We start from the raw sequence: 71,322 nt of genomic DNA, 5'->3' as shown, positions 1-71,322 counted from the left end.
GGCACGCCCGTCCGCCCGCGTACCCGCCACTGGACTCAATCCTCGGAGATGCCCGCTGGACTTCGGCGAGATTACTCCCTTCCTCGCTACTGCATTCGGAGTGTTCGGCCGCGACGGCAGAGTACGAAGCCAACCAAAGCGCAAAATCGTCTAAATCCCCTGCGTTTTTACATATGCAACATTCAACCTTTCCGGCTGGTCATTCAGACGTTTGGCGATCGATCGGTCGGTCGCTCGGCGCCCGTATCTTCGTCGGTCGCCTCTCGAGCTCCTCCATGAAATCTTCAGTTTTCTGCCATGCCCAAGTAGCCGTCAGAGTGGATCCTGACGTTTGCAGGTTATCCTTCACCCCACAGGGTCAGGAATAAATTCAGCCCACCACGGAGATCGTTCCTTTCTGCATCTCGTACGTCTGGCGAGAATGCTGCGATCTCTATACGAAGAGTTGCTTCTCAAGTCAACGGTTCGCACGTAAGTACGTACGCGGAGTCCTAGTCCGGGAGTTCGGACAACCCGTGCAGGAATGAGCGATTCTCATGCTTTATTGATTCGTAGCAGGAGATGGATCGCGCAGGTTATTGAGCGGCCCCGTTGTCTCAGTCTGTTGCCTCTCGCTATAAACGCGTGCTCGTTATTTATAGTCTCGTTGGGCAGTCGGACAGACGGAAGGACGCATGGCCGGGCGCTCGCCCGCCCGCTTACTCGCTTGCCTCCTCCAGTTTTACGCCACATTTGTAAAGGCCGCCCAAATCCGATCTGGCATTCGCCTGGCACCGCAGTCGAATCGAAAAACTTCACCCGGCCGACCACGGCTGTGGAAACTCTCGTAGCCTATTGGCTTTAGAGAAATCATGCTTGAGCGCGCACCAGAGCCGCCCGTTGCCTCCGTTCGTCCTCCGCAGAGTAGCCAGGCAAACGCTTTCTTGCTTGCCATCGGCTTCCCTAATAGGGCTGACTGACTGACGAGAGAGCCTCCATCTTCATCGTTTCCCACCGGCTTCGTGGCGATGGTCCGCATTCGCAAGATATCGCCTGGAGATCTGCATGGCGGTCCGTCCGTCACAAGGAAACAAATTCCTTCTTCTGGAGACTGGAATTCGATTCGAGAGGAGGATCCACAGAGACGACCAGAAGATTAAAGTGCGAGAGTTGAATAGGAATATTTTGGGGAGAAGGGCCATTCTTCCGCTGTGCTCATTATCGGATCCGAGGATTCTCGGGCTCAGAAGTGGGTAGCTAGCTAGCTAGCTACTTTAGCCGGCGGCGAACTCCTTCGGTCGCGGCTTACTGGTGCAAAACGCTTGTTTGGCGTCATATCTGAGGTTTTTGAAAGGTTGATCCGATCAAATTGAGGCGATAAGAGCAACCGTAAATCATTTAAAGCGTACGGGAACGGGTCCTCCATCGAGAACGGAGGGAGAAGAAGAAAAAGGAGGAGGAGGAGGAGCTGGTAAGGAGTCTCCGGCGGCGTCAGCCTCCAGACGGCTTTAGTTTGTTCGCTCTTCCTCTCCGTTCATTTTGGTCGGAGCCCCCTTCGGCGCTATTTCTCTTCGTACATCTCCACGTAGCCGGTTGGCTCTGCAGTCGCCTGTGTAGCTGTAGCTGCAGCTGGAGGAGTGGGCCAGCCTCACCACAGACCAGATGGCTGGCGTCGAGGGCGGAACTTTTAAAGTTTTCTATCTTTTTCTCCTTTTACCACGGCACCGTTTGCTATTTTTTTCCTTCCTCTGCGTTCTTCTCTTCTCGTCGCAAAACGCGGCAGAAGCGGCGGCTTCTCGGTCCGCCTATTTCTCGCGCTTCGAATTTCTCCTTCTCCTCCATCCACCGACTTGCGAGGGAGCTGAGGGCTTCCTACGGCAACGATGACGACGACAACAGCAACAACGACCGAGACTCGAGAGGAGCAGATCGAAAAATAAATCCCTATTAAGGGGCTCTTGGGTTTTCCTTGCGCCTCGGCCTGTTTGAACAACAGACTCTGCGCAGTTTAACAACCACCAACCGACCACAACAGGAGCGAAGCACGCCTTGATCTCCTCTCCTCCCCCGGCCCCCACGTCCCGAACTGACAGCTTTTCTCATCGATGTCTAGTCCGCCGACGAACTTGATCCATCCGTATGTCTACTGAGGAGTCCGCGAAAGCCTGCGCGCCTCTTAATCACTTCGACTACCACGCGAGTCCTGAACCCTGGAACATTACTTGGAGTCCAGTAAAGGGCCCTGCAGAGGAAAATCAGTCAGGAATCGAATGAATTCCACAAACATGAACTCCGTGTTCTCGATCCCTCTAACTATCGACAGCACCGTCAATAACACTCGATCACTCGCGTCGTGATCACTCGCGTCCGGCTCGCTCGGGAGCCCTCGAGACTGTTCTCAGTCTGTAGGCCGTCTGATCGGACACTTTTCCTTCGTCCCCTAGAAGCCCGACTCCGAAAGCTGCGAGTCCAGCCAAAGACCGAAGATCAAAAGGAACGATGAAATATAGCGTTTGAACGGAAACTCTCCAAAATGATGCCCTATCGGTCGAGGGACATTGTACTCGGTGAAGTTTCCTCCTCGACTCGATCGGGTCGCTTGCGAACGCCGACCGGTGGCCTCCGAACGTTTCCGACTTGTCCCCGTAATGATCTCTGTTGCTGTCGATCCGATTGGCGTCGCGCTGTTCGTTTAAAATTGTTGCAACGCCTGCGAGGCCGATACAGCGCACCACTGGTCAACGGGCGGCAGCAGCCGACAGCGCCGGTCGGTCAGATCTTGCTACACGTGTTATTGGCAAGCCAGATTAATGTGTTCTCCGTCGAACAGGCTTATTACTTAATAGCAAGCAGCCACCGTCATGTGTGCTCGCTCGCTGAACAGAGCACAAACCAATAAAATCCATAACCACCTCGTCGCGGCGTGGTCTTTACGATCTCCTGATAATGTTTCCTCGCTCATGAACTCCGCTCGCACACACAGCTACTTCAAGAAGGATCTGTCGATTGGGATCTTCTTCGGTAGTCGTCGTACCGACTGGAACGGATTCAGCTCCGGGTAAGATTCGAATTCTCGAGAACGCTGAGTCCGTGCCAAGACGTAGGGCTGACCACGTCGCTTCTGGTACGTGGTTGTTGGAGCCACGTTGGAGCAACTTGTACATGTATGTATAAATAGGAGACATGGCAGGTGGGTGTCATCCGGAAGAGGGCAGCTGCATCAGCCAACTAGCCGGGGCATCTACATACAGCAGCAGAATGGACCGGCTCAGCCGCCCCGGGGCAGTCAATGCGCTGTTTCTTCTGCTTTTCTCCTCGCAAAGAGTTGCTTTCTCTTTTTGGTGCACTCGTCCGGCTGGTCGAGTCCAGCCGGCAAGCGGACCCGGCCGACTAACCTGTGTATCTTCTCCATTCTCTTGCTTGGCGTTGCTGCTGGGAGGCAATATATTACCCAACAATATCTCCTTTGCTTATATTTTCCCCAAGAAAAATGAGCCTCGTCTGTCATTGCCCTCTGTTTGCCTGCAGCTGGTCTCTCTTCGTATTTTGAGCGGTGCTTTCTCGTTTGGAACAGGAAACCCGCCGCCAGGTGGAAGTCCACGGTTTCCGGACAGAGTACGGTGACGCGGGGGCTGTCAGCGACAACTTCCACGTCAGGACGGAGAAGCACGCGGCGTCATCATGTGGGAGCTCGTGGCAGCTTCTCCCTGCCCTCGCGGATCTTGGTCTTTCGGCTAGGAATGCTCCTGAGGTTTTGGCACAGGATTCCCAGGTCTCCTTGACGGACCTGTGCTGGACCCGCGCGACCCAACGCTCTGACACGGAGCCCAGCGCAACGAGTGGGATACGGGCTCCCTCGCCTCCATAATGTTACGTACGGCTCCGATGCCTCGCTGGGCTGAATGTCCCGGCATGGTTCAGACCATTCGTCGACGACCTTGAAATCACCTAATGTTCCCGTGCACGTATGCTGTGGGACAACTTCACAGCCGTATGATGAAGGTCGGGGGGACGAATTCTACCGAGAAAGACATACGCATCGACTGCTCGTCGTTAGGCCGATCCGGAATAAAGAGCTGCGAAGCCAACAGAGCCGGGATATTCCGATCAACGGGAAACACTAACGTAAGGACAACGCTGACGGCGTCGACGATGGAAACCTTCGTGAAACGGTCGCAGCACGGAGAGGACAATGTGCCGGGCCTTCGGTGGGCGGGTGCCGAGGCTCGGATTGGTTCTTTTTTTGTCGACTTTTTGGCAGCCTGTGCAGCAGTTTCTATTCTTCTCTCGGCTCGCTTCTCAGTCGGCTCTCATCTCTTCCAGCAGCAATTCAATCCACAGTTGTTGGCTTCGGCCGTCGACGACCCGATTTCCCTGCAAGCCGCGCAGTCTACCAGCAATTTATGGCTCTCGACTAGGAGTCGTTCCGAGCTGGGCCTTTCCGCTCGCCTTTCCGTTTCCGAGCGATTCGACGGCGAGCGAGAGTAACTGATTCACTTCTTTCAGAAGTTTGAGATTTTCCCAATCACGGTCGCGGCGTCGAGGCACCAGCGCATTCAACCGCAGAACTCTTGTGGGATGGACTTGGAGGAGGCTCGAGGGAAGGCTCGAGCTTCAAGCCTTGCGCTGAGATTCCGGCTCAGATGCGAATGCCCGGCCGCTCGCGTCCAGCGTCAATAGATTGAGGCGAAGTTCAGACACTCACAAACACCTTATACGTCGTCTACTGTCGAAACAAAATGCCCTATAAAAGCTTCACGAGCAGCTCGTTACGAGTGACGTTTATACAGGACAACGGTGCAGTCCCGGTCGACGACGACGAAAACAGGAGAACACAAAAGTGTCAGCCAGTCAGGAAGCTCTTAAGCAGTAGGCACACTTCAGCTCTAGTTGCGATGGCAGCAGCGGCGACGGCGGCTAGGCGGCGACGTTGATCACTGAAGGTTCATAAAAACGTCCAACCTGTTCAGCCGGAATCGGCTACGGGCCGAGCTGTCCGGGACGGTCGGATGGACGTACAGACAGGCTGGGAAGCGACCGACTAAGAAAGCTACTAAATAATTTAGCTCAGTAAGCACTTCAGTGACAGTTGATCGGCAGCAGGCGCTTCCCGCTCCCCTAATTGGACCCGGCCAAGTAAGTAAGTCAGTCAGCCGGTGGCAGCAGCAGCAGCGGCTAGTCAGTCAACAGTTAGAAAGTGTCTCGCTCTGCAGTTGACGTGCGACGATCTCGACGACATCCGCTTTCGAACAGCGGATCGCAGCGTTCTCTCGAGTTTGACGGCTTAAAGCAGGCCCCTTCAGATTTGGGCCCGGATCTCTGAGATTTTCTGATTGGGTTCCGAGCGCCTCGATGAAGAAAGATGAATGCTCGAATGAGGGAACGCGGACAAGAATCGAAACCTTACGTTCATGCGTCATAATCTCTAGCCCAGGAGTTCCCACATGGCTCATTCTTAGTTCCTACATGGCAAGGGGACTACAGTCTAGAACCCTCGAGCTCAGAGACAGAACTCGTGCCGTAACGCCGATTCGCCCTCCCCGTAGCCTCGACGTTCCGTTGGAAGCGAACGGGATTCGTAGGGATGAACTTCGCAGGGCAGTCCGATCCCACGTCGGGAATCTTCACGCGGGGCTCGGAATTTCGCGGTCAACGCTCCCGTGCGAAGTCCCACAAGAATATGGGATCGATGTTATGATCAAATGGTGCGACGACGAGTCCTGGGAGCGGCCGATGGAGCTGTTCATCGAATGCTCTTTCAGCATATTCGAGGGGCTCCAATCAACGGTCGACAGCGAGGAGAAGTTTTCCTTAATCGAAAAGGTACGTGCCGCCGCGCCGTCGCTCCTCATGGCGGTAACGAGCACAGCAGCGGCGCCAGTGGTGCTCTCGAAGGCGATACAGAGGAATAGGACGCATCCATATTCGTTATTGCGAACACGAGCACACATACAGACCTGCACTCGCACATATCCTTCCCTCTTCGTTCGGCATCTTCCACAACACCTAGCGTTCGGCCGAGCGAGCGAGCGAGCGCGCGGGCGAACGAACGGAGGAATGAACGAGCGAGCGACAACACCGTCCGGAGGCATTGAAGGCGCCGCGCCGCCGCAAGGGAAGAGGACAGGCATCTGCTTTATTTACAAAATACATGATTTATTGGGATCTTAGCCGACCGGGAAGAAGGAGGGCTCCACGCAGGATCTCATTTTGAGATGAAGGATTTGCCAGTCCCGTAGCTTCTTCTTCCGATGCGATGCTCGTCTCGCCTGCATCATGCTCCCTTACCGTCCCGCTGCCTGCCTGCCTGCCTGCCTGGCCGGCTCTCTCGGTCTGCTGTGTCTACCCATTAGTGTGGTTGGTTGCTCGGTTGTGTACCCAAGAAAAGTGCGTAGGGGTGGCTGGCGGCTCGGGGACGAGAGGAGAGTATCTTCTTCCGCTCCCAGAGCACCTTTGCATCGAATAATTACCTTCGGCTTGCTCTCTCCTCCCGTTTTCCTCATCCTCCGCCGTCTGATCTCGTCGGTGACTCCGGCGGCATGCATTTCAGTTCGGGACTCGTTTTCGTTCTTATATTTTTAGCTCTATCCGATGCTTTTTACCCCGCATCCCCCATTTGAGCCCTCCAGTCTACCTCTAGCCGAAGTCTTCCCCGATGACCGAGAGGATTCGGTGGGAGAGCAGGGAGGAGCTCTCCTACGGCGAGAAGAAAAACTGTCGTTCGGCGCAGAAACCGCGGGATCGGGAGTCTGGAACGACGACGGGACAGATATTTGCGAACAGGCTCCTAAATGTTTTGCGGTGACGATCGGAATGGGCTCATGACCAGCCCGTCTCTCCGTCATCCGGCATTAGACGTGACCCCGTTTGCCCGTCGCGCTGCTGCTGATGCCGTTGGAAGAAGGTATTGGGGAATGGGAATTTCATCCTTGGACGGACCCCAGTGGAATCATGCTCATGCATCATATTCATATGCATAGAATGAAAAAAGACAGTGGTTTGATAAACGTGATTCGGTGTATTATTTCCATGTTTAATTCAGTCGTAATAATAATAGGTTCTTATTATTCCTTAAACTGAGAATAGATGGCCAGCGAGAACTAGTGTATGTTTTACGTGCGGCGGTTGAAATCAACTCAGAAAAATCAGCGGTCGAACCGACGGCGATTCTTTTAGACAAGAGCGTATACTTGTTCCAGCTTGTGAATCTCGCCTTGGCGGGAGCTCCGGCGAGGGATTGGGATGTTCACCGGCTTCCGATTCGTTCGTATTTTGTGTTTGTCCTCGTACTAATTTCTCTCCGTCATCAGACGTCGTCATGGCATCCATCATGGCCACTCTGATCGCGACCGCCGCCACGACGCTCATCGTGGTCTCCGTGAAAAGTGTCATGATTATCATCCTCATCATTATCTCTTCTTCTCGTCCGAAAACTATCATCGTTTCCATTTCAGTCACACTATCTATGAATCATCAGTCATGCATCATCGCCATTACGTTATCGTGATCATCGTTCTCGAATGGGGCTCTCGACCCGGGCCGACCCATCTCGGCGCGGGTTCGCGGAACCAAACATAGTCCACAAGTTGTAGCAGCTTCATTACAATCATCATTCATCTCATCGATCAATTACCTTATCAGACACGCACATTTCCGGTATTTTATACAAGAACCATATTTTACAAGTGCTCCAAGTATTAACATCAGTTGGGTTTGTTGTCGCATCACCGATACAGACGGACGCGTCTCCGTCTCTCTCGATCTCTTTCTCTCGATATCGGCCAGAGAACTTCATTATATCCCTTACCTAAAATTATAATATGGTTAAACACCCTGTATGTCGTTGCTTTTACTGGATTCCCATGTTGCGACGTTGTATTCGGGTCTCTTCGGCTCGAGCTGCGTCGAGACGTGATTTCTTTTCTTATTGAAATTCTCAATGGAATTCCTTCGCTCTCGAGCTTTCCGCCTCGCTCTCAAACCGTTGATACGATCGCTTCCGCGACAACGTCATGCTGCAACCGGGTAGAAAGCAAGCCCAAGACCCGAAGGACGACTCCAAACTCGCGATTGGTACCCAAACAATTTCGACGTTTTTTTTTCTTGCACATTTGCATGTCCGACACTTGAGTCGGTGTTGGTTTTTGAATTTTTCTCTGGATTCTGCTCGTTTGTTCGCTCCAAAAAATACGAAGGTCGATGGTGAGCGGAATTTTCAAACAAATCGAAATTTATCGGTATCGGTAGGTTGTCCGTCCAAGTTTACCTACAGATATCTAGCATCGTATGAGGGGATCTTCTTCCAGCTCGTTGACTGTCAGAGTCTCGGAAGGTAATGCCGACCATGTAATGATGATGGTCGCTGTAAGATCTTTGGCCCGACTTGAGTTGGATGTTATGTTTCTCGACAGATCTCGGAAAATCCTCGAAAAATTACGCCTCTTGTCGCTGATGCTCCCTAATTCGGCCTGATAGGTAGTTCTCAACGGATGCCTCGGACTGCTCCAGAGGACTCCGGCGAACCTTGCCGGCATCAGCTTAACAAATTTCCCAATCTCATTGCCGACGTCAGAGATTCCCGTAACGGTGCCTAGTATCTGCCCAAATCGCGAATTCAAAAATTGTTCTCGGATTCAAGAAATTCTCGTCTTTATTCCAATTCCATTTTTTCGCCATCGATGTCGTAATGATAATAATGATAGGTAATGGGTTCTCCCAGAGCCACAATGACGGTGCTCGAAATCGAAGAAAAGACCCGCCAAGCGGAGTTACCGAACACCATCGGCCTCGACGATACGAACAGCGACTGTCTCGGCCTTGTATATACAAACACACTTTCAGCAAAATTCAGATGGCATCGATTCCCGGAGATCCGCAGGAGCCGATAAGTCAGACTCGGGACGCATTCATGAGGTAATTGATTTTGGAGAGAAGCGGCCACCTTCCGGCGGACCGGAATGCCAAAAGTTCTTGATGCAAGACTTATCCATTATCGTGATCATTATTATCATTCCACCGATGCGGCAATTTCGCTACAAGAGTCGAAAAGTTCTCTGAAATTCGCTTCTGCTTACTTTCCCACTAGAGCTCTAAGATTTTCCGTTGGTCGTCAATGTAGCCGTCGATGAGCGAACGAAATGGATTGGAGGAACAGCCTGCAGGAGAACGCTCTATCGTTCAATAGCGTCGCTCTCCCCGATCGTATGCTTATCATCATCGCCAGCACAGTCGACGCGTCTTGGACAGCAATCATGGTCATCAGCACTATCGAATGTTTGCTCATTTTCGTACAAACCTCAATTTTCGCAGAGGGTCTTACTTCCTTTGTTTGAAAACCCTCGGAAGGAAAATGTCTTACATATCATCAACCGACGAGTCAATCAATCAATCGATTGACCGACCGACCGATCGATCGAGTTAGCCACCCTTGTCACGCCCGCGCGTCAATCGATTGCGTTCAGTCAATGGTGTGTCGCGAATATCATTTGTTTTGTTCTAGAATTGTTACACATCGCCTCGACGCTTCTTCAACTAATCCAAAATACGTATGCGCCTCTGACGTACGACACGTCACAGAGGATCTCGAATGCTTTGATTCCAAGTACGTATATCTGGAACAGGACCCTTTAGAAGGGGGGCCGAAGTATATTCGCCGGTCGCAAGGCAACCGAGCACACACGTGCAAGTTTCTTCCCCCCGAACTCCTCTCCACAATCAATTCCGGAATTTCCGAACTATCGCTCAGCGAGGCCGTATGGCTTACTTATTGTTGTACATGTGAAGAAGAATCTTCCCACGAGCGAAGCCCAGGTCGCGGCCCCGTCTTCCACGGTTCCCCGCTCCCGATCGAGCCTTCCAAGAGGGAACAACGCTTCAGAAGAACGATTCCCGTTCCTGGTGAGAGATTCCTCCGCTGAGATGCGTCTGCGTTCCGGCGGGCGGACCCGCTTCTTGTGGAGTAGAGGGTATAGAGGAGGAGATGACGAAAAAAACTCGCAATTGGTAAACTTGTAGTTACAACCTATGTACAAACTATGATATATCTCTGGGATGATGTTGAGCGAATCGGCGTCGTCCAACGGCAACAAAGCATGTTCCTTTGAGATGGGAGTAGTTCCAGCGGGAGTCTTGTCGGATGACGAGTTCAATTTGATCTGGTCGCTCGTCATTCGCTCTCCCACTTTCAACTCATCTGAATCTTTCATTTTCTCTCTCTCTCTCTCTCAAGTAGTGGTATCCTGCATGTGGGTTTGGCGAAGTCATGTGGCAAGAATTGATTCTCCATTGACTCCGCCGTCGTCGTCGTCGTTGCCGATAACTTGAGGCTTTTCTGAGTTCGTCTCTTTTCTCCTCTCGCATTTTCCCTATAGACACGAGCTCTCCTTCGGAGGGTCTCATTCATTCTTGGTCATCATCATCATCTAGAATATTCCTCGTTGTTTTGTTGTTGTTGGTGATTTTTACTCCTACTTGTGGATCGTGTCTTTCTGTATTCTTATCGAACTTTGTTGTTTCATGTCTGCTGATTCTGTCTCTCCTCCGCTCAAATAACACAACCAAACATTTACAGAATGTACAAACATAAATCTCGTCTCTATTGGCGGACTCATATGCGAGGGCGACGGTCGCGTCGGGTACGTACATCGACCGGAAAATCCGGAGAGCTGTCTCCCCAATAAGACAGCTCTGGCAGTTTCTTGAACCACCGTGCTCAGAGATTTCGCGGTACGACGATTTTCGTCCGATACACAGAACCTGGTCGCCCACAAAGCAAATGGCCTTTCCGCTGTTTCGTTGTTTCACTCAATCATTTTTCTCGAACCTTTCGCGTTCATCCTCGACACGATGCTCTCCAACCGTTTACTTTGGAAATTCTTCTCGACGGTACGGAACCGAAAGCTGCAGGAGCAGTGCCGTACTGTCCGTGCGGCGTCGAAGCCGTGATGTTGCTGTTCATGTTGTTCTGTGGTTGGTGTTGTTCTCATTGTTTGTGGATTTGAACTCTGTCCGTGTTCTCAACTCGAACTGAAGGAATGCGCCGACACCCAATCTGGAGTCACGAGTCAATTTCTAAAGATGGTGCGATCCGTATTCTTAGAATTCATTCGATTCGGTTCCATCACGAAAAGAAATTTTGATTGTCAAAAACGGAAATCTGAATTTACAATGACAGACGGGGGAAATTTGTTAGATTCTCACGGATAAAACGGAGCTACCCTCCCCCAGAACAAGGAGGATCCTCGATTATGGACTTCTAATTTTCCGTTTCAAATTGCAACCATTTCCCCGCTAGGGGTAGGGGTGAGCTGGATCGGAGCTTCTCTCAGCGTCGGCTGATTGAATGTTGTGGACCCGATCCGATTACGCTGGATCGAGCGTGTTGTTCTCAATGTTCGATATTCGATGTTGTACCGTGGATAGCCCGTCCAGCCAAGAACCTCAATGAACATCACAATGAAACCGTCATGATTCGTGCGAAGCCGATGGTCTCTCTCTATGGTCATACGTAAACGGGTTGGCGTCATCATGTCGAGGTAAGACCCTCGCTTGAAAAAGCTGGGCTTTGAATCATCTGGTCTAACTGACCGTGGACCAGACTGATCATACGCGATATGGATCGAGTTATGCGAGGCATTCATGAACGGGACAAAATCGAGAACTACGTCATTATCGAAAACAAGCTTTGGCTTCGGCTGACGGATCGTGATGCTGTCGAGGCTGGAGGTCTTTCTGTGTTCCTCAGTTCCCAAACCACCCCATGTCGATGTGCGTTTTGGAATCAGTCTGTACCCGCTCCAATTGTGTATTCGGTGTGTCTCAGTGCGAATTTAGTTTTGCGCAAGTGAATTTCGCGGCTCATCTCTCTTCATACGGATTCGATCAAATCTTATTTTCGGAAATCAGATTCCATTCGGTAGGTATCTTCGCTCTCTCTATCGTGTTTGATTGTGTGTGTTCGATATCTCGGTTCAATTCCGACCGTTGTAGTCGGTAGGTGGTGGCCAGTTGAAGATTTTCTTCTTCTTGTTCTTCTTCAATCTCATCATCAGTTCAGGTTCGTTCTGTATTATCGTCAGGAAATTCAACTATACGTAACTCTATGCGCAGAGCATTCTGCTAGTTCTGGTTTCTTGTTTTCGCAACAATCCGCGAGTGCTGGGCTGAGTCTGCAGTTCGCGGCGCAGCAGCCATTTTCATGTGGTCGAAATCGCAGATGTTGCTTGCAGTACTTGCTGTAGACGTGGTCGTTGTTGGTAGTCTTGTTGAATCGTGGAATCCGATGTAGCTGATCATAGGAACAGGTTGGGAAGTGTTGTCACCGATGGTAGACGTACAGCGGAGGTTGGTCACAGCTGATCGCTGAGCCTCCTGGATGGTAACGCAGACTACTGCTAGGTGACACAGGGCGGTTTGTTGATGTTAACGTTGATTGTTGCAGCTGTACTCGGGGAACAAACACAGAGGACATCGGCAGAACTTCGGTAAAAGAAGAACCTCGGAGGCGCTTCAAGTCACTGCAGCGGCTCTGCAGGCACAACTAGAGGAGTGGCGAACGTTCGATTTCTTTATGTGTGTAAAGATGTGGGTTCAAATACAGTGAATGAAATGGAGTTTCGAATGAACCAGCAGCACCTAGTGAAGGAAACTGCGCGGAACAGACCAGCCGTCCACCGCGCGAACAAGCGAATGCCCTCGCGGATTCTGGCTGGCGCTGATCTCCGTCGCAGTGTTTGTAGTTGTTGATGTAGTAGTTGTTTAAAAACCGGTCCTCACTGAGCAGTGCTATCCTTTCCCCAGACTGTAGGAACAATCTCCAGTCTAAAACAGTGGGAACTGCAATGAGAGAAGGAAGAATCGTTAGTTATTGCGCGATCTGTAGGAACGCAACATCGAATACCTAAGTCTCCCGATCTCTACCGGCGCTCGAACTCCGAATCTCGATCTGGATTCCTCAAATAATTGAGCCACTAGGCGACACGAGGCTCGCGATGCCGAGTACCGAGAGGCAATGGTGGAGAGAAGGTAAAACTGACGGACCAATTGTGGGAAGCGAGAATCGGAATGAGAAGAATCAAAGGACGAAGGAAATTGTCAAGAGGAAGCTTCGCAGGGATAATCCTCTCGGAAGTTTGTCTGTTTGTCAAAGCAAAGAGGATAACATTCGTTAACTACGCGAGAACGAAAACACCCAAGAAAAAAATGACAACGAACTAAGGGCGACTCGCTGCGTCAACCAATGACACGACGGACGGGCCAATGACTCCGATGCCCATGTAGAACCAGAAAGGGATTTGGGGCTCCTCGAGAGTTATTTAAGGTGAGAGTACCAAAGAGTTCCTATTCGCTCTCGTTCGTGCGCAGAGCAGAGAGGACACCGGCACCACCTGTTCGCGTGCGAGGAGCCTCTCGAGCCTCGAAAATTCAGCTTCGGAAAGTCTTTAAGCCGTTACTTGTTAATCTTCAATGTTTGATGGTTGGTCACCGAGCTGCGCTATCTCGATATCTCGTCCAGACGGCTAGCTTTAAATATTTAACCCAGAGAAAAATAATCGACGACCTCGAATGAGACGTTGCGTGATGTGCTCGCTTAATTCATCCCCGATTTCTATTAGAGCCTCGGGAGGAGGAGAAGACGACGACGAGGAAGAGGCAAGAGAAAGTCGGCAGGCAGGCAGGCAGGCGAGCTCCAGCCCTTTGCCAATAAAGGCTTACCACGCCCACCAAGATAACTTCAAACTTTTTCGGACTTTTGAAAGTAATGAAGAAATCGCCAGCTATTCTCGCTTTAGCCCGGCACGGAACAGGAGGAGAGCGAGGTGAAAGAGAACAGCGAGGGGAATTTCGGGGACAAGCATCCACGGAAAAGAATGAGAGATCTTCTGAATTTTATGAGAAGCCTGGAGGCGTGTCCGTCCCGGCGGTCATAACACCGCATGTCCAACCACCGTCAGGTCGGTGGCTCGGAACCCCCTCCCCCTCTCGAATCCGGGGTCTCGGCGAATCTCAGAAGTTGAGAAGAACTTCAGGGAGGAGTGTTCATACTGCCGCATGTCGAGAAAAACAATGAGGGGAAGATCGAGTCGGAGATGAGACCAGGTGAGCCAGCTGAAGACCTGTATTAGTTTACGGGGTAAGAACTTAATTATCTAATCCAGGGCGCTCACGCAAACGACTCGACGCCTCTGGAGCCGCGTCTTCATTTTTGATAGCTCTGAGATTTTCCTTCAGATTTTTCCCGGGGATCGCCCGCCTGATTCTTCCAAAAAAGTTCCTTTTCGCCACAGTGCGCGAGGACGCAAGGGGCTTCCCGCCATGCATCTACGGCATAGCCATCGTATCTCTGAGTGCCATATGTGCCTCTCCGTCTCGTCGTTCTTACCTGTGATTGCACTGCATTGGCTGCGGCCATTGATGTTGAATAATCTCCATTTCCAGTGGCGCCGTTCATGCCCATTGCATACATAGCATCTGGCGGGGGTGGACTTATCATCTGCCCTTGCTGGCCACCGTACGCCGACGCTCCAGCCGCTGGAAAAGAATTCCATGATTAGATCAACCTTCGCCAGGGGTCGTGAAAATTATTTCGAAGAGAAACTGAGACCGGAGACTCTCTCGCATTCCACAAGGAGTCGAGACAACTTTGGCTGGAACCTTATTGCTAAATGAGCTTCATAGTCCGCTGATTCGGTCGGGGTTTCGAGTAAAGGCCACTTTAGCAAATCAGGAAATTCTCCTCGGAGGCAGCCCTATCCTCGATGCTGCGGTAATTGTTGTCGTCGTGGTCGCGGTCGTCATATCTAGAAAGTGGTCGTTGCGGATAGATGCCTCATTGCATCGACCGACCGCAGAATCGACCGGGGGAGTAGATTAGCTGATGAAGCGGATGGCTTTCGCCGATTTTTTGATCTTTTAAGCGAACAGAGTCCGTCCTCCTCCGACTGGTCGCTGGTTCGTTCCCTCGCTGGCTCGTCCGCTCGGTCTGGTTGACTGGCTCATTTGGCGTAATGTCTCAAATGAAGCAGAAACCTCACGACGATGCCGACAGCCAAAAGAAGGACGAGGGAAAGGCGAAAAACGAGTGGGGAAAATCGAGGACGACCGCCGAGGGGCCAAGCCGACCCGTCGGATGAGCCAGCCAGTTAGCCCAGTGAGCGAGTGAGCGAGCGGGTGAGAAGGCAAGCGAGCGAGCAAGCAAGCCGAATTACATCTTGCCAAGAAGACGATGACAACGTCGGACAAGACGAGAATCTTCACTGGAAGCTCAATTACACTTATTAAACTGTTCTGTCGTCCCCCGGACCCCATCCAAGCCGTTACGAGCAGAGTTCTTGTCCTATTCGGTGTCGTTACCGACACTCGCGGCGCTCGCCATCCCAGTAATGATCTCCGGACGAAGCCACTCATCAGCGTATACCCGAACCCGGTAATCCAGTCATTGATTTTTTCCTCCTGTTGATTCACTGGGCTCCAATCGATGATAATTATTGTAACTGTTCAATCATCCGGTCCGAGGGAACAGGAATTCAGAAAGTTCCGCGGACCCCGATCCTCGGGAAACAGTCACCGTGTCGACGACAAATCGACCAAGACGACCTTCGGAGTGCTGACTCAATTTCTTAATGTACTACGAGCGGGAAGTCAAAGAACGGGGATTTTTTTTTCTGGTTTTTCCGAATCAGAGAGAGAGAGCTTTCCGAGTTGGCCAATTATTAGATCTCGTTTGCCGACCCTGCGGCAGACGCGGGAACAGCGGCGATCTGCTCGTTGAGCTGAAGGTTTTGCTCCGTTCTCCTTTTTCTTCTCCCGTCTCTGCTCCAGGAGGTAGGCCCAATTCAGAGGGACGATCCGTCATCCCTGCGTTCCTCCTTTTTCTCGTTTCTACGTCTCGTCCAATCGCCTAAGTGGCTGCTGCAGGGGCCAGCTTACTGCCTCACTTGGTGGCAGGCAGGCAGGCTGGATGGCTGGCTGTCCGGTTGCTTGCTCGCTAGCTCGCAGGCCGTCCGGCTGATCGACCGCTTTGACGGGTTGCGCTCAGGATCGTACACAAGCCAGTCCGAGGGCTCAGATTCCCATGGGCATCCGGCGCATGAACTGGAATTGCCAGATTTTCCGGACGAAACATCATTGAGCTCCAGCCCAGCGGCCCAGAGCTCGGAGACCCTCACGAAGCGACAGAAACAAGTGGATCCGAGGAGAAGTAACGAAAGAGTTACTCCCAAAATGCCAGACGACCCGCCTCCGAATAATCTTTGGAGTGTTCCGGGAAAGCATTCTCCTCTGTCGGCTTCCCTCGAAACACTCCTGGCCTCCAAGCGCCGCGCCGATGGCTAGGGGATCGCTTGAAGAGGGCGAGACGGGTACGCTCCGGCAAAAGGCGGAAAAAAACCTCGCCGAGACTTCTGCATTAGGCTAACAAGACACAGCCGCCACAAAAGGTTCTATGAAAAAAAAATGAGGATATTGCACTTCACACTCCGAGGACGGCGGCTTCTTCCACTTTTGTTCGCCACAAAAGATCTTCTCGAAAATAGCTCCCGGGACAAGGAGCAGGAGAAGAAGGTAGGTAGTAGCGAAGTTGCGAGGCTTCCCTTCTACGGCTGAGCATCGCTCGTGTCGTTCTGTTTCAAACTCGTGTTCTCGCCGCCGCTGCAGGAACTCGGACGGAACTCAATAATAGACAGCGGAGGGAAGAAAACTGCTACAAAGTTCCTCTCTTCTGGCATGAAAGTATGCGTAATAGCTCCGACGATACTTTTACAGTGCGGTCATAGATCTTCGTCTGATGAATGGACTGTTGAGTGGCAGCCAGCGCTCTTCGTTATTCTGTGGGCGTCTGTCACGACCGCCGGACCATCAGGAACAGCTGTTTCTGTATCGAATCATCTCTGGTCGAATCATTGTCCGAGTGGCGATTTCCATAGATCACTTTCGCGGGCGCCGGAAGCATTCCCGAGAATCCCGAATTCCTCTCGAGAATTTCAGAGTTGTGAATGTGAATTTTCCGGGAAATCTCAAATCGCCCCGAGGCTCTCCCGAGACATATCCATCGCTCGGAAATAATTCGTAGACTTCCGTATGTCCACTCGTATGAGATGGTGTCCGACGATTCTTCATGGTGTCCGTCACTCCTCTCATTGAGAGGAAACGCGTATTGGCGGTGCGGCAGCTGCGTGTGTGCATACTCGTCGTAATGTATCTCATGCTCATTCGTTGTTTGTTAGAGCCGATGTCGTCGCTGCTGCTGCTGTTGATGTTGTTGTCATTAACACGGTGGTTGTGGCGTCTACGAAGCCAGCGAATGAAACAAACAGCAGACGAACGGACGAACCATTTTTCATCCTGTGGTTACCAAACACACGACGGGGAGCCTCCCGACGTGCTCGACGCTGCCGCCACCGTTGGGACTCTGACGCTGCTCGCTGCACGGAATTGCCGAAGAAAAAGAAGATGAAAACCGGGTGGGGGGCTGGGATTGAACAACGACATCGGCGGCGGTAACAACAATATTTTTTTGTTCATTCCGGGAACGCCGAAGATCCGCAACAGAAGGTCGAACAAAAGCCGACCAGTGACGGCTGCTCGGCAGAAGAAAATGAAGAGCGCTTCAAAGAAGCGGATGATGTTGTCGTTGTCGCTCTCCAGTCAGTCACTCGTTGACTCGGTCGAGCAGACCAAGAAGCAAACAAAGGGATGCATCACACGAACAACGACAACAGCGACAACATCGGTGTTCCTGCGCACAAGATCAATTTGAACGAGGAAAAAATCATTTTCTCGTGTTCTCGAGACCTCATTCAATCCATGTGGGAACCGCATCGACCCGCTTCTACGAGGCATGAGTAGGTATCCGACTTCTGCCATCGGAGCTTTTCCTCGTTGCCGTTTCGAAGCCTGCGCGACAAGATTCGCAGCAGGACCCCTCCAGCCTCGGGCGCGGGGAAGCTCGAAGTGGGGACCGTCAAGAAATTAGAAACGTGCATCTGGATCGCCAGGGTTCTGATCCGGACGGCTCTGACGGCTCTGGACTCCGCTGGATACGATCGCGGCATCGGGTCAGTCAGACGGAGGCGGGTTTTCCTGATTCGGTCGCTCGAGCTGCGTTCTGTGCACGAAGGAAGAGAGACCGAGCTTCTCCTCTCCGTGTTCTTCGTAATGCCGATGCCGCTTCTAACTGGCGTTCATGTCAATCAACGACTCCGTCCGTCATGTTGTCAGTCAGTCAGTCAGTCAGAATGACGGGCGTTTCGTCCGGAACCGCGACGAAGCATCAAGCAAAGAGCAAGCGAGCTAATCTCTATCATCACGAACCGTTGCTGTAGCGAACAAATTGGCTCTTGAGGAAAGTATTCAGGGAAGGCTTCACACGGGAAGCTCTCAGTCAGCGTCGGGAATTTCCCGATCTTCTGGATATACCTCCCGAGGAAAAATCCGTATCGAGCTTGAGACTCGGTCCGTGCTACCTCGGACGCGCTTGCCACCTGGGCATCAGGCCGGGGTTCGAAAGTGGCGAACGCGCAGTGGACACACAACGAGTCACGAGTGTATGTTATGAAAGGACCACTGGGAGAGGCATTGTAAATCACGCCACAGCTGAGAGCAATTATCCACTACTGGCTCCTCGACTTCATCGTCCCGCCATCTAGGATGGGCACCCGGGTGGGCGAACAGTCGAACGAGCGAGCGAGCGGACGGGCCGGCAGTCGAGTCGACTCAGTCATTCAGTAAGTCATTCAGCGAGTTCCAGTCTCTAAGGACAAAAACCTACCGATAATCGAAAAAGGACCACCACCATCTCTGCTTGTGCTGGTGGCGGTGAAACGATCGCCGATCCTCGTAGCCCTCGGCTCCTCGTCGTCGTCGTCCTTCTCCCGGTATCTCCTCTCAAATTGAGCGACGACGCCTCGGGCTACGGGCTAACCAACGCTGATTTACTTTCTCAACTTGGCCCCGGTCGGACAGAGGTTAAACTTCGGAGAACCGCGGTTGGTTGTGTGCTCGGGGCAAATCCTGTTCCCCTCACTCCACAGAAGCCGGGGCCGCATTTTGATAGCCGCGGCTGGAGCAAGTATGAGATGAGCTAGAATTTGTCGTTTCCACTTTGTCGACATTTTGTATTGGTCGGCCGGGGGGCTCGGGCTTTCAACAGAGACTCGAAGGTTTCCTCCGAAACTGGGGACTCGCAGGACAGGGGATTTCGGAGCTCCGAAGCGGAGGAGCTGACCAGCTTCCATGCGTTTGTCCCTCTCACGTTGAAGGTATGCACCCATCGATTCGATGTGACGCGAGTCAGAAATTGCGGGTTGAAAATTCCACTACTAGTGGAAACTGATCTCGGAGATATCCAGATTGTCGAAAACGCTCGCGATGCGACGCGGCGTCGTCGAACCACATGGATGCACGGAGACGAGATGGAGGAGCTTACGAGGAACGAACGATAGACCGACTCGAAGAGACTCGACCGATCCAACGGCGGATAGATCAGACCGATATGTCGGTGGGTCCGTCCACTCGTCCGCCGTCGCTATAGCGGTTATCTGTGGATGGCACGGACGGACATACACCACAATGGTTGCGTGATTAACTCAGCTCTTTCGTTGTTCGTATCTCTTTTTGTTCGTATCTTTTCGCCTCTTCTATGGTCCATCGACGTGGTCCCCCGTTCTCGTCTATAGCTGCTGCTGCTGCTCTCTCTGCAATTGGCAAGCAATAATAATGATGACGATGATCTTAGCAAGCAGCCGAGCGACCGACTGCCGCCATCGCCATTTTCCTCTCATTGCTTTCTCATGGTCTTTAGTACCATGGGTCCGGCAGCGGCGGGCACAGCATTCAGACCGGAAGGCTGTTTCCAATTGCCTCAATCTCAGACAACAACGGGAAGACGATGCCAATAGGAACGTATGAGAGCTCACCGTACAGCAGCAGCAGCCACCGGAGCTGCGCCACCTGCATAAGAAAATGACGGAGGCTCCACGTAGGTATCAGTAGATTAAGGGGATTACATCGTTCTACGTCGTCGTCACCGTTGTGGATTTCTCTCGCAAGCCATAAGCCCGTGAAAACGACGACGACGACGACCACGGTGTCGGTGGCGACGGCGGCGGTGGATGAGCTCCGACTTCGGAACGGGCGAGAGGGACGACAGCGGAGACAGTTTGGTAAACGACGACAAAATGTTCTCCTCTTCTTTCACAGGAGGGTGTGCTCCTAACCGTCATCCCGGTCGACGCTGGCGGTAGCGAGGCAAATTTCTTGCGAACAGACAAGATCGAAGTCGAAGGGGAGTGCTTTTGCCTCGCCGAGGCACCAGCCGATGGCGGTCGTGGTGGTGCCACCAGCGGCAGGCAAGCGACAAATGAAATTAGTGTCAAATGTGTCATATTACTCGTAATTCCTTCTCTCCTGGCGTCGTCGCTGCAAAAAGGAACGACGAACCCTTGGAGGGAGACGGCGGCGGCGACGACGACGACACTTGGAGGGCCACTTCACATCCACTTTGCATTCGTGGGCTAGTCAGCTAGTTTGCCTCGCAGCAGCCAGTCGTGTCGTTCGTTCCTTGCTCTCGTGGCAAGGTTTCCTTCGCACCTTCGCGAACTGAGCGAGTTGTCTGGCTAGCGGAGGCTCGGCTGGCATCCCTCGCTCCGGATAGGAGAACCCGCAGAGGAGGTAATCCTGCTCCGTGTGATTCATGCGTAATCAATCAGGATAAAGGTGCAACGTCGTCCTGCTCGTCGCCGTCGTCGTCGTTCGCAGTTCCTCTGTCCAGAGGGTTAGCCCGCTTCATGCGGCGGCGGCTGCTATGGAGCACTGACCGGAGCGGGAACCCTGAGGCTCCGATATTTTTCGCTGTCATCGTTGTTCGCATACTGCACGTTGTTTTTTTCGTTTACGGAGCCATCCGTGATAATTTTTGAAGCTTCTCCGAGGTTTCTCGCGGAGCGCGGAGTATTGTGGGCGAACGCCGAATGCGAGGAATATTGGCGAGCGGTCTGCCGTACGATCGGTCGCCTAGGCGCCCGGACGGTCAGTCGGGGAAGCGGACGGTCAGTCGGGGAAGCGGACGTCAGACCGAGCCCCCGTCGAATAAGGGCGGTATAAGAATGAGCGACAGAGCTGATCTCCGGACCCGAGAGAGACGACTGAGGAGAAGTTGGACGAGTTGAAGAATTTTTATTGCTGGACATATGATAGCCGTCCGCCCGCCCGCCCGCTGGCCCGATTGGACAGTGGACAAAGACCGCCGGGTACCTCGCTGTTGTGCAGGTATGCCGCTGATATATTGAGCTCATATCCGAGCGAATTCCTAAAACATTTCTTAGCCCAGAGTCCACTCGTCGTTGGCCCCGGACACGGTCGTCAGCTGCTCCTGCTGTTCGGCCACCACCATCTCCTCCTCACCACCTGATAGGAGATCAGCTGATGCGAAGTGACAGGTCAATTATGTCCCGTGTTTTTCCCCTCTGACAAAGACTCCGACGAAAGCGACAACAACGGAAGCGGGGACAACAACGATGAATACGGGGCGGACATCGATTCGTTCGGAAGGAGCCGGGCTTCGGAATCGGAGAATTTCCGAATGGCACGCTCCCTGCAGGGGATTAAGTATGGCGTCAGAGTACTCACCCTTCTTTGCCGCATACAGGTTAGCCTCCTCTTGAGCTTTTCCTATGTTCTTCTTGTATCGTATTCTCTTGTTACCAAACCAGTTAGACACCTGCGGAGGGAATCGAGAATTAAATCGTTGTACAAGGAGATGATGCCACGGAGTCGAGGAGAACAATCGAGCCCAAATTCGGTTCAGGAGTCCTGGGCCAGGACTCAAAGGAATCTTCTATCCCGCGAGTCGCGGCCGAAATCTCAGACTTTTCTTCGTCGTAGAGAGCGGTATTCTCGGCGAGCAGTCTCGGTAACGGAGGAGAGAAACAAAGCATGGAGAGAGCGACGCTGCGGTAGCGAAAGAAGGCATTTCCGAGGCAGCTCGCGAATTTATCATAACCTGTCGCCCGCTCGCGCCATCTCTGTCGAACTAAAACGAAACGGCGGAGTACTCGGCGCGACTTTGAAAATGATAAAAAATTACTTCATTTCTCTGACATGCCGGGAAGGAGCTAGCTCGAGCCCGCCAATCGGGAGGGAGGGAGTTTCGACTGCGAGAGACGAAGCCACTGGGAGAAAAAGAGAGAACCGACTGAAATAAAGAGGAGAATCCGCAGAATACACTCAACGCGCTTCGTTCATGTGGTCGCGGCGGTGTTCGGCTGTATTCTCGTCGTCGGCTTCCAATCTGCCTCCGAGCTCGCCTGTAGATTCTCGGCTGGAGGGGTGACCCGCAAAGCTCCCCCGTCCCGCCTCCCCTATCGTCGGCCTGCTCGCTCACAATCAAAATAATGGCAAAATTATCCCGATCAAAAATTCATATCTACCTATTATCATTCAAATTCAGAGCTTTTTCGACGGGCATCTCTCGGCGACCCCCCGTGAACCCCTCGTACCCACGAGCCAGCTAGTCAGTCAGTCAGTCAAGCAGTCCGGAGCGGCGGCAGCGTTTCCCAATACGAAGCCACGGGTCTCATGCAAATGCGAATTAAGGTGACTTTTGCTGCTAATCTCTGAATATGATAATGTCAATGGGCCTCGAATGAATGGTAATCACCATATGAATAATACCTCGGCTCTTCTCGCCTGCTTTCAGCGAGCTGGCTCATGGCGACCCGGGCGAGAAAGGGATCCGGACGAGCAGAAGCCAGCTCGCGTGCGCGCATACAAACGTGCGGAGGAGCGCGCTGACATGTTGCTCGTCACATTGAATGCGTGTTGTAAAGCACGTAATGAATAGTTTCGTCGGTGGCTGGCTCGAAAGCTCAGCGGCGCTCAGGTGCTCACTTCGGCAGGCACCTCATCACGAAAAATGGAAACTCGAACGAGTCGTGAGGCTCGAGACCATGAATATTATTCCGCGCGTGGAGGTCGGGGTCCCTTTTCTCGGGAGGACATCGACACTGAATACTAAACGAATCTCGCGGAACATCTTTGGGACATTTTCGGGAAATCACTGTACCTGAGAGACGGTAATTCCGCATTTCCTGGCAAGCTCTTCCTTGGCCTCTTCACTTGGGTATGGGTTGCTAAGGTGCGAGTAGAAATATTCATTTAGGATCTCTGTCGCCTGCTTGCTGAAATTACGACGTTTTCTCCTGGAATTTGAAGAGAAATAATACACGTTAGTCTCGATCAGTCCGTCACGGGTCACGAGGAATCTCCGCTAAGTACCTAATGCTCGAGAACATTATTCCTTTCTCGTACACGAAATCAACAAACTCCGAATCATGCAGCCCGGTCCCACATCAAGTGGCTCATCCATCTCGGTGGGATGCTCGAGTTTTACAAGGGCTCCGACCTCCCGCATTCGCTCGCTAGCCGAGTGTGTAACTCGATGAATGCCTGGTCCAAAAACTAAAAAAAATCTCAAGGAAAAAATCAAGGAAAAGAAATCTTGCTAAGATTGACTCCGGCTGAGACAGCGGCTGGCGTTTTATAAATGAGCGCCGACTTCATTATTAAATTTCTTCCCCGCCCAGTCCCCTCGGCCCGTGGCCGCCACCACTCTCATTTGGCTCAAGCCATGATCCTCCTTCGAGACTGCTGGTGCTGCTGCTGCTGCAACTGCTGGAGTCGAAAGGCTGAACCCTTTCATAATTATATAGTGCCTGTTTACTCGCGTTCTTGGCCGGCGAGCCTCCTTGGTTTTTTTCTCCTCAGGCGAGGGCGGCCGATAATCGTTGCGAATGGGGATCTCTCACGAAGTCGACGGGGGGAAGCCGAGTGCGGAGATCATATTTTATGACTCTATCCACTTGCTTGGCCGCTCGTTCGCATTCGCTAACGTTCTTTTTTGTTTACCGCTTTAATGCTGACCACCGAGTGGTAACAGTCAGGCGTGCTGATTGGGGTGCTTCCCGCTGTATCGAATGAGCCCTGATTTGAGAAGGGTTTCCGTTCCGGGATCAGAGGAATGAAATGAATTTCCCTTTGAGGGTAAACTCGGGAGAGCTCCGCCGGAAGAAAAGATCGAGCGGATTGAGTGATCGCCAGAAGCGTGGGGGAGGGGGTCGCGTGGTTCTCAAATGTATTTAGCAGATCGAATGATGGATGCTGATTTGATTTTTATACGTATGTCAAGTGTTTCGCATTGTCGGCTTGGAGTCCTGTCGTAAAAAACTCAGAAAAGCCCGCGGAGAACATCGGCTGAGACACGCAAGGACTTCTCGGGGATCATTTCACAAAAGAGCCGAGCGGGATTCTCCTCCCGAGGAGGAGTGTGGGGGGGGAGGGATGAGAAGAAGAACGGCAGCGATAGAAGAGGTAAGATGAAGGGTTAGCATCATCGACGTCGTCGCGTCAAAAAAAAGCTCAGCGAAAAAAGCAGCATGGAGAGTCAGTCAGTGATTTTTCTTTGATGCACTCGTCTTGATTTTTCCCCCTCTGCTAAGTAATTCTTTGTTGCAATGCGCGCACGAACTTCCGTTCGATAATCAGTCACTCTAATTGTTTACAAGGGCTGCGCAGCCAGCAGGAGTCCGGACTCCAAACGCTAGCGTTTTTATGCTCCTCGAAGCCTTTTCTTCCCTCAGTTCGTTGCCTCGCGAGCTATTGTCCTCTGGTTCACCACTCTTCAAGCAATCCGGGAACTTTTTAACGGGCACAACAGCCACAAGGCAATTAGCAAGAGAAAGTAACTTTTCCGAGACTTGCTCGTCTGAAACCTTCGTTCGCTCGCCTCCCCTGCTGAACTTGTCCGTTACCTTCCGCTTGCCCACTCACTCGGTCTGCCGAGCTCGTTCCATCGCCTGGACAACTCTTTTCCGCTGGGAGTTGCTCGCGCCCGACTAAGCGGCGGAACGGCTGTCCGAGAGGAGCAGGAGTTCGCACGAATAATGCGGAAGCTCGGACATCTCTCGGCAAGTTTTCCTTCGACACCGCACAGAGACTCGTTGAGCATGGGATCGCCGCGATACGCGCTAGCATTCGGGGCCGAAGCTCTCGAAACGGTCGAAACGGACCCCCAGCTCGTCGTCGAGAGCGAGGCCGCGTGGCCAACCGACGAACAAATGAATGAGGTGGACAAGGGTTTCATGGCGCGTGAAGCTCAAGATTGTCGTTGTCTTTGTTCTAAGTCTTATTGAAATCTGTGCCACTCGGTTGCATAGCCGATGGATGCAGCGGCGAAGATTTAATTAAAAGAGACCAGGGACGTTCAGGGCAGGACAAACAGGGATCGGTGGGGGACATTACGCTGAGGGGCCCGGACGATGGGGGAGCATCGGCTGAGGGCAGGAGGTGCGTAAATAAAACTAGATGCGAATTTCATCCATCAAGCCGAGACACTCCTGGGATCCGATGTCCAGAGCCGTTCCATTAGATGCAGCCTGCTTGCAGTTAGCTCGCCATACCCCTTGCCATGCTGCTTGCCATCCAGTGAACATCCAACATTCTATCCCAACGGACAAGACAACAATTAATGCTCTTATCAGCGGGCATTGTTGTCGCGCAGTTGTTCAGGACTACCGAGCGGCACCGAATCCTCGGCTGCTTCTGTTGAACCCTGAAGCCTTTGATCGTTGCTCGGTGATGTGCCGCCGGCGCCGCCCCCTCGTCCCTCAGGCCGTCGTCGCTCGACCCGACAGGCAGGCTCTTTTTTCGGAGCTGTCTTTTTTACACTCTCTCCCCGACTCTCAGTCCAGGAAGGCGAGCGGGAAAGCCGCCCAATAACTGCCAGTATAAGATGAACAATTATCGCCGGCAATTAACTCGACAGCCGAGCGAGGAGACGCGATGAGGACAAATTAAAAGGAAAACGCTTTCTCAAATCTAACTCTCATTTGCTGACTTTTTACTTCGGCTGTCGTTCTCGAACGGAGGTCCCTCCCGCGAGAGGGAATCAGCCCGTAAAATTGGAAAAGAGTTCTTCGCCGGAACCGCTGCGGGAATCGGACTGAATTTATATTTCGATCGAGTCCGCCACGGGGGGAGTGTTTAATGAAATATCCACGGGTTTTCCGAGCCGCTCGATTGGACGTCGATGCATGGGCCGGCGGATCCAGTTCGGCGATACATTTCCGATCGGGAGGCCGAGCGGAGACCGCCGCTCGCTCCTCAAGATCGCAGCGAGCGGGAAATCACTACGCAATGAATCGACCAGCCTAGAAAACTCGCAAACTTCGCAGCTGGATTGAGAAGCAATCGATCCGGCTGCGTGCCGTGGGAGACTCGCGGGCAGAACGTTCCTAACCTCTCGACTAGCAGTCGATTCATTGGAGGTGAACTATGAATCTTCTCTCGTATTCCAGCGCTCCCAGCGTAATTCCCGTTATACATAGCGATACCGATAACGCGAGACCAGAGCCTTCCAGGGCTTCGGCCCGGAGAGCCTCGAGCGAAAGATCGATCACGTACCTTGCGTCAAGGAACCTCGACCGTAGGATCATGACGGCCTCGCAGGTACTCTGCTTGAGTTGGACTTGGATGGAGTTGAATTTCTTGTGGATTATCTGAACCATCCTTTCGATTTCCTTTTGAGTTATTGGGCGCGTTCGACTCTGCTCCCGTAGGAGATTCGTCACGTGGGTGGTGAACTCATTGCACGCCTGGAATGAAGAAAATGCAGCAGGTTAGTTCTGTCATTCCAGCAACTCGAATCATTTCTCCACAGAGAGGAGCGTCCGAGGAGGAACCCGTGTTCTTATTCTCTTTGGAAATTCCCGGCAAGATTTCGACCCCGGGTCTCACGATACGTTGGAAATTATCGTCCGGGAGTCTTCCCTCCCCTTACACTGACTACCGCTGGATCATTATCGAGAACAAGCGGAGACCATGAACTCGACACTCGACGACCCCCACTCAGTGACATTACCGAGCGCTACGCAGTTGGAGGGGAATGAGGAAACATAACGGAAGGATACATGTCGTTGGTGACCTCAAGAGTTCCATTCCACTTTGGCCCTCTTGCTATTTCTTCGTCGCTCGAGTATGATAGCGAGCCGGCGCATGCCGGCGGGGGAGATAGCGACTATTAGGATAGGTTCCTCACTCTTCTCCTCGTCGTAGCAGTCGCCGCCGCCGCCGCCGCCGCTGACCGGGCAACCATCTACTCTTTTCGTCTACTCTCTACTATTAGCCTAAAATGGATCGCGCGCGCTTGCTGCCCGCCCGGGGCGAGTATTTCTCCCAGCCCGCTAGCCGGTTTGCCCCCGTCCCCGTTTGCTAGCAGGCAGTTTCCTAGCAGCTCTCATTCTATCATTAAGTGACGACCGAACTCGAGGACCTCTTCCTCCGGACAGGCAGAGCCGGTCCCCAATCCGGCCCGGCAGCATGCGATGGACCCACAGAAAGACAGGCAGCCGCTGAAGCACTCGGGCTAGAATTTGACGCCTCGAGGCTTCCGGGGATCACTTCAGCTGAGATTCTTAATACGCTTTAGGGCTCGAACTCATCGCGATGGCTGCCCTTGTAGGCGCTTCCGCAAATTTCAATTTCGTCGGAATTCGATCTACGAAGTGATACGGCGGCGCGGCGGTTCGCGGTGTCTTTCACGAGGGACTTGACGTCATACTTTCCGGGTGGGGGGTACGAGGTGGGAATTTCAGAGGAAGCCGAAAGAATCGATACGTAGGATCAGCATCTTCGCCGAAGGGGTGGGTACAAGAACAACCAATATGAGGTTGCCGTCGCGAAATCCCAGTGTGTTTATTCTTCGCGCAGCCGCAAGGAATAGACGGTAGAAGGAGAGCTCGTCGGCCAGGAGATCTATGAGACGACTATGTTCCCCTTTTCAAGTTGTACCGGAGTAATCCCCTTGTCAGATAATTTTGCTTTCGGCCATGAGCCGACGAGGGAAACGGGACCGTTGGCGAGGTTCCAGCGGCGGAGAAGACAAGACTCGGGGATTTGGTCGGAAGCTCCTCTGTTAATAGAAAACTGCATATACCTCACGGGAATGAAATGAGAAGGAGATGGGGATTTATAAAATAGACGCGCGATGGAGGCTCCGCCGCAAGGAAATTGACTCTGTAACTAAGGAATCGAGCAGCTAACCGTGCCGTTGTCGAGGGGGAATGCTCAGCTGGCGACGGAAGTTGTGACGCGGGCAACGGCGTAGGAGGGGCCACTGTCACACGGCTAATACCTATAACATACACCGCAACCAAACGTAGGTCCGGGCAGAGCGGTGTTCGAACCGGAGCGGGAGCTCTCTCAACTAGAAGTAGGAGACGGAGGAGGAGACGACGGCAGTGCCGGCGGCAGCAATGGTAACGGCTGGTTTCGCCCTAGATCATCCTCGTGACTTTGGACAGAGGACATTACGACCACCTGGACACACACTCCCACAAACACACACACCGTGGACACGGAGACTCGGTGGCCAGTTATAGCAATATTCCGAGTCACCCACCCACCAACGAGTGGTTGCTAGTGGGGGGAGGGGGGCAGACCGTGAGAGAGGGGGAAATCGGCGACCACCGGTCCGGCGGATCGTTTTACCACGCAGTCTTATTGTGACCAGTTGGAAGTAGTCAAGGAGAGTTTATTAAACTTCTAAATTATGCTGCGAGACCATCTGCGCAAGCTGACGACGCGACGACTCGGCTCCACGTCTCGAGCCCGGGCTGGACCGATTGGGCGAGAGGCTTCGGGCCGCGGTTCACGTGGCTAGCTAGCTAGCTATAAGCCTAGTTCACCCGAAGGAGAACTCGATGGGCTGATCGAGAGCGTAGGGAAGCTCCCTCGAAGATTAGGTTTGCGGTCTGGCGGGGATAATTCGAGACGTGGCGGGTGGTGGCATATCTGACCAAGGTGCTCAGGCCACGAGAGAAAAAAAACGAGTTCTGAGCCCGCGGTCACCGGATCGGCAGGTCGGAAGCCGTGCACGTTGCAGTCTGGTCGAGTAATTTGCAACGGCTGTATCTTCCCTGTACCGCTGTGACTGATGTTGCTCTCAGTCGGTCGAAATGTTCTTATGAATGGAAGGATGCTCTCGGAGCGGCGTTCGCCCTCTATGATGTGTAACATTCCCTCAATGCTGCTGCTGATGATGATGACGACCATGATGATGTGCAAGAGAGCGATGGCTGGCCACTAACAAACCTTCTACTCTTTCACTCGCGTGCGCACGCCGCCACGGCCGTCGTATGCTCTGCGAGCACTCCTCTGGGATGCTGGAGGCGTTTTTGTTTGCTGACTGAATGCTGCCCGCCCGTGGGGGCTGCTCGCTAGGGCAGCTCGCTAGGGCAGCTCGCTAGGGTAGCTCGCTAGGGCGGCTCGCGAGGGCTGCTCGCAAGGGCTGCTCGTCCGCGTTTTCGGCCTTCAGTCAGTCAGTCAGTCACTCGGACGGGCGAGCAGGCAGGCAGGCAGGCAGTCGAACAGTTGGAGATAAGACACAGACACACAGCTTGGGAAATGAACGGCGAAACAAAAACATTATACAGCTTGAAACCACCTGCTCCGCGCGAGCTTTCCCTCGCTATCTCCTCTCGTTGTTGTTGTTGCAAGCCGTCTTGTATTGGTTTTTGCAGCCAGTGTGATGCTCTCCAGCGACGTGTGCGCCCGCCTTCACCTACCGGTAAGCTAACGACCGGCCAACCGACCAACCAACAAACCGAGCATTGTATGTACATGCGACCGACAGGGCAACCCGCATAAGACATAAACCATGCCTGAAGATTGCTCCATGGCCAGGGTCGAACGGAACGGCCGCGTCGGTACACCTTGGAGCCTCACGGATTCATCTCGGACAGGAGGGCTTCCTCAACGCTGGAGCCAACGCGTTCTATCGGGGCTCGAACGACCTGGGGTTCGGGCTCCCGCAGAAAGACTTTCGACCGACGGCTTGGCAGATTCTTCGGCGACTATTCGGGGAAATGCAGTGAGACGGAGCATTGTACACACAAAACATTCGCGGTCGTATATTGTTTTGTCGATTTGCCACTTGACAGCGTGGATCTGCATCACAACTGCCCCCAGAAGGGCTGTCGCGGCCCGCGGCGACAACAACAACAGACCGCCGATAGCAACAGCCACCAGTTCGGCGGCGGGCGTGGGCAGAGAGGGAAAAAAAACTCAGCAACAAACGGACTTTCGTTTTATTGTCCTTTTTCCCATTCTCGCTCTCTCTCTCGAGAGATTCCCGCGCCCCGCAGAAAAAAAACCTCCGCTGATTTCAATTGGCGTTGAAAGCGAGATGGGTGCCAGCGGCGGGGATGTCGTTATGTTCTCAAATGCCCACTACAATAAAAATAACTTATAGCCATCCCACACTCACTGACTGACGAACGGGCGGCCGAATGGGACGAAGGATGGATGCAGCAGCCAACGACGGACGAATCTGTCCTCCGTTCGCCGGTCCTTTATGTCAGATTGCCGGGGTGGACGCTCCGACAAGAGTCCCGCCGTTCAATGGTACTCGTTTTAGGTCGGCTATCCTCAGTCGCTCGGTTTGTTCGTTCGAGGCGTTTTCGAATCACCGCCGAAATTCGATCAACTAAATTGGATTTCTGCAACAGGTCCGAGATCGCGATTGACCGCTCTGAGGAGCACTCTTTGCCTTCGACCCTTGACACCTCGACCGTCCTCGGATCGCTTCAATTTCCGGACGGGGCGACGACATTTCGCTAGGTATGTAATTCTAGCTCCGAGGAATCGGTAGCGATGCTCCCACGCGAGTTGAAACCCCTCGCATACTCCGCTGGCCGAGACGTCTCCAGTCGGCGCCGAGGGTCTCGTCAACAGCGGATAAGGGAAACGATGACGCCCACCAAGCAGCGAACTGGCCCCCGACGGGCGAACCTGTACCGGTTTCAGGAGCGGCACCCTCAGTTGCTCCTGACTCAGTCCTCCTTCGGACGGCCGAATGTCGCTGCCGTCGCCTCCTATTCCTTTGGATCTTCGACGCCATTCCCCTGAGTAAACAAAGGGATTGGCAGTACGCGACAAAGGAACAGTCAAGACAAAAGGTCACACACACAATAGGCCACGGTTAGGCGTACCCAAACGACGTGTCCTTAATATTATCTCTAGACGCTCCTCGCTTCACCCTCCTGGTCACTGCCTAGTCGGCGAAGATTATCCCGGGGAAGGAGAGTCAAAGACACCATGCAACTCTGTCCCCTTGCTCAATCTTTCGCTGCACCAGCAGTGTTCCCCACATTCTCTCGCCCCCGTCTTCTGTGGGCGCAGGTCAACGGGAGTCACGGGGCACAGCGGAAAGGAGACCCAAAAAAAGAAGACAATCGCTAAATGGATGTCCGATAATCTCCGTATCGTTCGGCGGGACAGACAAGGAGTTCGAGTCGATCTACCGATCGCTTCACCGTCGACGGTTGGTATGAATCGAGCGTCAGACCGACCGACCGACCGATGGATGGAGGCAAAGTCTTACCACGTAGGCGCTACCGGCCGCTATCGCAAAGCGGGGAGCGAGCTAGGGAGGCGACTAGTCCGGGAGACAACCGAAAGGACGCACAGGAGAAGGGTTGCATTCATCGTGGCGGGTAAACAAAAGCCTTCGATATATGAGCGACGAGATAACAGGATAATGCACAGTAGACAGATGAAGCCCTATTATTAAGCGCAACTTAACCCTACCGAGCTAGCTACATACTATGGAAGAAGGAGCCCGGAACAAGAGATAGCCGGGAGCGGGATTTGGGACCGAGTCTTGGCTTCCACCGGAAGAACAATGGGACGAGATTCGTCTACGATGTTCCGCCTAAACCTACAGCGACACGGCGCCTTTGAGTCCAACAAGTTTTTTCCCTCACTCTCGCAGAGAACAATGAGTGATTAAGGGTCTGACACGGAATTCTCACCTCCACAGTCCGCCCTGAGCAGTCAAACAACGGTCCGGACCGGATCGGGAAGAGGAGAATTGGACCTATCGGCAAGCCGATAGACACTCGCAGATGAATGAACATCGGTGAACACAACAACGAGTGTTGCGACCCCTATCCCAAACGACATGAATTTCTTTCCACGACTCCTCCACGAGCGACACTCGACATTCACGGATACAGATATCTTCACGAGTCCTAGACACTGCGTATCAATTCGGATCTATGGACTCACGCGTTCCGGGGACAGAGTGGAAAACTCTCTTGGTAGTCGAATTCGTCGCTCCGGGCGAATGCCGACCGTCGCTTGGTCCGAATTCGGTCAGATGGATCGGTGAACCGCAACGTCATTGCGAGAGATGTACAATTTGTTGATTTGGGAAGAAGGCAGGAAAATAGAGCCACTATCGCTGAGCGAATGCTTCGTGCAGGCGGCTCGGGGAAGAAAGACAGGGAGCTCTTTCAATAAATCACGCCGTCGGACGCGCAACTCGGACGGAGTGAGCCCGTCTTACAGCGCTGTTGTTTTCCACGATGGGGAAGTCGGCCAAGACGGCTGACGGAAGAATATAACGAACATTTCCACGGGAAGTCCGGAGACGAGAGATGCCCCGAGATCCGAGAGATCACACCGGAACGACCGAAACATGGTCTCCTCGAACAGCTGAGAGAAAATTAGTCGAATTGACCGCATGAGACCGACGGGATCAAGTGAGTCTCGCGACCAGATTCCACTTTGAGCTTAAGTCCTCACTTCTCGAACTCCTCCGGAGAGAGGCGTCGAAGGCAGCGGTTGAATTTACTCAAGTCGAGAGGAAGAGGAGAAATTGAAGATTAGACGTGGCCGCCAGGCAACCCTTCTCCATAGTCGGCTCCATCCTCCCCTTGAACAGGGTCTCGGCCGTGGCCTCGCTCACTTGGCAGCTTGTTCCATAATTGGATAGGTCTCTCATTTCCCTCGCTGGGCTTCAAGGACCAGGCAGCGCGGAGACCAGCCGACCACTCTGGATTGGAGTTATCCAAAAAGCAGCGAGTTATCCATCTAGTAAGTTATCCAATCGGCCAGACGGGCGAAGGAAAGAACGAAAAGATGAGAATAAGGAGAAAAGAAACTTTAATAACGACGGCCGCCGCGGCGGCCGCTAGTGGGGTCGTCGTCGCTGCTCTCTCGCAGCCTTGGAGCTTAACGAAGCGATATCTCCAATAGCAAAGAGCTGGACGCTGAATCATGGCCGGTCGTTTTTTACTCCCCACTTCTTGACCACTGTCCAGTCATCATTAGCGTCGGTCGTCCTCGTCACCCTTGTTGTTATGGCTGAACGACTCAAAGGAGTCGCAAAGCGAGAAAGAACTTAGTGGAGCGTACACTCAGGAGAACAACGAGTCGAGCGACCGACTGACCGACCGACGAGTCTCAGTGACTGACCAACTGACCAACGAAGCAAGCAGGCGACCACCGACATCACCCCATAAATACGCCGCCATCCTCACTCGATCCCCTATTTTCCCATCTCGAATCTTTTCTTTTTGCAACAGCGGTGGCGACGGCGGCGGCATCGAAAGACGATAACCAATGGTCACTACTGACTCAACTCGCCTGCTCACGAAAGATCTCAAGGCCTCGCCAATCAATGACCGCGCGGTTCGCAAAGACTCGAGTTGAGTCGATCGGAGCCAAGTATTGAATGCAGCAGACAGAATAGATGAATGAGTTTCTGCACCAAAAGACACTCGCAATGACATCTTCAAGTCCAGCTGCGTCGACATTTCTACTCTCTGGGGCTGGCCGATTGTTGCTCTGAGAGATTTCCCCCCGTTCCTCGTTCTTCCGGATACATCTCATCATTCGTTTTTTTTTTGTCACCGATCGAGAGGGAAAAATCTTCGGGAAGTATCGCCACATTTGAACCGGATGGAAATTCCAGACCTCGAGAGAGCCCGATACAACCCACAAAAGCACAGGGACTGCAAACAAGGAGCGTGAGCGGAAAGGAACAACTCGCTCACATTCACAGACGAGGGGAGAAGAGGGACCCGGGCGACGAGAGATACACAAGGAGAACAAGGATTTACAAAGGAGTCAAGTGGTTATCAGCGACGTGAGCAGACTCCGGTTCGCGCTCTCGAGGCTCAAAAGACCAGGACGAAGAACACTGGCACACTCACTCACAGCGATGCAAAGAGGCTGTTCACAACGATTCACCTCAATGCCTCGACAACCAACAACCATCGACATTCGGCCAGACCCGGAACTTCTCTCGATTTCATCTTTCCGTTCCACCTCCTCTCCGAAGCGACGCGGCTTGAGGAACTTGCGGGAGCTCGAAAAACGCTCCTCGACTTCTGTGTTCCGTTCCAGGCCGTTCCAGACCGCCCCCAGCGTAATCACCGAAGGGATCGCATCACCATAAGACCTACTATATATTGGCGATACGGTAATTGTCGCGGACTCGCTTTTGTGAAACAGATCACGCTCCTGATACTGTCGCTGTTCTGCCGCTCGGTCAGGCGTCTCATCGGTTGGGTGGTAGGCTTCCGGATTAGCCATCGGCATCCGGGACAAAACGGTCGTGGACATCGTCGAAGATCGCACGGATGAGAATTCCGCACATGTAGCAGCCCATAGAATGGTACGTAGTTTGTCGGCCCATGTGCTGAGAAACGAGTCCCAATCGTAGAATACAGCTGCGCCGAAGTCTGAGTAGGCCACCTCGCCGCTACATGAGGGAGGAAGCCTCGCAAGCTTTGGGCTCGGAGCCAAGAGAAGCCGTTGGAGCGCGGGCTATCTGAGACCCGGCTCGCTATCCTCTTTTTCTATCTCTCTCATGATGTTCAGTTCCGGTTGCCTCAGTATTTCCGGTCAGCACCGATTCTTCCCGGATCGCCGCCGCGCCGTCATCGTCCTTCTGAAACCAACCCCGCACCCCGTCCTGCATCCTGTTCGCTGCATGGTCGGTCACAGTCGGCGTCGTCTCCTTCTCGTTCCCCTTCTTCGGATGCATTAAGTCTGAATTAGCAATGAAAGGATGATGACTCTCTTGTTGAGAGCCACAGCTTTCTCGCAGGACAGGAGCACCGGCAGGCTGGATGCGGGAAGATATTGTGACGCCGATCATGCGAAAGAGCATCTCGGAACAAGCATCCGGGAGCGACCATAACAGCCGCAGCCGACTCGGAGCTATCGCGGTCTTTCGGACCTGGCACGTCATGGAAGGAAAACTCACGTCACGGCATCTTGCTGAAGCTCTCGAACCAGCCGATTGGTGGCGGGCACTTACTCATTATGACCGTTCCCGGTAACTCGTTCCGCTGCTCGTCGCTGCCCTGATTCGCTCATACCCATCGCATCGGTCGAGCGTTCACCCATCCCGCGACCCCCTCCCCCTTTTTCCCCTAGCCCCTGCCTCCCCGCTCTCTGTCCGTCCGAGCCACTCGAAGAAGAGGGAAAAGAGAGCATGGACGGCTATTACCAGAAATGGGCCAGTAATAACCACGGAAGAAGGTCCTGCTGTAGCATTGCCCCCTGCCTCTGCCCGCCGATCACAGCCGTGCTCGATGCGCCCTGTTCGCCCCCCCCCGCTACCTCCCCAGCTCGGCCCAACGCCCCGAGCGATGGCGCTCGTTTTGCCGCTGTTTTCCTCCCGGTCATGCAGTCGGCAACTAAGAACAAAGATAATTGCGAACAAGCTGCACTCAACATTAAATAGCCGCATCCCACGAGCGGCAAAAGCGCAAGGATATATCGACGGAAGGAAGCCATTCACTTCGAACGCTCAAACGACGGACCTCGGAACCCGCTCTATCAGTCCCTTGTTCAAAGAAACGAACCCCCGGAACTCGGAGGGTTCCCTCGCCAGCCATCCTCCTCTAGCCACCGGTTTCTGGATATCCTGGAATAAATCGACGCAGCGCTCCGGAAAAATGATACGACGGGTTCCTGGCTCGGAATGACCGAAACAGCGCCGAATCGGACAGAATGTTCGATGCTGTCGGGAATGGACGGCCGGCGGATGATGAAAAGGAGTCGGGGCTCAGAAAGTGCGAAATTCGAAAGGGTGCGTGAGAAAGAATATGTCATCAGCCAGTCGTCAGCGGTACGGCGGGAAGAGTTTCTTCTTCCCGCTTCGACTGATGCTATTACTCGACTCAGTTGCGCGTGTAACATCGACTCCTTCGTCTCGACCGAGTCGTCGACATGTTCGCTCGCTCGCTTCGAGTGAGATGACAATCTGCTGTTTTTGTCTTCGCCAGCCCACTCTACCAGCCAGTCGGCCGGAGGAAGCGAAAAATGGCCCTAAATTATAAGTGTTTAACGCTCCGTTCGGCGAACTAGTAGTAGGAGCTTTCGTCGCGATCTCAGCAAGGCTGTTCAGGAAAGCGAACCGAGCCCGCGCGAACTGCCACCGAGACTAAGATTGAAAGCGGCGTCGAAAGCGACACCTCATTTGTTATGTACTAAACACTGCGCATTATCTTATCAGCGATAGATAACCGTCCACTGGCGCTGCGACGGCGGCGCTACGATTCGAGCGGGTAAATCAGCGTCAAACGCCGGGCTCGGTAATTTCATTGTCGGCGAACGGAACTCTGGAGACAAGCGAACATGAAGGATATCTGAGCTGCGTCGAAGACCAGTAGCCCGCTAGCCACGGGCTGTAAGGGGTGGGTGGGGTCAAGGACACCGAGCATCGTGACTCACTCCGTCGAACGAACGCGACTCACATCGAATGGACAAACGGCCGGGCTCGGCAGCAGATAAGCATAGGAGATCGCCGTCCCAAGATACGGTACCCGTACGAGCGTTTCGGTCGCTCGCTCCGCCGCCCACTATAATCACATCGAAGCGTATTTGACACACGAGGGTATCGAGCATCGAAAATGAGTCGTGGATCCGTTCAAACTTCGTTCCATCGGCATTTGCATGTCCGCTCCGCTGGACGAGCCGGTGGTCCATGTCGAACATGTGGCTCCGAAGGAATGTTGTCACGTTGAAGTAGATTACGGTGTAGGATGGAAAATATCCGGTAGGTGAGCGCGGCAGAGATTATTTCCAGAGACAATCGATCCCGAGTCACGAGGTCCATGTTCAGGGATTTTCGAGAACGTCGAAACCGAGACGACTTCGAGTCTTCGGTCGTGGAGCAAAATCACTCGTCGATGAAATGTACGGTGACTTCGTCGGCGAATGGCATCGAACGGAAACCGCAGGCCCCGAATCGATTCGCCAGCAGGCCCACGAATCTCCATGATACCACTATTAGCGTCTCGATGGTCAGCATGATACGCTCGAACGTTTTTCGAGCGGTTTGATCTGTTAGGAGCCGTCACCCTTTGTCGCACGCTCCACGGCCAGACTCGCTCGCGGGGACGAGTGTGCGACTGTGTGACTAAGTGAGTGTCGGTTGTGCGAGTGGGAGATAGTGGGAAACCGATGCGTGCCTGTTCGGGAAACGAGCGGCTACACAAAACGATATCGACGCTCAACCTAATCGAGATCTCATGCAAATCGCCCGCTCAAACTCGCTGGATCACAGTCCGATCGGTGGGCTCGATATCTTGCTGACTCGCCGTCGAATGGACTCCACATGGGACGGTCCGACCAGCGAGCTCGTCGGCGAACGCATTCCCGACATTCACCCGATCCCTCACCGAGAAAACGTGACATCGGATCGATGGATGTCGTCAATGCCGCGCGGACTGCATGCCGAGCCCTGCGATACCCTATGGCTCTATATGGGACCGCTCTCCTCCTCGCTCGCTTTCCGGGAAGGCCTCGCGACAAATTTCCTCTGTTCTCGCTAAAATCCCGCGGCGAGCCGCCGGTGATGTCGTCGTTGTCGCTCTCAAGGGCGACAACATTCTTATGGATGCTTTCGGTTGTTGTTGTCGTCGTTGTTCGCCGAGATGCGGCCGCGTACTACTCAGCTCCGGTCCCCATCCACTTCGCATCCGCCCCCAGCCGTCCCGCACTCGGAGGCGCAGCCTCCCCTTGCTTGCTTCGTACAGCCCGTAAAGTGGCGAACGAACGCTTCAGAGAGACGGAGCGCAAACTTTGCTTTTCTCGTAGAACAAGCTTTTGGGAGTTGACTCGACTTGACGAGGCTTAGTATGTTCGTGTGCGCGTGTCAGTCTGGCTGTCTGTGTACGCGCACTGACTGGCAGCAACTCCGTGCAGCAAGCGCACGATGTCTGAGGAGGTCAACCGTGTCCCGCTGTTGTCTCTTCCGTTATTTCCCCCATGCTGCCGCCGCCGCCGCCACCGACGACGTCACATCACCCACTCGGCTGCCGTCGGCCTCTCCTCGTCCAGCCACTGTCTTGTCACCCCGCATCGAAGCTTACGATACTCACAATAAGTTTCGCACGCTTCTTGAAACCGTTACCCGCATTTTGGGAGTTTCGATGACGGGATCCCACGTGCATCTGTTCCTCCGATGGATAGAGCATTGGCGGATCCCGACCGACAGGGAAAAAACTCGTGCGACCCTCGAACGAAACGTAATATGTAGTTTCATGAGTTCTTGATTCACCCGCAAACTTCCCGTGGAAGAATATTATTGCCTCGTTATTTTTTTGTCGGAGGAATTCATAGCTCGTGTCTGAAATTTATTATGGCGAGTCTCACGCGTGGAAAGGTGAATTCGCGGAGCGAGCAGATCCTGCCGAACCTCCTCACGAGGACTAACAAGAAACCATCGGAGGGACATGCAGAGGGACGAGCCGAGCTACTGCTGCTGCCGAGGCCTGACACGGACCCGCGCGGGAACTCGGCTCAGCCCCCGGCGGGGACCCTGAGCAGGGAAACGGCATGGAGGCCCCTCGGAGCCCGAGTCGCAAGGCTTGTTGGTTGGATGGGTGGCTGGCGGCCTGGCTCCCACAATATGTGAGAGTGCAGGACACGAAGGGCGGCCGACAGTTGAGCGCGCATGCGCGACTCAGGGGCCTGGCCTGGGGCTGTCGCTCAAATTTGATTGGTCACCGCCCGCCTTTGATGGATTCGGCCCAGGAGGGCTGGTCTGCTGTAGGAGGGCCTTCAAGTCTCTCGAACAGCCAACGGCAACGGCCCCGACCCAACGTTGTCCCAACACGCCGACGCCTCCTTCTTCTTTATTTTTTCCGTTTTTCTTTCGTTTCCCAACGTTCGTTCGATCCAACCAACCAACCCAAATCGAGCTAAATGAGAGGAATTCCAAAAGTTTCATACAACAGCTGCCATCCGAAAAGGAACTCGAACCTAGGACATTGGGTGGAAAATAATCCCACGACGGCGGACCAAAGGAAACAGAAATCTTCGCGTGATGACGGAGTGAATTTTCGAAAAACCCAAGGAGGAAGGTCCCCCAAAACACTCCCGGGTCATCGCTCCAAGAGCCCCGAGAATAATAATCATCACATCGGACTCGGCTTCCGAATGAGCCGCGCATGAAAAATCGAACGATTCGACGAATGATTATTATTTATTATAAATTATAATTCACCGAATCGTCGATTCGAAGTGATCTGAAGTATTCGGAGGAGCAGATATATTTCCCCGTGTCTCGAAATCTCCATGCTCGCTCCGTTCTCTTGCTCAGCAGCGCAGTAGACGGCTGTCTGGTTCGCGGACGGGCAAGCTCCTTCTCAAAGAGACCCCATCAATCATTGCGAGGCGGAAGAGACGTCACCTTAACTGACTAGGCCATTTTTACGGGCAACGCTGACACAAGACATGTGGAGTAGACGGTCGTCCGCCAGGCGAGAGAAAGGAAGAACACAGCGAAAAAATTGCTACTAAACCGGCTGGTGGGCTCACGTCAACGGGTGCTCTGTCAGGACGCCACGGCGAGAGTCTAGAGTCGATCGGATTCAACGCGATTGCCGTGCTCGGAGCGGGGGCGATGTATCCGAAATTGAATACGAATGATATCCGACTTGTTCAGGACCTGGGTAGATGTGAAACTCACCTGTTCATATTTTTCTAGTTCTTGATGGTAGATTTGTCTGATTTGGGCCAATTTATTCCGGTAGTCCGAGTGCTCGATGGCGTTTTCGCCACCTGCCGCTGCTGCTGACGCATTCGCAGCCGCACCGGCTCCTCCTCCTTTCTCGGGACCCGCAACACCTTCAGCGATTAACATGTTGTCTAACCGCATCAGCTGCGGGTCTGGTGGTTCTTCTTCTTGGGTATTTCGGAGACTCAGGACTGCAAAGAGAGGAAAAGAAATCGTCAGGAAAGTCTCCTCATCGGAGCGGAGTGGCGTAAGCTCTCCAGGAACCAACTTATGCTCAGTCAGACGGTAGCGGTGCTACTCGATTCGACTTCAATGTATCTGCGACGGTATTGTAAACGTTGAGTCTGATGAGTATCAGCGACTATGAGAGAGAAGAAGAGTTATCCGTCCGGTTCGGCGGAAGTTCCGGCGGCTTCCGCATCCGGTGAGAGAACGAGCCCGTACGCCATGCATAATGTTGGTCGCGAGAAGAAGCTTCGAGGCGAATCTCTCGGTGCGACTGCACTTTTCGATTCGAAGAGCTTTTCCCGCTCTCATCAGCGAGTTTGTCGGAGCATTTTTCCAGCGTCCGCTCCCACTTTCACCCGCGTAAGCGCAGAAGTTCTCCTCCGCCTTCATCTTCAAGGAAGACCAAGTTCGTCGACTCGCCGACTCCGGGAAACCGTAAGCCGATGTGGCTTCCTCGTCTCTACTCTCTTCCCTCACTTTCGCCTACATACACTTTTCTCGCCCGCTAATGACAAAGATAATAATCTTCGTGGTCTTCCCGCGTCGCAGCGGCTGTAGCCTTCGTTGGAACCGCATGTGGAACTCTCGGAACACATATGTGAGAGCATGTCTATCCTCCGGCTACAACAGCGTTGGCAGCCTCCAGGGCAGGTGACTTTTGCATCTCCCAGGTGCTTTGCGGTGTTCGAGATTTTTTCTCCTTCTTTTAGGAATACTTTGCAAGGCTCTGCGGTGACTGTCTGGGGTGACTCTTGACTTTATCGCTTGCAACCCTAGCTCTCCCGCGTGAGTGTCGCGCACTCTTTCCTCCCGTACCCCTCCCCACGTCCGTGCCCATGGCCCGCTACTCCAACTCACTCGCTCGCTCGGTCGCGTCGCACTCCGAGTATGCAGCAAGAGCAGCAGTATGTGATACATAATTGACGCAAGCCGCGTTCACTCCATTCCCGTGTTCTGATTAAAATTAACAGGTCACCCCACGCGCCCCTGTCAACCTACGAAGCCAGCCCCGCCCCCGCCGCCCCGACGTCGACGATTGGCGCATGACTCCTGCCCCGGAACTTCAGCAGGATCTCTGCCGTTGGGCTGCCGACGGGATGCAAAAGCGAACGAGCCAAGCGATATCCGTCTATTCGCCGCAGCCCCGTCTGCGAGCCTCACCGCAGGATTAGATCTCGCGGGCGAGCGCCATAACATTTGTTCTACGAGCAGGAGGACGACACTATCTTAAACGAGATCAGAGTCTGTGCACGTTTTCCGGAGCAGCTTCTGACACTATCGACGCAGGCCTCGGACAACAACACCGACGTCACCGGGCTGAATTACCCCCCAGATGTAGTTTCGTGTGTCCGTCAGTGTATCCGTCCGACACGTCGCTGCCGATTCTGTGGCGGTCGACGACGACACCGGCCACAACGTCCATATTTAGCCGTATCCCCCGATGCGAACATATTATATCCAGGAAGATCCCCGATGCACGGCTGCCTCGTGGGCAGGAGAGCAATCGCGTTTGTGTTGGTTGCATCGGTTAATATTCAAGTAGGCCAAGCTGTTGAACCTCGACTCGGTCTCAAGGGTTGAGTTGCTCTTCGGAGTTTCACCGTCGACGAGTTCGCTCCTCGGTTCTGGCACCGGCGGCGAGCGATATGTACGGCCTCAAGCAGGCTCCAAACATGTGGAATTTGAACACCGCGAGCGGCGTTCGTGCCACGCATATGAATATGTGACTTCGAGGCGACAAGAGAGTTATAGATATTCATATATTAGGTTCTGTATATTCGCAGCTCCGCGCCAGCACGGGGAGAGCTCCGGCGAGTTTTTCATCGAGTCGGCCACCTCGGACTTGAACCCGCGCAGGACCAAAGGTTGTCGATGGTCATGTGGTCGACCCTTTCTCCGAGTTTCCCGTCGTCGTCGTTGTTCGGATCGGCGGTCGAGCAGACCATCGAGTCAGCCCTGTCCTCCGGCCTCTCGGTCGAGATGGGGCCAAAAGCGAAGCGAACTGTCATATCCAGGAGATCATCATTCACTAACTACTTCTTGCAGGAGCATTAGCATAGCTCTCACATATCGGTGCTTATTGGCACTAGCTGCTGCGTCTGCTGCTCCCACAGCCGCGGCACTCGGACGGGCATATCCTTCCCGGCCGATCGACGACTAAGCCAATCGAGGCAAGCAGCGAAGCTTGTCTTGTCAGTTTCGGCGTCACGTCGTACGATTTCGTCGTCGTCGTCGTCGACGACGACATTCTCGGCCCTGGGTACGACGAGACGGCGGCGGAACGACGACACAAACGGCCGCCTCACTTTCCTCGCTCGTCATAAATACAAATGAAATCGAAAACGAAAGCGTGTTCGTTCGAGCAAAAGGGCGAAACGCCCAGCTCTATCCCGGTCGAAGCGCTCTCCGTCAGTTCTGCCCCGCTGCTCGAACCCCCGACTCGTTGGCAGGTCTCCGGCGCTCGTACCCGAAATGCCCCATCGACATCCTGAGCGTCGACATTGGGTGTCCGAGGCTTCGACCGCGCCGACGGCGACTGAAGCAGCATGAGGAAACCTCCTCACACCAATAGTTCGGACATCTTCTAGAGGAGTTCCTTCTCATGTCTGGTGATGACGTCAGACTCTGCACCGAAAACGACATGCTCTCCACGCATATTTCCTCGGGGTCTCGATTTGGTTCATTCGCGATCCCGATTCATGAATGCTTGCCATTGCCGTATCTTCGCAGAGCAGCAAACAGCAAACGACGGCGTGACTCGGTCGCTCACCGAGCTTTCTTCGTTCCCTCCGAGAAAAGGGACGGAAAGACCCTCCGGAAATTAACATTGCCCGTGTCTATGTGTGCCTCGGTAATGTCCCGCCAAATGGCCTAAGATGAGCCCGCTCGCTCGCTTGCCTGCTTTGCTTCCTTGCTCCGCTTCTTTGCTTGTCGGTCGGTCAATCCCTCCGCTCGTTCCTTCGTTCGTTCGCTCATTCGCTCGTTCGTTCGTTCGTTTTTCGTAGGTGGCTTGCCCTCCTGAGAGCTACCCGCTCCGCCGTTCCGGACAAGGACGTCATGCATACTACGAATTGTACGCCATTCGGTCGAGCCCGTAGCGAAGGAATCTCGGAGTCGGGATCGAATTAGGATGCGGCAGAGAATTCCTCTCAGGAGCGGCGTTGAGTCTCCGAAGAGTCGGCCGATGATCCGCCGGAGGAGGGTCCAAGTAAAAAAGCAAATTTCGGATAATCATACACCGATCGCTTAGCGAGCATTCGCACAAAAAAACGTTCCTGGTGAATCCAGTATGACTCGAGTCCGGAGGCAAGAAGCAGTTGATTCGAAGAAAAATCGAATGGCAGCCCGAAATTTCAATTCTTTCTCGACTGGCTCGAGTGATCCCATTTCTTCATCTTCCTCTCGAAACGAGTTACTTTCCTTCGCGGGGCTTAGATATAATGATGATCCTCGTCGCACCCATCCCTCCTCGAGTGCCGATCCCTCCATTGGATCCTCAACCAGTTGCACTCGATCGCGCGCCGAAATTGTAGCTGTGGAATTATGCTCATTCATTTCTTATGGTGCTCTGCGATTTCCCGGCTGTCAGCCGATGTCGAACCCCTCAAAACAGAAAAAGAGTCACACCAGGATTTTCGTGTTCGTTTCGCTGAGTGCTCTTACGTTTTTCGTGCGCTCGTCGAGACGGGTTTGTTTTTCGCTGCAAATGTTGTTGTTGATGCTGCTGCCGCCGCCGCCGATCTACGACGACCCCCGTCGCCGCGCGCTGTATCATCATCTGCCTCCCATATTCCCGGTGTTCCCCCGTCGACGTCCATCGACTTCGTGATTTATGTTCCACGGTGCGCAGAGACGTCGACGAGGACAACTCCCTCCTTCGTCTCCCAGCTACGCCCTCTCGTCGAACGTGGGACATACTGTTTACAAAATAGCTGCCAAGTAGAGAGGGACCGTAACCGCGCCGGCGACAGCGGGACATTCAACAAAAAAAAGTCACGGCCAAGGCGAGACCTTCCCCGGAACGATTCGGAGGAAGCCCGGACCTCGGAAAGCGAGCAGAGCTCACAAACCACTGCGAGTTGCGTAGCCGAGAGTGATCCCGCCGCTTGCGGTACACCTGTTTCTGTGTACGAGCTCTGGTTTACGGGACCCGTTTACTACGGGGTCTGAACCAGCAAACAATGTATACGAACAACAAGAGTCGCGCCTGCCGCTTGGACTCGAGTCTTTATACCTCGTTTCGCGGCCGGTCGGTCGCCTAGTCGTGGCTGGAGGAGCCGAGACGCCTGCGATAAGCAACGAAGCGGCCGAGAACAGGTAAGATAAAGGATAACATGATGTGTTGTCCTCTGGGAAAGATAGCGTCGGTGCTTTATTGCGCTTTTATTAGCATCAGCAGCGGCGCTCTCTTTTCGCTGAGCGACGGAGCAGCCCCAAAGCCGCGGGGCACAAGGAGTATTGAGACTCCTCTTCAGAGGCAACGCCAAGCTGAATGCTCGGTGTTCGGAGCGGCACGAGTTGAACATCGATTGTTCGCATCGAGTGAAATCTTTTGTGACAGTTTTCAGCCGCACATCTCGTGCAAGGAGGAACTCGATCTCTCGGGGAAACTCCTCGATCGCTACCCCCTCCTTCGTCGTTCTCTGGCGCGAGTTCTTCACCGACGGAAAACTCGGAATTCTCATCGTAGGGATATCCACGATACGTTTCCGGAGCTTAGCCGATTCTTTTCTTCAGAAGCAACACCGACGAGTCAGACGAGGGATCAAACCAGCCTGTCCACGATGGCTCGGACGAAAAAAAAAAAGAAACCCAAGAAACCAATCGGTGGCCACATCGCTTTGGCGTGACGCATCGAAGCGTGCAGGCCACAAAATTGGCCAACCAACGAACCAGCCAACCAATATGGTGCCACTGTGTGTTCTATATCCTCGCTGCCCTTGCGGCCTCCGTCTTCAATTTCTGCTCCTTGTTTCCCCTCGCTCCCGGCTGACCCCAAAGACCTCCAGCTTTTTGAGTTGCTCCGGTGCTCGGCCGCAAGATATTATGGAATCAGCAAATGAGCCTTGCTGCCCCTTGCCTGACTGACTGGCAGCTTTACTTGCTGCACTCTGAAGACTTGCTCGCTCCCGGATGCCGAACCGCCTGGCTGGCTCGCTCCTGGAGCCGGCCGGCCGGTCGGCTCGTATCCTCATCCCAACGCTCTTCTCTTTTGCCTCTTTATCTAAATGACCACCTCGACAACGACGACTACGGCGGCGGGGGCTACACATTGACCGAGCGGGCCCATACGCACATTGGCTCTCCTGCTCGCAAACCGACGAAGCGGTGCGGAACGCTTCGCTCGTTACCTTTCCACCCCGCAACGTTTCTGCAGCAACAACAACGAAAACAACACGAGCGACCAAGTCAGGGTCAGGACCATCGTCGACGGCACGGACACAGTTAATGTCAACTGACGTGCCTCGTGCACCGAAGGATGAACGAGGAATAATCCTATCGCTGACGTGGTATTCCTTCGGAGGATATTCCTCTCCTTCTCGGCCCAAGAGTTCTTCCGTTTCTCGGTGACGCGAACTCGAAGGCCTGAGAGCCTGGTCGCGATTCGGTTCAGAATTATGCGGGGAAACTTGAGGTAGACGAACGAATTCCTCGCATTCGTTTCTTCGTCTCCTGCGCATTTGCTCGAATTCCTCCGGGTGCAAGGTATGCTAGCGTCGGCCGCTCCCGCCACCGCTGTTGTTGTTGTTGTGTATCGTCGCCGCTGCCGTTGTCGCTGTCCCGGAGGCCTGTCGCACGCATATGGGTGTGTTAGGTGGATGAAAAGAAGTAATAATAACGAGTCTTCTGCCCGTTCCTGTCGCTCGGAAAGAAAGTCACTCGCCCCGTAGCCGGTCGCGGCCGACTGTGTCGACTACGAGCCGAAGCTGAGAAGACGCTCGCAAGCGGGACGAGCAAGCGGGCCGAGGAAGGAAATGGTCCTCAAGGAGATGGTTCTCCTGCGGCACCGATTCAGTCAGTCGGGCAGGCAGGCTGCCAGTCTCCTGCCAGCCAGCTGAGTCGTTTCCACTCGTGGCTGACTGAGGGTGAGGCTGTTACAGTTTGTAATTAGACACATCAATCAAGTTAATGAGTTTTTGGCGGTGTAGCTAGAGCTATCCAGCCGAGAGGAACAGACCGAGCGGGCCATCTAGCCGAACCGCTCACTACAGACAAACTGGCTACAGAGCTGGCTTCGAGCCTTCATTGTAGAGAGACCGCTTCTTTTGCGGTGCGGTTAGGTGAAAGTGCTTGCGGTGTAGGTCTAATGTTCCCGTCTCCTTAACTTTCTCCTCCTTGTTCAGCCCACTCGCTCGCTCGCGGTTAACGTCGAGGACGACGATTCTCATTATAGTCGCTCGGAGCCCACAGGGTGAGACGGCAGTTCAGTGTATGGAGGTGAAGAACTTCCTCAAATCTCGCCGGATGGAACAATAGCCACAGCTTCGTTTTTTTTTCTTTCACGAAATCGGCTCATTCTGACACATTCAACATGTGTTCGTGATGCACTGGATGGACCTGTGGCTCCATAGAGGCTCGGCTGCGGGTATGAATTTTTACGGCGTTTTTCTCAACACGCACGCGTGAATGGTCGGCTCGGTTCGCTTGCGCAACTGTTTCCTATGCTCATGGATGTTAAAATCCATGTCGCAGGCACATATTTCACGCTTGAGCAAACTTCAAGTGTGAAATATGTGCACGAGTGTGTGAGTGCAGTGCGATATTCTGAAAATGACACATCGCCAATTAAAATTGTGAGAGCGCCCGCGCTTCGGAACCTCGGCCCATTCGACGGTGCGCCACGAAGCAACCGAAAATCGGAGCAACTCTTAACGAGCAAACCATGAGACGAACCCTGCATGGCGCTAAACCTCGGCGATCTCTCGGCTCGGAGGTGAACTGACGCGAGCCGCCGCCGATTCGTCGGTTCTCGCCGGTCGTCGGCGGGATTTCAGGCAATGGAAGATTCTCAAGACTCAGTCGCGGCTGAACGTTTCGAAATTTCGCCGCGAAAACGATCCGTCGTCGCAGCCGAAAAGGAAATCTCTCGAACGAGAGCAGAAAGGAACGAAGGAATTAATGTCTGACGTATCAAGAACTCCCCCTGGCGTTTGACAGCTCCTCCAGTCGTCGCTTCTCCGGGCCAGCTCCTACGCGTTTTCCCCTCCGACGTGCTCTCCTCGCTTCCCACCCGCCTGCCCGTTCGCACGATACCCGCCTTTCCCTACGCGGTGGATAAGTAGCTGCTTGCCTGACTTTCAGGAAGAGACACGGCGGTGGCGGCGCGACGACGACGACGAGGGGGGCTAAGAACTCCGCTGAATACGTTCTTGGAATTTTTGGGCTGAGACCGGCGAGCGCAGGCAACCGTCATCCTCCCCGTCGTGGACGAGTTCTCCGCCGTCGCCTGCTTGGTTCGTCGTTCGCGCCTCTTGGAGCCACCGAAGGCTCGGAGGACACAGACCGCACCGCCGAGAAGCCGCGGAATGTACCGATGCGCAGGAATGTGCTGCAACCTCTGGAAATTCCGCCACTGATAAGCTTCGTTTCCGAATTTCTCGCAAAATCAGCTCCCAGAGAAGCGTCGCAGTTTCGAGGAGTTTCTCGATGATTGTCGGCGGTGCTCGCTCGCTCGCCGCTCTTGTCTCTCAGTCGGTGTATTTCAGTTGCGCCGGCAGGCGCTCGCAGTCACGCGGATGGCCCTTAAGGGCTAGCAGTGATAACAACCCAAGCTACGCCAACTCGAGAGTCTGCCAACTCGGGAGGTTCGCTGCTCCACCAACTTAAAAGAGGATATCTTCGTGAAGCAGGCACGCTGCTGCCGCCGTCATAAAGATCATATTAGTCTATTAGGTCGCGAGTCCCGTTAGCAAAGCAGCAGCTCATATCAGCAGTGACTCCGCTCGGCTCCTTCTCGAATCGGCCCCTGCCCTCGCTCGCTCGTGCCAGAGCCCCTCTGGCTCGAGGACACATCTTTAAAACCTCGTCGCCGTCTCACCTCGAGCAAGTACGCGGTGTTCCTCCCTAACGGCTCTTTACGTTTTCCCCAAGCTCACGCCCTCCGGAGAGGAATATTCCTGGAAGCAGGGATGTTGGACCGGAGCTTCGACCGCATTGCAAGTCGAGGTTCAGAATCGCTGCGGGCGATAGCTAAGGTTGGAAATTCAATGCGAGACGGTATGAGAGACCTTAATCTCCATCGATTGGGCGCTAGGCGATGACGGAGGAATCCCCCGAACCATAAATTCAGCCGGTGGACAGATGAATATCGATTGACGAGGAATCCTCATATTAACCATTTTGACTCCGTCGACAACATTGGACCGAGCACAGGCGGGGCGTAGGACGCGCAGAGGTTGGAACCCTGAGCTCGGTTTCTTGTCGTTCGCGGAACGTCCCCTTGGATATTCATTCAAATGGACTTACGGCTTGCGAACGAAGGGAACTCATGCCACCACGGTAGGTACAAGTCAGTCGACTCGTGGTTCGGATGTCTCGGATCCAAAATCGCTGTCGTGGCAGTGGGAGCGAGCGACACCCAACTCGCAAAGAGAGTCTTGTTTGCTCTCTACCCTGCACGCCTAATCCCCGACTATCCTTTCGCTGCACGTCTCGAATTAAATTTCAGAGAAGCCGCACCGACTCTCGGCAACCCATTCGCTCAGCTGCAGGTTGGCTAAATGCGATCCAAGGTTTCGGGGTCAGAAGCCTCGAAGCTCTCTCAAGCTCCACAAAACTGCAGCGACTTACAAATATGCCGTTTGACGATGATTAGACGTGAGACGTCGAATTCCCGCACGGTCGGGCTCGGTTCGCCTCGAGCATTGGAATAGCTTCAGAGGAAATCGCTCGGCAAGACTATCGACGGACGTGCTATTAACAAGCAATGAGATTCGAGCTCCCGTCGGAGCTCCGTTATCGGCACGAGTAGTTACCCCTGAGAGAATGAAAACCCGCTCGTCTATCGCGTGTCGAGCTCGCCCTCCTGATTTTTCATGACCACATTGAAAGCCTACGCGGGTACGGGCGGCGGCGGCGACGCGGCGCTATCTCCGCGATCCACGCAGCAGCAGCTCGAAATCGACTTGCAAAAAAAGCTACAAAACTACTTGACTCCTTGGAAAAGACGGGAGAGGCGCAGCGAGGGACGGCCAACGGGGGGGAAGGAGAGGGGTATGCTGAAGATTTCCCAGGTGATTCCCGACGGGGCGGAATCTAGGGGTCAAAAGCGCAGCTAAAGAAAATAGTCCTCGTCGGATGGTCCGGCGGCGGCGGACGGGCAGGCGGGCGGGCGCAGCGTTCAGCGTTTTAATCATCTTGAAGAGCCGCCAGCAAGAAAGATAGCCATGGATTGAGCCGAGAACGGGACGACGAGACGAAACCAAAACGAACGCTTAGAATAATAGATGACCTCTGGGATCCACGTCTTGGCCTGAAATCGAGGGAACGAGGAAGACTCTCCTCGCGACGGCGGCGTCTGTTTCGCTCAGCCGGGAGCGCTCGGCCGCTATCTCTGTGGCCAACAAGCACATCGAGAACTTGCGTCCGAGCTCCTGACGGCCTCCTCCGTCAGATTCCGGATTATTTTCGATATGGAGCGCCGCAGGAACCGGGGCGCGACCAGCCGGGGATCGAGCAACGCTCTGGACGCTCTGGCCCCGGTCGACGATGCGGACAATTTTCTCGATTAGCTGCACAGTCATAGCCGAATTCCGATCCTGGCTGGGCCATCTAGCTGAGGTTCAGATCAATATCTTACACGTAGTTGACACTATCGTGCACAATTGATTCGGCACGCCGTGTTAGGCGGACAAGCGGCAGGACATAATAACGGCACAGCTTCTTGGTCGTTCGCGAGTGCTCGCTAGCCCATTCATCTCGGTTCGAGGAGAGGAGGAATGCACGGCTTGGCGAGCCGTGTCGAGTTGAGCGCAGCGAACTCACTCGGGGCGCCGCCCGCGAGATAATTCCTTGCGATCGATGGAATTTAAGATTTCCACATCTGCCATCGAGATGGTCCGAGATTCAACGAATTATCTCGTGATTATTTCCCCATGTATTCAAAGCGATAGTTTCTTGTTTCAGATCTCAGAGTCGAAGGAAAACGCTTTACGATGGTTGCGTAGTATTGATAAACAAAATGGCGGCATCGCGTGTTGGCGTGACCCGCTTGATCTCCTCCCAAAATACGTTCGTTCGCCGGTCCGTTCGGGTTTCTCTTGGCAAACTTGGGCCGACCCGGACTCGTTGCTTGAATGGCTGGAGGAGACGCGTGGTCACTCCAAGGAGCATCTGGCCAATACGCTAGTGTTCTCACAAATTTCCCATAGGGCGGAAATCACTCAAGAAGAACACAGGAGAACACAGCTCTCACCTACCGGTTCTTCCTGAGTGAGTCTCCAGCCGAGCGCTCTCCCCAACTTGATATACTCCTCAGACGAACGAAATGCTGCCGATATGTGGAGAGAAAACAAAATGGCCGACCAGATGCTCACTCGGAAAAGGAATCGAATGATTCGAAATAACCCCGGAGGTTAATATTAGCAGTCCGATCCCAAGATGAGACGTATAGACTTCCTGATCGCAGCTCGACATGCCACGACACGTGTCATCATCGACTGTGACTCCTGTCCGCTCATCGAAGGATCCCCGAATCGAGTTCCTCCGAAAAGCGGAATACTCGAAATTCTCTTCGCTCTTCCGCCGATATCATACTGCGATTCGAATACCGTGTCGAGCTCCCGGGGTCTCCGAGGTGTTTAGTGTGGTTGGTGATCCCCAGCCGCAAATGCTGCAACACCAACAGCAACGCAAGCGATACACCGGCACGGGCACGCGCGCCTCTCCGCCTGTCCGCCCCAACTCGCGATACTTCCCGCACTCGCTTGTTCGCTATCAAGGCGAAACATTCAAAAACCCGCGAGAAAAAGCTTAACATAAAATCTCCTGTTTGTCTCGGCACGTATGCACACGAGAGTCGAGAGAATCGCTCGCTTCGGCATGCCGTCGACGACTCGGGGCGAAGATCTCTGATGGCTCCCCTGTGGCTTATTCAGAGCACAGTTCTTCTTTCCGCAGTCTGACGCTAAACTCTGCCGACCCTTCCCGCGCGCTGCCACGGTTACCCCCCCCTTGCCCCACTTCACGAGACGATCTACTAGTCTATACTATTTTCGCAAGGTATAATTTCTGACCGTTGGGAGAGTGTGCGCTTATTTGTTTTGGAGACGAGGCGGACCGACTATCGAATCGCGTTTCTTCACTTTTCTCCCTTCATAAGGACCTCGGCAAACATTTGCAAACTGTCCTCACCCTGTCGGTCTGTCAAGTGAGCTTTGAAAAGTCCAATTGAAAAGTTCAACAAGGGCGGCGTTGATTTCATTCGTGGCTCGGAGCGCTCGATTCGTTTTCCTTCTCTCCGTGTGTGTGCTCATCCTCTTGTCCTTTGTCGTCGATTCGGAAGCGCGTGAGAAGAGAACTGTCCAAACGACTGCCCGAACACCCGCTCGCCCGCGGTTAGAGTCAGATCAGATCATGAGTAAGCTCCCTCCTTCTCCTCGTCGCCGTCGGCTGACCTGAATGGGGGTATTTAATTAAAGAATTCCTGAACGCCCATCTCGGTAATGTTGATCACACTTCTTTTAATATCCTGACAAGTAAGAAGGCAGGCAGAACAAGCATTGCAGCGCCAGAGACGCGCCGGCAAACGACAATACAGATAAGATGGTCAACGAAAACTTCCACGGGGTCGAGATCCCGGCTCCTAGGAAAGGTCGAGAGAACAGACTGTTATAATTTTTCCACCGTCTCCCTCCGACGAGCCTCGCGCGACTCGGTCGGCCGATCCGAATCCACCTCGGACGCGGAAACTCGCGAGCTCGCTGGGGCTTCATTCACAAGGAGATGACGCGACGCCGCTTCCGGCGTTTTATCTTCGGATGGGCAGTCCCTTCCTTCGCAGCGAGATCGGGAGACGGTTTTCCTGCCCACGGAAAACCGTGATTTGTTCGAAGAGGAATCCTGATTTCCGCCAGGTCCGTCTCTCTGATTCTGAGATATTCGACTCGCGGAGTAAAAATCCGTCTCGCGACAGATTTGAAGCTCTGATTGGACCTGCTGACGATTCAAACGGATATTCCCATAGAACCCTGGGTTCAACAATGGGAATCCGAAATATCCACCTGTCAGTGAGCCTCCGGATGAAATTCGATGGTTTCCGACCCGATGGAAAACGGGATATGAGGAAACATCAGGAGACGAAACGAGAGTCGAGTGAGAACGACGCGTAAATGACCCACAGCGAAAAAAGGATCGAGTCGACTTAGGTGGGAGACAGCGGCGACTTAGTGTGAGATGATCAGCTTGCAAAAACTCGGTGATCTTAGGGATTGTACGAGGGATGGATATTTGCTGGAAAGGAGCGAACTGCATGAAAAGGCGGTCGCTCGATCGGTTGGTCGCTGTGCAACGACACGGCGGATCGAATTAATCAAAATTCAGCGGGACGCGCTTCGCCTTGTAAATATGTTATGACAACGAAATATTTCATCGCCGCACTGGCTCTCCTCGCTGCTCGGTGGTTCCGCTACGGCCGTCTTCGTAGTCGACAACGACGACGATCCACAAGTCTAGCCGGGATTAAGTTGAGTCACTGCTCACCACCGAGAGCCGCCGGGGATCCGAGCAACAGAAACCTACTGCATATCCACGACCTAGCTAGCCCGCTAGCTAGCTAGCCAGCCAGCCGAAGCGATCAGAGAGAGACACAGAGAGAGGCAACAGAGCCGCTGGAGTCCGCCCGACCAGAGTGAGAAGTCGGTCTCCTTGCTGTACACCTGGATTGAGCAGAAGGGAGAAAAATATGAATTATGGCCGACGCCTCTGGCCTGGCGGAGCTTCTCTTTGCTCGCTGCGGCCGCCGATAGCGGGTCTGGTCGGACTAGGCTCGGTGATATATACGCAACTCACACACAGACAGCGAGCATGACCACGAGAAGTAAAGATGGTCGTCTTGCACGGAGGCTTAAGTGTACAATGCTGCCGCCTGGGAGCATTTATCATATCGAGAGAAGGAGCGGGCTGTTGTTCCCCCATATCCCGGTCCGTCCGTCTACTTCTCCTGTTCAACCCCTACAATCCAACAACTCCGCTCTCCGAATTCGCCATAATCGCATCCGTCCGTTCAGCAGACAAATGGCTCATCGTAAACATCCGTCGCGCATCGTGTATTTGTTCTTGAACAGCCTAAGACCGCGTCCTGGAATTTCCTATCGAGGTCGCGAAACAACCTGACTCGGGGTTGCGGCACGAGCCGGCTCGAAGACTCCTGTTCAGCTGGACCCTCGAACAACTGAGTCAGTCGATCCGATCCCTCGTCCAGGTCCGCATGGAAGTTTGAAAAGTGGCGCTATTTTGATTGATACTCCCAAGCCCCGAGGATATAGACCCCCTCAGCCCCCTCTCCTGAAAGCGGTGCCCTCCAGTGGGCAAAGAGCAAATCTCGACAAGGCGCCATTTCCGAACTGTTCAAAAGCCTCTCGAGGTCCCCGGAGCCAAATCTGCGGAGGGGCAGGCATTGGCTTCGGCCGCGGCAGCAGCAGCAGCAACGATAGCTTCTCTCTCACAATGTCCTCCCCCGTAAGGCTTGGAGCGGCGGTATAAGCGGTTCCCCACACTCGATAGAGCTCGGATAGCCCTCCGGAAAAGCGGATGGTAAGACTTTCCGTGACTCCTCCGGTCCCCGTCGATTTCCACGCGTGCTGCTGTCACATGTCCGGAATCTGATCTCGGCTTTGAAGGAAGAATCGGGAGGTCGAAGTTCCACTTGGCGATTCAAAGTTCGCAGTCGAGTGGCATGACAGCTGCGGTTTCGCTCGATCGCACAGATCGCGGTCGAGCCATCGCATCCAAAACGATATAATCCAATAATTAAGCCATCACTCGTCGGGATTCGCCGCTGTTACTTTCCGTTGACTGAACGCAGATTCGTTAGGCGAACGGACAACGTTTTTCTGCCAGGGTCCGTGTTCGGCGGGAATCGTGACACGGGGATCTCTCGGCTTGCCAACACCTTGCTCCGTATGGTAAACACTCTCTCTGGCGGCGGTTAGATTTTGTGCGTTTCTCTCATGTTTCTCCCGATGCCCTCACCGGCGCTGCTCGGCCGGCCATCCGTATCTATCATCTTAAATTCGACGGGTCGGGAATCCATAGAGCGTATATGATGCGGATCGTACGGCCGGTTGACTAAATAATGATGAATCTGGCCGCAGAAGAAAGAAACAACGGAGCTGGGCGATTTGACTGTAGCCTTTCGAGATAATCTCCGCTTGGTCCATCCGTGGGTGATTTTCTCGTCTGCGAGGTAATTGTTTGTGATGTGATCATAATTCGCTTCGAATCTGTGTTTGCGTCTGCTTGCCTCTCGTACCGTAAGCGATCGCTTGGCTTTCGTATATCTCTTCCCCTAAAGAGTCCACGCAGGGATTCGGATCGAGGAATTTCGCAAGCGCGTTAAATATCCTCAGCGATGCCCTCCAAAAATTTTGACAAAGTTTCATCTTCTCCTGCGCTCACGCGTGGGTTATGGGCCCGACACTCAACCAGAAAAAAGAAAGAAGAGATCCGTGGAGGAGACTGCGAGTCATCTCTAACTCCGGGCTTGACCGACCGCCTTAGACCCGGAACGGGATCGATTCAACAACTGTGCATCAACACTATCGGTAATGGAGCCATAAGCAACACGGATACCGCGTAGCGACTAAGTGTAGCCGGCTCAGCCGTTCGCACTCATTCAATTCGGCCTCATGTCATTTATCTCGTAGATATTGTCTCCTCCCGCCGCCGCCGCCGGCTCATAGATGGATTACGAGAGATAGACGAAGGAGGCAAGGAGGGTGACCGGCCTTCCGTACAAATGGCATTCTTCCCAGAGCTTCCTTCCCCCTCAGTCCTTCCCTCCCTCCCGCTGACGATCATCATCATAGTAATAATAGCAGCAACAACAACAGACACTCTCACATACACACATTTACAATGCCTCCTCGGACAATATCCGATTGGGCTGTTCGATTCGAAGCTCAGACACAAAAGATTCTCCTCCAACCGTAACAAATGATCGGCTTCACCGTTCACATGTTTTCGAGCTCTGTTTTGAAAATTGATGAGCTGAGCTGTTCTTTCGGATTTTCTTTTTATTCATCGGAATCATTGATTAATTGCGCGAGATGGGGGATGGGGAGAGGAGAGTTCGCCTCCAACCCGAACCTGGCTCCGATGCTTCATTTACCAGTCTGAGCAATGATCCATCATCAACATGAGGAATTGATGAACGGGTCAATTAATCCATCGCGCGATCAATTACCCCATCAACCTGTAGAGCTCGGGTCCGAGTACTGACTGTGAGTTCCCTCGATTCTGTTTGTAAAATGAAATCGGGATTCCGGGGATGGGCTGCGAGATCGGGTCTCAGAACGTGGTTTAGCAAGCGACGACCACCGGATGGTGGATTTCGAGACCCAGGAGCTCGGGATCTGTGGCTGCTTTCGGAGGTCGCCGCAGCCCAACCCCCAGACGGTTTGTCCTGCATGTCTGCGAGTCGCGTCAGAGGCTTAAGTAGCGAAGTTGCATGAACAAACAGGTCGTGCAAAAAAACCTCATGTCACGCCCGCGATTCATTAACTAACGGGATATCTGCGTCGACCGACCGACCGAACGAGGCTCGGAGCAGCCGGCTTCCAACACTGCGACGCGACATTCTCGTCGTTTTTTTTTCTTTTTTCCCCTTAACGATTGGCACTGGGAGCGAGTCACGATTGCGGGACAATCGTCGCAGGTGACACGCTTCCGATCCGATGCAAAATATTCTGTGAACAGAGTCGATGGGTTGCGAAGAGGCCGTCTGACCACCGAGGAAAAATTCCGTCCGTCGGGGTTCCAGCTGATGGGGCACGAAAAATTCCCCTCCCATATTGTTTTGGTCTTGCAACAAACCTCCGACGTCGCGCAGCAGCGATCGCTTGGCATCCTCTATCGCTCGTTCGCTGGCTGGCTCGTTCACAAAGTGCATAGGGAGGATGTGGAGGGGAGCGACGGGAGAAGGGGCCAACGAGCGAGCGGATCAAGTGGAGAAGGAGCCGATTCGGCTGAGCGTCACAGTTTCATTATAGAACGCCTGCCTCGAAGATTGGACCGAAGCGACTACTGCCGCCGACCGAGCGACCGACCGAGCGAGCGACCGACCGACCAAGCTCGATGCAGGACTGCTGTGCGCGTGGATTCTGCAACTGCATCACAACGGCATCAGCGTCCTCGGTTGAGCTATTGAAGAGGAGCCAGAGTTGGATCGAGCGTAGGCAAAAAGGCATCATCTATCCGTCGGAGAAAATAGAACTCGCAGAAGCGACCGAGGAGATATGGGGACGGATTCGGCAGGGGTCAGGCAAAGAAACGAAGAACGAGCGTTCTCGAGGCGACCAACGAAGCCAGAACGGGAGAGATGCGATACGGGGGTGGAAAAGGGTCGGGGTCGTTTCGGGGGCGGAAGGGCAGGGAGGTGAAAGAGGGCACAGGAGAAACGCCAGAGCTAGCCGCGGAGGGGGCAACAGAAAGCAGCTAGGGTCGGCGTCGAAAAGGAAATGCATCCTGCATACGTTAGTAGATCTCTTTTGCGAATCCTCGTCCCACTGAAAGAGTCGCGAGTGGGAGGTCGAGCCGGAAGACCTAGCGCTCTCGATTTTATTCCGCGATTCGCTCGTGCTGTATCGGCCCGCTCCACCGCGCCGATTACTTTTGGGATCATCCCAGAGATCAAAGGGAACAGTTCCACGTTCCACGGAAAATCTCGACCCAACTTCACGGCGTGGACAATCGTGACGATTTTCCCGAGATGACGAGCCGAAAAAGCAGTGCTATCGTCCGGGAAGTAGACGTCGGAGTCGCCTGCCACCCCCCATATCGTACCTGGCGGTTGCGAGGTGAGAGGCGACACGGGAGCACGGAGAATACGACGAGGCGGGCTGAGTGTTAAAAGACGAGTGGCAAAACGAGCAAGCTTGCTTCGACCGCTGTGGGATATGGCAGCGAAGTGGATCGTCGTCGTAAAGACGATCCCTCTTGGGACATGAAATGCAAAATCGAGGGAACGAGGACTGCATCAGCAGAACAACGCGCGGGATCATCGGTCGCTGAAAGAGCTCCCGACACCCACTCACCCAGCCAGCCAGCCAGTGAGTCGAGCAACCGACCGACCGGCCAGTCAGCAGCCATCGAGCTTCCTTCCCAGTTCAGACAGACAGCCAAAAGGAGAACGAGATAGCTTCTTCGGTGGCGGCCGTCGACTCGGCCGGTTTTCTTCTCAAAGAAGAGGAGACGCTCTGGAGGAAGTCTGAAGTCCCGATTAATTTTTCCATTCTTATGCTAATTCTCCTGCTCTTCACGAACTCGACGACAGAGGACATCCACGCGACGACGAGGCGATCCTCTCGCCGCTCACTTCAACCATCTATCCATCCATCCATCCATGCGAGTCAGGAGGCCGTCGTCGACAAAGGATAAAAGGAGAATCGCAGCAGCATCTCGCCGAGTAAAGAAGAATCACCTACCCCAGTTCGAGAGGACCGATACACAGTAGCAGCAGCAGCTGGACTGAGAGCCGATACTGCAACTGTTGACAACTGCTCACGGAGAACCAGACTGCGCTGCCTGGCCGGTCGGTGGGTCGGCTTGCCGTCCGGAAAAAATCTACAAGCATTTTCTCTCCTCTTCCTCTCACTACGGACGGGCTCCCGACTCGCCCCATGGTCGTCGTCGTCGCCGCCGTCGTCGTTCTTCGCCTCCTTGGTTGCAGCATCTCCGGTAGTGTCTGTCCGACTATCGCGTTGGCTGCTTCCTTCCCCACGGCCACTCTCGTCCCAGAAGCCGTGGCGCCATCGAACATCAATGACAACCTAATATCGGCTGCTCAGCAGGTCTCTCACCGAGGGCAAAAGCGAGAAAGAAAGGCAAAAACGACCCCTGCTCGGAAACAAGGCACAAGCACCACCAGCAGCCCTCACAACAATACGAACAAGTACAACAATAATGATACGTCCTTTAGCAGAGACTGCTACCGATAAGTACAGAAGCGAAACTTCGCTTGAATCGCCACCATTCGATTCCGTCGTTCTGCCTCCTGCTCTCGAGGAAAGCGACAAGTGTAGGAGGGGAATTCGTCGTTGACGACTCGACCAGACCTGAGCGGATCCCCACTCTGGATTCGAGAAAGATTCAAATTACGGATCAGGAGAACAGAACGCTCACCGGGTAGCCGCCACTGCATAGGTTCCAGTCGCAGTCCGCACGCAGACGGCGTTTCGGAATCTGTTCCCCGCCTCTCCGGGATCATACCCTGAGGAGATCAGGGACAGCTCGTCGGTCTTGCGGCGGCTTCGTTTAAAATGCACCGGCATCCATTTACGCCCCCGAAGCGCAACTTTTCCGCCATGGACAGCTTAAGTTAATTCGCGCCGTTAAATGTTCCGTTTCCCCACTCGTCCGCCAACAACCGCTGCCAGACGACGAGAGGCGGCACGGTATGAAGAAACCGACAGACTGTTAAACCGGCTGTGGTGGGAGAAAATGGTATTGAGTGTGGGTGGTTGGTTGGTCGGTCGGTCGGGTAACGCGAGGAAGAAGACTCGGACGGAGGAAAAGGGGCACCGCAAAGGAGGGAGTCGAACCCGCGCAAAACGCGTCCGCGGTATGCCTCTCACCCGCCGAATAAAAATAGTGCTGAGAGACAAAACTCGTCGCCGTCCCCGCTCATTGAGCCGAGCGAGATAGTTATGAGTAGGAAAACGGGATGAATCGCCAGCATACCACTGAGAGCGCGAGAAGGACGGGCAGGGAAAAAGAGGAGGAATGCGCGATGACTCATCGCTTCGCAGCCAGCATTAGAGCAAACTATGGGCACTCGACGGGATGCTCACTCGGACAGTGGCTAGTTGCTTGCTCGTACGCTCGGCTTAAAAGGCTGCAGCAGGCCACTTAGATCCGAAGATACCACCCGCCCGCCGGCCTGTTCCCTTTCCCCCCTTATTTCCCACTGGACAGCAAGCAGCTCGCACAAGCAGAACGGCAATAGGAAAATATTCCCCTCCCCCTCTCCGTTCCGTTCCCCGCTCGAGGAAGAGAGAATCACCCTTTTCCCGATCCTTTGCTCGGGGATCCAAAACAGTGGCGGTGGCTAAGGGCAGAACATCGGAGCAATCCGGTCAGCACAAGTTGACTTGGCGGCGGCCTCAGATGGCACCACGCCGAATTACAGCCGGATAACCTTCACATAAATCTCTCGGCAACGGAACAGGCAAGTAACCAACTGACCAGCCAATGGCCAGTTTCTTAATTCGATTTGCTTGCTGATCTTTCCCTGGCAACTCCAACGCAAACACACTCATACGCAGTCAGCTGGAGGAGCAAGTTGAGGGCGAATCTCGAGACCCCCGGGCCGAAAGCGACCCAGATAGACAGGGGTCCGATGAGGGATCCGGGTCGACGAACAACTAGGTAGAACGAGTTGCTCGAGGGACACCGGATTACCGGCTCCTCGGACACTTGCTTTCCTTGTACTTCGGCCTTCGAGCGAATCCCGCCAAGCGAAAGCTCTCCGATACGTCGGACGGCCGCCAGCCGAGCGGACGGGTGGGTGGGCAGGCGAGAAAAGCGGAAAAGAGCTATAAAAGACCCTCTCACTGTTCCATCTCTCCACGCGAACATCATGAGCACGATGGGCGAGCGACGGAAACTGACGCAGAAAACGAAGAAGACTATGAAGTGGAAGAGAGCAAACGAAAGACGTGGGAGAAGCAGGGAAAAATACACCAAGAAATCCCAGAGCCATTCGAAAACCATTATGGTCTATCAGAAGGGCGAAACGCTTTCCTCTCCAGGCTCCCTCGCTCCCCCATCCTTGACCCTTGCTCGCCCGTCGGCTCGCTCCCCTCGACGAAGACGAGATAGCAGAAGAAAAGGGCGCGAGGAGAATAATGAGGGGCTTCAGGGAGGGGCACGATCTCTGCGGATAGCGAGGGGGCAATCACGAGCACTGTGCCCCATCACGGAGGGGCAGGTGGGCGCATTGGGGGAGAACGCCGGGGAAGTCAAATGAATTGCGGGCAGGCGGACGAGCGGCATTTCATTTGGAGACATTTAACAATCCATCCGTCAAAATGATGAGCTGAGTTCGGGCGAGCGGTCTGTCGGTGGGTTGGAGGGTCATTAGAGCTAGCGTTGGTTGTTTGCCATTAACATCCGTTTTGCTGCTCCGCATTCTTCCCCGGATCATCCCCGACCCCGTTGGCCCCCCACTGTTTCGAGCGCGTTTCCCGTCTTTTCTTCTCCCTCCGACGTTGCCGTTGCCGCCCTGCCGATATCTCGTCCTAACGGGATCGCGAGAAAGTGAGCGGGCGGGTTGGCGGGTTAGCAGCGGGCGGGTAAGATGGTTCGCGCTGAGTTAATGGCCGAGTTCTTCTCTTGCTTCCTCTCGCAATGATGACGATGATGAGCAGCAGCAATGGCGGAAGCGGCGGCGGCGGCAGTAGTAGTGCTAGTAGAGGTGGTGGTGGTTGCGAGTCTGGCGAGCGCTCGTTCGCGGAGAGTCGGCTAATCATCTATTAATCATCCGTAATGAGGTCTACCAATCAGGCAACTTCACCGACCTCAGCACAACAATCGCTTCACTGGCAGCTTCAGCCTTTGTGAAGTATTCGCTGCCCTCATCAAACCCCTTATCCACTAGGCTCGTACTCTCGGCGTGTCGCTCGTTCCACCTCGGATTCCACGAGACGTCCGATCGCCGCTAAATAGGGCACCACGTCACAAGACGTGGAGGCTTCCCCGTATTTGGCTCCGATGCGGGGTCGTCAGGTAACATGAGGGGGTTCCGTTATTGTTGTTTATGATGTGATCGATGGCCTAAGTGGGGCTGGGCAGCGGTGGGTCGGCGTGTACAGAGTGAGCGTATCGGGTCGAGTGACGTGAATATCTAACAGAAAAGATGAAAAAACTGCCTGGTAGAGAATGCGCGTTACTAAAACACACAGCTCGGGGAGCACACACTCGATAACCAGCGGGACATTTCGTCGGCATACGAGAACAGCCCGCCTCGCATTCCTAGAAACGAATCGCACCGCCCTCATCGTATGTTACTGGTCATATGTTCCGTTATTTGTTTTTTCGTGTGCTCACTCGCAACTCGCAAGTGACCTCCTCTGTCAGTCCGTTCTCAGAGAGAGTCGCTGTGCACAGAGTGGAGCCCAATCTCGCGCGGCTGGCGAGACGGAAAACAGTGCGACCAGAGCGGCAATCTCCGCCGCTCAACAAGTGGCAGAGTTCTCGGAAACGATAAAAAGTGCAAAATACCCCGGGGGTCACCTCAAGTCATTTGGCCAGCAAGCCAGTCAGCGGAGCAGACGGCCATCAAGCTCAGCGATTAATAAACACTTTGAGGGTAATTTCACAAATTGCCTCCGTCTTCCTCGTCGTCGTTGTCGAAGTAGTTGTAAGTAGTACTCGTCGGCGCTACACTCCGCCCTTCGCCAGCCACTTGTGTTCTGCCGTGACTCCAGCCTATTTCCTCCATTTTCTATTCGTCAATTTGCTCGTCCGCGGAGATATCGCACCTATCGATCAAGACTCACGAAATTCCGGTAGCTACCTGCACGTTCCGGAGCTCGAACAGGAATCGCTCACCTGAGGATGCACCGGCCGCGTGGACATCGGGGAAAAAATTGCCCGCCCCGAGAAATCGAAATTCCACAAAAGTCACGCATGATGCGACATCAAACCAGTCAGCATGTCCGACTAGGAAATTCGATCGGTATAAGTCCGCGTCAACGACTTCAACAAGTCATTCGAAAATCATTATCATCATCATAGCGCCGAAGAGGGCGAAGATGAGCAGCGAATAGAGGGAAAGACTCAATAAAATGTTCATTATAAGGTCTCTGACGCCTGTTGTCGGATGGATCGCGGCTATGAATGGTGCACTGCGAACAGGAGAGGCGATCGACCCACCGACCGACCGGGAGAGGTAACGAGGAGATGGTTCTCTCGAGTTTTCTCGCAGAGGGAAAACGGCTCTGCGAAAAAAAGAAACTGAGAGACGACCGAAGAAGATATCGGCAGGTAGCAAGGCAACCCGCTGAAAGCTTTGCCCGCCACCGCCTGTTTGCTCTTTTTCTCTCTCTCCCTCTCTCTCGGTTCCTCGCGAGCTCCTCACAGACACTCGGTGGCGGCAGCGAGAAGAGAAAGCAAAGAGATAAAAGGCCTTTATAGGTTCTTCATACAGTTATGGTTCCCCCAGGCCACTTTGCTCCGTTCTCCGTTGGCTCGATGGCTGGAGGGCTGCGTGCCTCGTTCGAAGGTTGGCCGGTTCATTCGCTCTGGATTGGTGGAGCGGCTTTCCGCTCGACGCTTCGAATTCAATGTTCGAAGTCTTATCGAGGAGACTAGAAGATTCCTGTCGAAGTCGAAACGCTCGATCTCACCTGGAAGAAGAAGAAAATATCATTTTAGTCAGAGTGGAAGTCAAACTTTGGACCCCTCGCATGGAGCGAGTTTAATTCATTCTCTCATACGTATTCATTGCGCGTATCATTTTTTGGTTGAGTATCATTTGTCCCATCGGGGAATCTCCGTCTCCGCGAGCCAATAGGCATGCTGTGAATACGATTGGAAGGAATCGCTGAACACGCCGGAACTTATCGGCGAGACCCCGTTTCCTCGAGCTTCGCTCCCATTCTCCCCGGGGCTCGAGTCTCAGCACGAGGAACTCTAACACTCGAGATGATGAACCCGAGAGATGTTGTGAGTATCTGTACGACCGAGTGTGCGTGTGAACATTGCCGACCGAAAGAGCACCACCAGCGGCCGTGGCAGCGATATAATCTATTTTCTTCTCCCTGAGCATCCGTGGCGCGGGCTATTATCGAATCATCGTAGCTAGCTGATCGGGTCCTGGAACAACCCCAGTCAGTCAGTAGAGCATCCAGCACCGATCTGGAGGCTGCTTTTGCGACTCGAGCCGGCTGGCTGGCAGCAGTGATTATGCTAAAACGAAGAAGAGAGCGATTCTCGCCCATTCAGAGAACGCCTTGGCCCTCCGACGCACTTCGACATTCGAGGCGGACGAACGAACGAACGGACAGACGAACCGATCGCCGGGTCGTCGTCGTCTGAAGGGGCGTCTAAAAGGGCGCGCTCTCTAAAGCGACTTTTAATAGAGTCATCACATCGAACCGGAGGCAGAGAACGAAGCAAAAGAAGAAAGGAAACTCAGCCTCGCGGCCGACCGGCCCAGCAATATTCACTGTATCCGAAGCATGCGGATCGGGGAGCGGATCGTGCTTCTCTCCAGATTCATCTCACTCAGATTCGAACCGATTTCGATGAATTTCGCTCGGGATAGGAAGTACATCGATGAATCTGCATGCTCCGCCATGAACTGGGTCAACGAGAAGCTATTCCTCTTATTCCTCGCTCCTAGAGGTCCTTCTCGATGCTTCGGGGGGCGAGTTTTGTCAGGGGAATCTGAGGTCCTTGACTTGTTGCGACGATTCAAAACGTTGACGTGGGAATGTCGCAGAGCGCGGGCGGAGTGGAAATACGGGAAAAGAGAATTCCCTTTCTTCCGGGGGGTCTGGAGATGGAGATCGCGGAGTAGGAACTCTTTCAAGATTTCTGACAATATCGACGCGCGCCTGCTCCTATTTCTCCCTAGGAGGCACGAGCTCTGTCGACGTACGATAAAGAACGGCAGGAGGCCCCGCTCTCCTTGCCGCGTCCCTTCGTGAATCTCCTCTTTCTGTTCGAAACGAAGAAAAGACGCTTCCCATAGTTACACCACTACACCGTTTCGCTTCTGTTGCTTTATTCGAGACCATGCAGGGGAGATTCCTGCGGCGGCGCGTATAGCTAGGATCTTGTGCTCCGTATATGGGCTCAGTCGGGCGAAAGCATTGTCTTGCTTTCTCTTTTTCGCTGCGGTCGTTGTTGTTCTTCCGCCAGCCTCATCAAATGACCCATCTATTTCTCCCCCATCAGCTCCAGCTCCGTTCCCCTCGGAAGGACACGCAGCGAATAAAGCGAAGGATTCTTCGAGCAATTGTATTTATTATTATTTTTCGGCTTCACTGGATCTTGAGGTCTCGAATTTTCTCCTCGGAATGGTCGTAATTATCGAGGTTACTTCCGGGAGGAGGGGTAGCCCCGATTCGATAAAAGAAAAGCTTCGCGAGAGGAAGACTCACTCACTCACCCACTCAGTAATTAATATTGGTGCAGACTCGATTTTTTCACCCGCACGGCCACATTAGTAAACTGAGACGGACCGGGGATGGACGGGGGAAGGAGGAGATGTAGGGATGCGTGTCCCGGTCGGCGGAAGACGCAACCTAAGACGTTAATGAAGTCGAAATTCGACCCTCTCGGCTCTTCTCCCTCACCCCGCGCGAGCTCCCCCCACCACTGTTGCTCGTCGAGCTCACGGTTTCTTTCTGTCTTCGTATTCACTCTTAATTTGTACGGCCTCCGCCTTAATTGCAACACTAGCCACACTCGTCAACGAATGATGCTCCCGAAGCCGCCCGATGGAAATTATCCGAGAGCGTTCCGCAGGTTTCCCGAGGATGAAAAGAGTTCTGGAATCAATTCCGCGATCCTGAATAAGGTCGTTGCTGATCGCGAGCTTGAGATTCCGCAGTGATGATCGTGTTCAGCCTCGGTATCCACGGTCGCTCTCTCAGAGACTCATACTTCTCACACTTCCTCGCTCAGGCAGTGCCTATTTGAAGCTCATTGTTTATCCAGCATAAATCAGGCCGGCTCGAAGCGAGCCCATCCAGCGGGATGAGGGAAGAGCTTAGAAACGAAGTACTTCGGCAAGGGAACCTCTCTTGTGCTCGCTCTTGACCGAAGCTGCCGCGGCAACGGGAACCCGACGAGAGCGTGCGATCTTTTGAATATTTATGGTTTGTAATTAGGGAAAAAGTCGCCCCAGAGAGCGTGGAATAGAGAGTGAACGAACGAACGAATGGACGACCGGTCGGTCGGAAGAGCGAGCGAACGAACGAACGAAGAGACACAGCGACGCGAGAAATTCAGGAGCAGTTGCTTAGAGTCCGTCGGGATCGGCTCGACATGGCCGCGCATACATTAACTTTTTGTCATCAACTTCCCTCGCGCGGGCCACCGCGTCGAGCGGCACCAGCAGGCCAGAAGCCAGTCGGCAGACCTTACACCATGCCAAGGTGATGGTCGCCACGTGGGGGAATGGGGGACGAGAGGAAAACCTTAATCGGAGAGAATATCCTCTTCCTGGATTAAGTCGCTCCGCCGGCCCGCCTGTCTGTACAGCACCGAGAGGAGACGACACAACTGCTCATCGCCGGTACTGCGTGCTCCGAACGCTGCTGGAGCGTTCGTTTCTGAGCTCGGTAGGTTGGCAGCCAAAAAGGCAAGTCGGCAGGCCGCGAGTCTCCTGTTCGTTGCCGCCGCGGCCGCCCTTGTGCATCTCAGCGGAAGACAAGTAACAGTCCGTTAAATGAAGCGCATGCTGTGGTTCCCCTTGTACATTGGGCTCCTCGTCGTCGTCGTCCTCCTCCTCCCGAATTCCCTACCTAACCCGATGGCGTTCCCCAAACCCCAGCTCATCTCTTCATGGCGCGGCTCCATGGTCTCATGCTTCTGCAAGCAAAAGACCCGCTGCCCGATACAGCAGCGAGTAAGTCAGTCAGCCATCCGACGACGGCGCAATTAGAGAAAGATGCTTGCTTTCACCACGCTGAACACGACATCAACATCGACAACGACAACAACAACAGCGACCACATCAGCTACAACGACCACAACAACGACGACGACGACGAGAACAACAACAACAACAACCGAAACATCAGCTTCAACAAGAACATAGGCAGCGTATATGTAGTACAAGCCGAGATGCTGCCGCCGCTCCTGCCATTAAGATATGTACGATGATGAACCGACAAAAAAAAGTGCGGCCTGACGGACTCCATCGCGCAGATGCTTCATCGGCGATCCTCATGAATATTCCATCAACAGGTTCCGTCGTCACTGTATCCTTCCTATCCGGTCGGAGAGACTTACGATGAAGATCTCTTTGGATACAGAAGAGCGCCGACCAGCCGCCAAAATCTCCGGCTCGCTCGAACCAATGCCTCAGTCGCTGTATAAATTGAATTCAGTCAGTTCCGTGGAAAAGCACTCCGCAAACTCGCCTCGCACCGGCGGCGTCTGTCTCACCACGAGTTCGCTGAAGCTGGCCAACGACAGACGGACTGACAGAGGATTTCAGTGCGTGGTGTTTGCATGTGTGGTCGCTGACTGTCGGGTTTTGCATATCCTTCGGGATCGTTGTTTTTCGTCGTATCAGAGGAAAGCCTCCTTGAAACTTTTTTTTTGTTTTTCCCTCTTCTTTTTCCTCCTCTTCATGCCCCGCCGCCTATTCTCCCATCGCAGGCCGAGGATTCTGAGGCAGTGGCTCGACTCGATTGAAGTCTTGCTCGTCAACGACGCCGGATCATCGACCGCTTTCCAATTTGTCGTCTCGCCGTCATCGTCGAAAAACTTTGTGCCAGCCTCGAGAACACGACCGGAACCGCGTCGGTATTGTGGCTCTCGGGCACTTTTCGCAGCGTTCTCCGTCTTCGCGCAGGAAATCGAGTACCACCATCCCAAGCACCGTTCGCGAAAAGAGAACTCGCTCGACTGGCCGCAAGCCGTCGTCGCTAGCTGCGAGGATATTGAAAAATGTTTGTATATATGTATATTTCAGAACGAGCCGATACGGCTGATCCAGTGCGTGGATTGTATTCAAAAAGAGCCATCGGAGAAGGAAGAATAGCTTTGGGGAGCAATAGTAGCGGTGCGGTAGGACGAATCTCTATCAGTTTCCTTGCCTTCCGGATCCCAAGCTCCCTGCCTCCCAGGGTATTATAAGCTTTGATGAAGAATTTTCAGAAGAAAAAGAATTTGAAATAAAATAATAATAATGACACTGGAGCTCCATTTCTAATCGATACCCAGGAATCGCGAGTTCATGGTCGCTCCCATAAGTTCCTCAGAGGGTTCTCAGTCCCGAGCCGAGATTTGCGAGGGCAATCGCAGGAGCGATGGCGTCGCTCCAATCCTAACTACAGGAGCAACAACAATGGTGAGAACAACTACGGGCAGTAGAGTAACACCAGGAGCAAGCCAGCAAACAGATGGCCAAATAATATGACCAGCTGGGGTCAATGATGTTTTTGCACGATAAGAAATAACAGCGCATCCCCCGAGAACTGCCGATACGGACAGCTGTAGTGGCAAGCACACGCCTACGGGGAGATGTGGGAAATCGGTAGCAAGGGGCTGGTGGCGGTAAGATCGAGGCTCGTATCAGACATATCTGCAATACAGCAGTAGCACCTCCGTCGGCAGTGTCAGAGCTCTTCGGCTTTCGCTCCGCTCGCTTGATTCTTTTAGCGAACCTGCGAGACACCAGTCGGTGTGCCAGGAAGAAACACAAGACATCGAAACAGACAGTGATTCCCACCATCCGGGGCGAGAGCAGGCGGGCGAGCGAGCAGGGAGGGGGGGACAGGATTCGAAAGACAGGGAACATCGAGCCGACTTCAATGGTCTTCTCCTCCGCCCGGACTGGACGGAACACGGAGCGGAATCGTCCGACGGAGATGATCTCTTGGTCAACACAGCTCAGCCTCGTTTATTGTTCCAGCGGCAGCGGCGTTCGTTCAAATCACATCAGGCACCGGGGGAGTTGAATCTTTTCAACTTAATGACTTTTCGTCTCTTGCCGTTCCTTCGTCGGCTTGCCTTTCTAATTACCAATTACCCAAGGAGCACCGCGGCGGACGCGTGGAGAGATTCAGCCCAGCGCTAATTCTCAAAGGGTTACACCACCACCGCGCAGCCACCTCCGTTACCAGTCAGAAGTCGGGCATCAGGACTCTCGGTTTCATTCAGAAAGCGAGTCCTGCTCCTTCTACCTGACGCGGGATTTTCCGCCGGGTATTAAAAGTTTCAAATAATTTGTCTCTCTTCACAGACGGCGGACTTGTACGCGTTACAGAGCTCACGGAATTCGTAGAACTCGTGGATTGCTGTTTCATACCTTCTCCTTGGAGACACTGAATCAATCCGGGACGGAAAGCTCCAGGGACACAACTCCGGGCCTTGGTGTTTACCTCACGCGTCTACGGAGTTCAGGAGATGAGCCAGCTTTCCTGCTCTAAGACTTATTCCTCTCATCTCGAAGACAATCACTATACATGGTTTCCTTCGCACAACTCCCATGCAGTGGGATGTCTAGCACCGGGTCCGGGTCGGAAAGTCCAGGTTTTGTGACGGGCGAGCCCCGCTATTCAAGAGCGGTGGCGCCTCACTGATAGTTGGAGGCAATTAGCGGGTCAAGAGACGATGGAGGAGGACAGTGCGGCAGGGGGTTTGCGGCGCGAGATACTGTGACAGCTTTTTTTTCCCTCTTTCCCTGACGTAGACAACCGTGGAGGAAATAGATGGGTTGGCTTGGTTTTCGGGCTCCTCGACTAGCTATTTGTCTCCGTCACGTTCGGGGGAGCGTCCCGGCACCCTTCTCCGTGAGACAAAAAAACATGGGCGACTGCGAGAAATGTCTACGGTCTCAGGTGTTGCACGTTGCCGGTATTCCGTCGTTGACGAAGCATCGGCTCGGAGATGATTTCATGGGAACTCGTGAGACTGCGAAGGAGGAACAGCCGACCAGCCCAGCGAACAAGCAAGCAACATAGAGACGATCATTACGTTAGCGACTAGGATTTCATATGCTAGTGGCGTCATTGTATCCGCTCCCCTCGATGGTGACTCGGTTGCTATGGCCAGATGTAAGCAGAGCCTTCATTACCTCGGGATTGGATTACATCAACGCCACGGTCCTATTGATATTGTTTGTCTCTCGCCTCGGTCAGCTGATAGATAGGCGAGGGAGAACAGAGTCGCTCGTTTCTCATTTCTTAGTTCGGATCCTGTGTCGACATTGTCGGATTCCTGGGTTTTTCGTCGCCTCCGGCACTGACCGCCAAATTGAGAGGAAGGGGAAGCTCTTTCCGCTTTAGAAGTCGGCGACACGACTTCTCGTGTCTGGAGTGAGTCTTCCTTCTTGCACCTCGCTCCCATTTTTCCTCCGCTTCCCCGTGAACCTATCTGGCGTCTATCAGCCGGAATAGGAGACAGCATATTGCTCGCTTATCAGGACATTTCGCTTCTCGCTTTGCGTTCGCGGCGTACGCGCCCGGACTCGTTGCCGAGATAGCGGCTCGAGAGAGGGAAAAAAACACAGGTTGCTCCCGCAATAGTGTTTTGAGACTGCTCCTCTCGACTTGCAAAGAGTCTCAACAACAGTGATGCGGATTCCTCAGGCATATTCCCAGGGAGGAATTCACCTGATTCACACCGGATGAAGCGAGAGGTAATCAATTTGTCGTCGTATAAATTTCGGCATTGCCGTCAAACAACGCCGCATGTCTGATCCATTGTATCGGACCGGATCGATTGATGATGCTCCGAAAGGTTGGTGAGTGGTCGAAACTGAACTAACGAATGATTACGAGCGGCTCGGGACGAATACCTACGGATGAAGCGAAGCACAGCGGCAGCAGCAGCAAAAAGTATCGCGTTATGGATCGCACTTTTAATTTCGGAGGCAGAATCGACCCCCGCGTTTGCATATGAGGACATCGGCCGAGCAGCTTGCCATAGGGTTGGTTCGCTCGTTCATTCGTGCACGGGCTCCTTTCTTCGATTCGCTGCTGGCGGTCATCTCGTAGCGGGAGTGGACCGGGAGCGCCAGATGATCTAACTTGAAATCGATCTGACCGGGCGGTAGTGGTAAGTTCGCCCGAGTGTCGTGAAACACCGCAACGGCTGTTTCCACAAGAGCTAATGGTAGGAAAATATCCGGATTGTTTGAACAATTCATTTGTCCTCGCTGCGGATATCAGATGAAATTCCATCCCGAGCCGCACTCCCGTCGACCGTCTCGAGAGAAGCACGTGGATTCTCAGATAACGGAGCCGGTGTCGATGAGGTCCACCTGACCAATTCTCGGAGCGCGATAATGGGAGACTCTTTCTAATTCGTCGCGTCGAGCATTCGGCGATGTCAAAATGTCGTCTATGACGTTGTCGAGTGTCCTCCCATCTCCCATCATTATTATAAGTCACGTTGTCGCAATGATTCCCGGACATGCATCGAGTTGGGCATAAGTTTGGCTGCATAAAGCAGTTATGCTGCTGCTTTTATGCCGGCTCACGGCTCACTGCTGCTAGTGCTCAGTCATTACCTAATGTTCGTCGCCGCTTGCATACAGCTCGCCCGGCTGCTTACCATCACACTGCCTTACTGACTGAGTGCCAGCCAGCCAGTCAGCCACTCAGCTTGCGTGGCCGCTCGTTCGCCATCGAGTCGGCTCGCCATCGCGAGGCCCTTATGACTCCGTGAGAGCGTGCCTGCGTGCGTGCGTACAAGCGCGCGAGAGTTTCTCTGCGAATAATTCATAAGTCCGTAATTAAGATTATGGACTAAGGTGCAGCAAGAGCAGCAGCACGAAACGTTCGGAGAGACGTCTGCCGCGGGAAAGGTTTCAACTGAAAGGCCAAACGCAACGACGAGGGACACAGTCGAGAGATTTGAGCGTTTTTTTCTCGTTCCTCGCTCGGCTCAACATTTTGCTTGAGCTTCCCTTAAATCCTCTGTCGTCTTGCCGCCTTTCCTATTCTCTCATTCCTATTCTCGTGCGGTCCCGACTGGCCGTCCAGCTGGCCAGCCGACTAGGGTTGCAAACGTCTCTTTCTTTGGTCGTCTCCTTTTTTTTCTTTTTTTCGCTCGCTGTAGAAAGAACGTGGGGGAATCGTTGCAGGACATACGCGGAGCTAATGACTCGTTTCCAGCCGCTAAGAAGTCGCTCGCAGTCATAAATTTGATTACCGGATAAATGAAGCCTTTGTCCTCCTCCTCCTACTGCTGCTGCTGCTGCTCCTCATACAGCTTGGAGACTGCTGCAGACCGACCACCACGGCGACCACTAGCCGTGGCAGCAGCAGGATCCTCGTGCGCCTCTGGTCCTGCCGCGTCTTACCACCGACACAATTCGACTTCGAAGTCTAAGA

General features: G+C 53.7%; 1 protein-coding gene across 1 annotated transcript; it reads right to left on the bottom strand.

Moving 5' to 3' along the window:
• Positions 1-11,948: 11,948 nt before the first annotated feature.
• Positions 11,949-40,039, bottom strand: LOC100899090 (PBX homeobox extradenticle). The gene is made up of 6 exons (XM_018641021.1): positions 39,806-40,039; positions 26,434-26,624; positions 23,039-23,174; positions 21,604-21,694; positions 14,360-14,508; positions 11,949-12,041 (listed from the first exon to the last, which is right to left on the bottom strand). The coding sequence occupies exons 1-6, from the start codon at positions 39,992-39,994 to the stop codon at positions 11,949-11,951; spliced, it is 849 nt and encodes a 282-aa protein (XP_018496537.1). The 5' UTR covers positions 39,995-40,039.
• Positions 40,040-71,322: the final 31,283 nt, after the last annotated feature.

This window comes from Galendromus occidentalis, unplaced genomic scaffold (assembly GCF_000255335.2).
Source record: "Galendromus occidentalis unplaced genomic scaffold, Mocc_1.1 scf7180000077517, whole genome shotgun sequence".
NCBI lineage: Eukaryota > Metazoa > Arthropoda > Arachnida > Mesostigmata > Phytoseiidae > Galendromus > Galendromus occidentalis.
The sequence above is the reverse complement of the archived record's forward strand: the minus strand, read 5'-3'. Positions and strand labels throughout refer to the sequence as shown.

Excerpts from the sequence above, each read along its gene's own strand:
- LOC100899090 (XM_018641021.1), bottom strand. The coding sequence starts at position 39,994 with ATGCGGTTAGACAACATGTTAATCGCTGAAGGTGTTGCGGGTCCCGAG. Across the intron at positions 23,175-26,433 it reads TCGAGGTTCCTTGACGCAAG|GAGAAAACGTCGTAATTTCA; the intron begins GTACGTGATCGA and ends TTCAAATTCCAG. Across the intron at positions 12,042-14,359 it reads CCAATGCAGTGCAATCACAG|AACGAACCTGAACTGATGAT; the intron begins GTAAGAACGACG and ends ACGATAATACAG.